This window comes from Apteryx mantelli, chromosome 1 (genome assembly GCF_036417845.1).
Source record: "Apteryx mantelli isolate bAptMan1 chromosome 1, bAptMan1.hap1, whole genome shotgun sequence".
Lineage (NCBI taxonomy): Eukaryota > Metazoa > Chordata > Aves > Apterygiformes > Apterygidae > Apteryx > Apteryx mantelli.
Genome location: NC_089978.1, coordinates 119,314,745 through 119,380,179, shown reverse-complemented (window position 1 = coordinate 119,380,179; position 65,435 = coordinate 119,314,745). Strand labels below are relative to the sequence as shown.

Below are 65,435 nucleotides of genomic sequence, written 5' to 3'. Positions count from 1 at the left end.
TAAGCCCTGTGTGGCTGTGTGTGGCCAGCATAAAGCAGCCCTTGGGTCACGAGATACATAGGGAACGCTACCTGATGACTTCCCTGTAGTGCTTCAAACAGTGCAGGGAGAAATCAGGAAAGGGCTGGAATTGCTGTAGTCGTGGGTCTGTCTCTTCCTCCCCATGCTGGTCAGCACAACTAGCTAGTTGTTTGCAGGAGTATACCATGCTCTTTAACTCTATCAGTGAGCATCTGAGTTCCTAACACTGAAAATATATAGAAAAGTCATATATTTTCTTAGCCACATAGATTTGGTTCCTGAATTCTACTCCGTAGTATCAGACTGCAACTCTGACAGTGAGATAACATTCACTGTTGCAGAGACTGTGAATAAATTATAAATGTATAGAATATATACATAGTTTTTTTTAAACACATTTATTTAGTAAATACTCTGATTTCAGATATATGATGGTCAGATTTCTGTTAATCAGAAAATGACAGTCTGAAACCACTAGAAGAAAGAGATAGAATTGCTAGCTGAATATCATGAATGAAAAAGCATTCACCACTGTGAATAGGACCATCAGCTTTTCCAATGGCAGCTCCCTGTCTTCCCCTAATTCCCCCATCTCTTTCCCCTCCCTCCGCAAACACACACACATACACTATGGGAGGAATGACAGCTGTTCTTCATGGAATGACAGCCCAGGGATATTGCATCCTCCCTTAAAAAAAAATCAGGCAAGGTACAGAATAAGGTCAGTGAAGGGAGACAAAGGGGTCTCCCAGAGATGGCAAAGGCTAATTTATTGACAGATGAGATAGACGTTACTACAGAAAAATATTAAATGGATTCTTTTCCCCTGTCTTTGGAAGGAAAAAAAAGTGGGAAGGGTTAGGAAGGAAAGATGCCAGAAATCGAGACAAATTTCCCAGGAGAGGAAGAAGAAATCCTGAAGGAAATTAGGATCACAACACAGCAAAAAAATCAGAGCATCTGAAAAGCTAAGAAATTCTGTCCTAGAATCCCGTATGGAAACAACAAAAAAGGTCAGTGGAGAAGGACCACCCCTAACAGTCACATCACTTCAAAGGCAGTTGGTGAAAGAAGAAAGTGCTGGTAAAACACAGAGAGCCTAATTAAAAGCCAGTATTTGAAAAGGGCTGTCGGGAAATTGCAGAGCTGTGCATGCACCTGACGTCAGCCATGAGGAAGACTCTGGGAGCCCTAATCAAAGAGAAGCTAAGGGAGCATATGGTGCAGGGAGATTTTATTAAGGACAGTAGTGAGCCAGGGTTCATATAATGGGAGCAGATGAGCTCCGGAGATGGGAGCAAAGAAAAGGCCAGGTTTTCTGCTGAAATAAACTGGCATAGCGCTGTCAACTTTGACAGTATGTCAGTTCCCGCTGCAAGAGCCTGACTGAAAGGCTTAAACAGTGGGATTTTATGAATATTGTTTCTCTGCCCTAGATTAATAGATTGCCCCAACATGATTATGCAGAAAAGGACAAAAAAAACCCAGTGTCCTGTTGCAGTCTTGTTGGGGTTCTGTAACTCCATGTTGCCCCCAGCCAGGATACCAAGAGACCAAGGACATGTTCTTAGATCTTGTGACATTAGACGAGTTTATGATAAATACCAGTCAGGGCTATTAATGACTGAAGAGTCACCATGGAAAATTCCACAGAGATTAAGGAAACAGAACAAAAGAAATATGGAACAGATTTAACTTACATTCACAAGCAGGGCTGGGTTTAAGCCAAATGGTATCTTACTCTGCTCCTTCTTGCAAAGAACATGTTTTTTGTAGTGTGTAACTCAGCTCGAGCAGTAGAATAAGTAGAATAGGAAGACCCTCTGTGTCCACTGTAATGTGCCACATGCTGGTTTTCTCTGTCACTGCCTAGATAAATCTTGGCAAAAAAATTCCCTCAGAGCAGGTTCTTCTGCCGGTTGGTTAATCTCACCTAAAATCACAGTGACTCTCCCATTCTAGCCAACACCATGACATTAGAAGATGATCTTGTACCATGTGTAAGTTCAGCAGAGGCACAGAGCGTTGCATTGTCCTGTGTTGTCAGCCTACTACTTTCCACACTAAAAATCACATTAAAAAAGTGACAAAATTAATACTAAATTCTGGTTTTAAATGAACTAGACAGGGAGCATTCCTCCCATCTCTGTGACTGCCACGTTCACTGCTAAGGGGAAAAAAAGCCTGTTTACATTGGATTTGGAGCTTTGATACTCCAGAGGAATTAGCAGTCTTTTGAGCCTTGGGAAAGTGAATAGGACTAAGCAAAATAAAAGCTGGATTCTTTCTGAGTTTCAGTGTTAAATGCTAAGGAAGTGTTAAATGGTAAAGAAGGCTTATGCTTTCAGTAGGTGATTTAGCCTAGCTTTCAGCTAGAAGGCAGCTGTATGCTCGAGTGCAATCTGCCACCCAGGGCCAGAACCAATTTGATTGTTTATGAACATTTCTCAAACAGAAAAACATATGTAAAGCTGCCAGTTTTGCTAGGAATGTACACAAAATCCATGTGATGGCCTGCATTTATGTTTGAAACTCCCTGCACTACGACAGTGCAGGGTAGAATTCATTGCAATCTGTCTAACTTTTTGGGACTTGCCTACATACGGACTCTGCAGTTCTCTGCAAGGTGGCTGGGCTCCTTAGACAGTGCAGTAACTACCTGAACACTAGTTGGGGAATCTCTTAAAACAATAAATAAAAAATGCCAAGGACTGGGCATGTCATCATCTCAACTCCAGTCTTAAGGTGGAGTTTTACATTGTTTGCATTGGTTCATTTGAAGACTGCCACTGAGGCCAAGTCCTGTGGACTCCCTTGTCTTGGAGATTTGAATGGCCACAGGGTTGCCAATAACACCATGCCTCCTCCTCTAAAAAAAAAAAACAGTTTTCTGTTAAACCAAGAAGTTGATCTGACATGCCTTATTCCTACATCATTGCTAGATCTGATGTAAGAAATATAGTGTCAATGTGCTGCCTGGAGGCTGGGTAAGGCAAGGTAAAGGGGATGGGACCACCACTTCTGACAGCAGTTGGCAATTATACTGGATTAATCATAAAAATGAAATTGCAATGAGGCACTTATTTCCAGTCTTGGTTCACAGCCCTAAACTTTATCTTAGCCCTTATACACGGACAAGACATAGCTTATAAGCAAAAAGCAGAGTGGCCTTTTCCAACTCAGTAGCTCAGTATTCAGGCATCTCAGAAGATGGGAGACAGTGATTTAATTCCCCAAGAGAACCTGAATCTGTATCTGTGGAAGTGGAAGTGGAAGGCTCTCTTCCTGTGCTATTGGTTATTCTGGAGTGAAAGTGGGCGCTGCTATGGAAACTCACGTTAAGTATTTCATTTTGAATTGATTATTTAAGTATTCTTTGGGCCAGAAAGACTAGGCATAGCTTCGTAGGCTAGCAATCAGGAGCACTCATTTAAAAGTGGAAAAGCCTGCACTAATGAATGCCAAACTCTTTTTATATTGCATGTTATCTGGAAAAAAGGACTGGAACATATGTCTCCCCCTCTCAGGCAAACATCCTAATCACTAGTTGAGAGAGTCATGCTTGTGCTGTCTTCAGACCAGTGAGTATTTAATTGTGCCACACAGAGCTGAGTGCTTGCTCAAGGAGAATGCCTTTGTGAGGGACATGAACTTAGCCTGATCTTTTGAAATTTTCCACAAAGTTCCTCTGCTACAGTATTCTTGTAGGATGTTGGGCTCAGCTTCTAGGTCTCAGATACTGTCAGATGCAATCCCTTTCTCCCAACCGGTGTCTTCTTTGCTCATTTAATTTGTAACTATTTAGAGTGAGAACTTCTTAAATTGTGCATGTGTAGTACTTGTTACAATAGTGTCCTGGTGCTAGTTAAGATCTCTGGATGCTAATAGACTACCAGTAAATAACTATATCCTTAACTATTAGTCTTTTATATAAAAATGTCCAAAAGGATGTTGAGAAATAAAAGGAGGTCATGATGGGGAAATATTTATAAGTGTTGAGCATGGATAACAGGCAAAAAAGACCCTCTCCACAAAGGACAGGAAAAGTACACTGTCTTTCCACATCAAGGTTAGAAAATGGTTGTCAGACCTAGTCCTATATAGCATTACTATAGACAGAGATGGCCAAGTTCTCTGTGATGATCTGTGGTTTTAAAGGGAAACTAAAACACTGGTTCTCCGTGTGGCAAAGCAAGTGTAACAGTTCTTGGAAAAAAGTAAATACTTAGGGCAAAAAAAATTTTTGTGCCTCTGTTTCCCCATATATAAAATGGAGGTTATGATGTTCCCTATTAACTTCAGTAACCAATGCTGAAAAATTCTTTGACATCTTCAGATAGAAATTGCTACTCTATTTTTAAAATTCCACATTTGCACTTTTTACTTAATTGGACAAAGTTTTTGAAAACATTGGACCGATTTGTCAGAAACATTGTTGAAGGTCTCTCATTTGCTAATGCGTTTGCAGTGGTATTGCTATTTTTTTGGTAAAACGGAGACTATTTCAATGGAAATTTCTATGAGAAAATCATTTCCACTTAGCAGTAGCATTAAAGCTCTTGAATTGGGCCACATTCTGCTGTCAATGCCATTTCAGGAACACTTGGAAAATGTTTTGAACAGCAGGGAAGAAAAGCGATTACTAATATACAGTCTATCAACAGTGTGAATACAGTGGGTTGTTTTCCCTTAGACTGTTTAGGGCCTATTTACAGTATAATCACACCAAATCAGGTTGTAACATGGCTCCTTTTTGAAGTGAAAATAGAATCTAGGATCATTTTTTATTTACTGTAGCTTCCCTTAAGAGCTAAGGAATTTCCAAGCACTACGCAAGGATGATCTCTCCTCCAAGGCATTCATAACTGAAGGACAGACAAGGAGAAAGGTGACTAGGAACACTAATAGGCAAGTTATTTACAATTTCTGTATGCTTTACTTAGCAATATTGTTGTCAATATGGCAAAAATGGAGTTTTAAAGGGGACTTAATTGTGGACAGAGGAGAGATTTTGTGGATGAGGAGAGGGATTATTTTACAGTATTTACCTGTCATCAAACCAAGCTGTGGACTCATGTTTGAGATCATTCCAGTGAAATAATATTCTTACCACCCCATTCATGCCGGGCAATGTGGCAGCATGTTGTAGGATTAGAAGAAAATACTTAGTTGTTTGAACTTGTAAATGGCAGCTTTAAAGGGTAACAGCCCTGTCATGTTACAGATTGCCTGTTAGATGGTTCAAGCAAAAGTATAATTTGAAGTATCTGCTCACTGGAGAAAATCTGGCATAAGAACAAGCCAGCTCTAAAACCTTGCACTTCTAGTGTCTCTTGTAGCCAGGGGAGAAAAAATCTGTTACCCAGACCTGAGAAGGTCCAGGAGTCAGTCAGCTCAGAAAGCAGAAGACACAAAGTTTTGCCAGAAATCTACTGCCAGAAAGAGAAGTCCCAGCTGACTTTCCAGGGAGCCTATAGCAAAAACAGTATTGTTCCCCAGTGTTATGAAAGATACATATCAAATAAAAAGGACAGTTTATTAATCTGATCCATAGCATTTAGCAAAGGAGATGCTTTCGGAGCGACAGCCTTGTTTTCTATTGTTTAGAACACACTATCTCACAATTGTGATTCTTTTTTGTTTCGAAGCAGAAATGAGCTTGAATGAGGAAATTACATATTGGTTTAGTTTATTTTTATTAGAAACCCCTTTCTTCCTTTGAGAACCTGGCCCTTAAGATAAACTCTTTGTTCTATCTGGGATATATGAGTAGCCATCTCAATTCAAAAGACAGGGATGAGGGCCTAGACATGAATGTCTGGCTTTGGGCTCCTAAATCCTTTTCAGGCACTAGAAAATAGTGTGATTTTCATTGGTGTTCAATGTCCAGTAGCTCCCAAAAGCTCCAGTACCATTTCAGAAATAAGTTATGAACTTCAGTGAAAGAAAAAGCTCCCTCAGAATATAGCAAGAATAGTTTTGTCAAGACTACTCTAACACTTCCACAGCTTTTAAAAATATATTTAAGGGGAAGTATTGGTGAACATTAGTTTCAACCAAGAGCTGAATTTCCTAGTGTACTCCAGGCTGAAGTCTCTGAAAGGCAAAAATACTCACTTGCAAGCTATCTTCGCAGCCCAGGTTAGCAGGCAGCAATTCATTACACAGCCACTCATTCTTCTTTCCATCTTCCTGATCGATGTTTCATCTGAGTTTATGCTCCTCTCCCCTGCTTTCTCTTCACCTTTCTGCCTCTCTTTCCAATACAGCTATGATCTGTCACAGACTCTCAATGGACAAGACCTATACATCCCATCACAACACTGTCATGGGCAGCTACATAAGACAGGCCAGAATGAAAAGCAGTTTGGAAGAGAGAGAAGCCATCATGCTTCAGGGTATAAACCTGAAATCTAACTAATGAAGGGAGATGGAGGAGGGCTTTGGGCCAGGCAGGGAGAAAATTCTATCTACTACTCAGGGCAGGTTATTCCATAATTGCCCACTTAAACTTTCTTTGTACCTTCTAAGAAGCATCTGGTTCTGGCCAGCATCAGAGACAGAAGAGGTAGGCCTGATCCAGTAGGGAAGTTCCTTTTTTTTTTTCCTGGCGCACTGAGTTTATAGCATTTTTCAGATCCACAGTACAATCCCTTTCCAAGCATGACCCCCCGCTCTGCCAGTGATAGCCCAAATTCCTTCCCCTAGCCCCGTCCTTCACACTTCCATAAGCAATAGAGAGAGAAGCCTGTACAAAGCCAGGTCAAGATGATGATAAGAACAAAGCCCTGAAGACTGCTCTTAGATACCAGCTTTACTTCAACAGAGAAGGAAATCTTCAAAGAGGTGAACTCTTTCTGTCTCTCTCTCAGGCAGGAGTCTCCTGGGAGGAGAAGAAAACAGCTTTCATTTTAGCAAGTCATGGTATTTATGACCCTTTTATGATTTTTGTTTGAAAATATAAAAGTAGATGGACTTAAAAATGTTTCAAAGGAGAGGAGATGGGAAGGGGAGAAGCTGAGAGCACATGAAGGGCAGGTAGGTCTGAATCATCTGCTCATGTTCAAAAGAAAATCAAATACCTTCTTTGTTTTAATGCGGACCCCTCCTGCCAGTCATGAGGATAATGTCTGACCTTTGCTTGCACAGACCCTTTTATCCCTAATGACTTACAAATTTTACATGTACACTACCACCAAGTACGGTCACCTTGTGAGGAAACACAACAACTATTAAATTATGCAACTGCAGCACCATGCAACAGTTCAGGTCTGATTGCTCACAGGAAGCAGACTTTCAGATCACATCTCCTGCAGAACTGCAAGCTTTATACTGTATTCCTAAGGGGCAACTGTCAGCTTCTGCTTGCTCACAAACCAAAGTCTCACGTGGGCTTTTATCCATCGTATCTGTGGTGTCTGTTCAGCAACTGGGGTTGCACCCTTTTGAGAGCCTCCTGTTTTTCATATGTGAAATCTTCTCTAACCCTTTGCCTTTAGGCAATACTTTTGATCCAATTCACAGACTAAGGAGCACATGCCTTGCAAAACTACTGAGGGAAACTTAAGTTGAAGAACTGGGTTTTGCATGTAGTTTTGAATATAGTTAGGTCTGTGGTCATTTTATCTCCTCTGTGAATGGACCTTCATAGGTTGGGCCAGCTCCGGGAAATTTCTATCATCTGAATCTACAATGCTCCCCATTAATTGGTAGTTTTATAAAGGCTATTGTAGTTTCATAAAGCTTTCCTCTCAAACAAGGAGAGGAAATCTTCTGCCAAACTAATGGAAGGCTTTGGACTGGATTCTGGGTTCAATAAAGTCATTCCAAAGTGCAGATTGCTGGGATGGTCCATGAAGATGGACCAGTTACCAAATGTTTAACACCAGGTGGTGTGTGCTGCATCTTTTTTTGATATGACACCCTGCAGTAATCAAATGCAGAGATCACAAACAGGCAAATCTTTGAAAGTAGGTTCCTGACAGTATGTGACCTGAAGCATATAGCCTTCTGGCCAGTTGTAAACACTTCTTGCTGCCATGATTATTTTCTAATAACCCTTAGAAGTCCAGGAAGACCCTAAGACTGTGATCTTCAAGTAGATGCTGTTGGTAGTTGGTTGATGCTATAAAAATGATCAGTTCCTTTAAATGTTTCAGTCTTCTAACTAGCATCTACATCTTGGTTCAGTTTTATGCCCCCACACATGCCCTTAGGAATGGGGGCATTCATTCTTCCTTGGTTACTTGTTCATGGTTATTTGTTCAGAGTCCTTGGTAATTTTGAATCAGGTTTTAAGATTTATTGATCTGGCCTTGTCCATTTTGTAGTGTATTCTTTGATTTAATTTAATGACCGTAAAGCATTCAGGCATGTTGGCATAAAGGGTGCACTAGAAAAAACTAAGTGACTGATTGATTGATTATGTAGAGACATTGTTCTCTCCAGAGTTAACAATGAAGCTAGTTTTCCATTATACTCATTTGTGTCTTCCAGGACATCCCTTAACTAAAAGTAAACCAATCTACCTGAAATTTCCCAGGTGTGAATCATCTGTGTAAGTAGTTACATTCTTGTGTCAGGATTAAATTTGTCTTTTAAAGATAGATGCAAATAAAAGTCCTTGAAATGCAATTGAGAGAGGAAGGTTCAAAGCACAGACAGGCTGTCCTTTCTCCTGCCCTGTTTTTGCTTATAGTTCATCACTACACCGAGATAGCTTGGCATAAAAATTCCAACATTTCCTTTATACTGTTGGTCCTGGCAATGATTGAGTCCATATTATTGTCTGCTTTTCTAGGTCTTAAATAAAGTTTTCCCTTGATACAGGTGTGAGTGTGTATGTGCACGTGTGCCCTCTGGTTAGGGGAACAGCAGTCACAGAAAAACACTGAGCTCAGAGGCTACTACATGGTTGTAACAGAGGGATAAATGGAAGTTACATGAAATCAACTCCTAAATACATACCAAAGAGCAAAAGGCAATTTAGAAGGGGAAAAAAAAAGGATAGGATTCTTCCATGTCCTTCCTACCAAAAAATTTCTGCTCATGGGGGTAGCCAAAATGATAGGCTCATTTCAGTAGATTATGCTGGTATTGGCAAAGAAAGTAGCCTAATATACTACTTAAACACAACCTATTATGAACCTATCCCCTCTTTTTACTTGAAGAACAATATAACAAATCTCGTTGGCATCTAAATTATCACTCTTGGGCAAATAAGTTAACACCTCACCGAGATGACCAGGGCAGTTCACACACCATTTAGAGCTATGCTCCCATCTCTCCAGAGGACTGTTTATCTATTACACACAGTTCACATTTTCATAGTTTCCTTCCCAACTAAAACAGCCAGAGATTTAACATGCTTTTGTTTTTTCTAAATGACAAGTGAAATTCCAGAGAATAGGTAAGTAGCTCTCAGAGATTTTGCTGGAGTGTATCAGCATGCACTGTCTGTTTCCAAGCCCTAGACCACATTAATCCTGTGTTTTCTGCATCTCTATTGGATTGTCCATAAATTTAGGAAGTTCACAGATACTATTTTCTCATGTTATAATTTATATACCCAATGTATTCTAGGTAAACCCTTTAAGGAAGGGCAGGCAATGCAACATAACCATCCCCAGCTAAAGCTTTTTGTCTCATAGTTCATGTAGCTCTCCACTACAGCTAATGGGTAAACATTTCTCAGGGAGCTGTAAAAGAAGGAAATGGTGCTAAAAGTCCCTCTTTTATAATTATCCAGTCTAAACTAGTGCTACATGCAATAGCAATTGCTAAGAGCAAATTGCCCTCAAAATTCTAGATGGGAAAAAAAGAGCTATGGCCCTATACCTATCAATGCTACCATGCAGAATGCAGCTGATACAAAAGGAATAACTATTTCTGGCAATATTTCAGCTCCTTTTGCCGCATTGTTGAATTCACAGTCTACCACAGATATCACTTTATCATCCATGTCCCATTAATATCTGTCACCCTTCCCATTTCTCACAATCCCCTTTGCATTTCTCACAAACCTATAATTTATGTAAATCCCACCATCTCCTTCCCTCACATAGAGGTTGCCCCATAATCTTTCCCCACAATTTTTATGTATCCAAACAAACAAATATTTCCTCTATCAAATGAATATTAGCCTCTTCAGCTTCCATACATGTCTTACTTTCTCCATCCATTTGATGGAGATCCAAAATCTTCTCCTTAATTTGCCTATTGTCTTCAAATCTCTTTTGAATATTTCATACCTCTTAGCTCTCCAGCTTTCATACACTTCCTTACTTCTTACTTCTCTCAGACCAACATCAAATGTCTTTATCTCTCATGTATCCCTCCTTAACTTCTCTACTTCCCACATATCCTCAGTTTCTACACCTTTCAAAGGGAATTAAGAAAACAGAGTAGTAGAAATGACAGGCCAGCTGTGAAGAACTGCAGAAGGACTTAATGAGACTGAGAGACTGAGCAATAAAATGGCAGATGAAGTTCAAGATTAATAAATGTAAAACAACACACATAAGAAAACTTAACTTATGAAATGATGATCTCAGAGCTGACCATTGCCACCCAGCAACAAGATTCTGTGGATATAACAGAGTTCCATGAAAATGTCAGCTTGGTGCTCAGCAACAGCCAAAAAAGCATATAAACTGTTAGGAGTTAATAGGGAAGGAACGAGAGAACAGAATAAAGAAGGTCCTTATGCTACAGGATAAATCCCTGCTGCACCTGTATGCTGAATACTGGGTGAGGATCTGGTCCTTCATCTCAAACATGATAAAGTAGAACTAGAAACGGTTCAGACAGGAATGACCAAGACAATCAGAGACATGGAACAGCTCACATATGAAGAATGAGTAACTCAATTAGGCTGAAAAACAGATAGCTAAGGGTGGGGCATAATGATAGAGGTCGGTAAGTAAGTTGTGGAACTTCTTGCCATAGGAGATCATGTACCCCATGTACAAGATTATTTGGAGCTATAACTCCAAAATGACTAGGCACCTCCACGGAAGGAAAATCTATCAAGGGCTATTAAATACAGAAATATCACATTTAACTCAGGAAGGCCTTGAGCTGCAAATGGACGCTGGGAGATCATGCTAGGAAAGTATCACTTATATCACTGCTCTTATATTCTTCCCTAGGTATCCACTGTTGGTTTCTGTCAGAAACAGGATATTGAGCTAGATGGACCTTTGGTCTGACCCCAAATAGCCTTTCTGGTGTTCCCATGTTTATATTTTTAACTGGTTGTATGGATGCTCCTTGCACTTTCACCTTCCGCTACACAATACCAAAAAAAAAAAAACTTCTGTCTACAGCAGACAACTGAGGTCGAGCAAAAATATGTATCCCAGTGCATCTTTGTTGAAGAATCCTCCCCAAATAAATTTGGATACTTACCTAGTCTTTTAATCTAGAGTCAGACTAGTTTGGTTGCTGAAAGAGCTCTCTCTCTGCAGCCCTGTTCACCTGAAACAATCTTTGCAGATTCTCCCCTTTCACTGATTCCCTATCTCCTAAATTTTCATCTTAAAACCTGACTTTCTAGCCTGCCTTCAACCTCTTCATTTCTGTCTCTCCTGGTTATTGGTCTTATGACTGAATGCTTTAATATTTTCACCATGCAAGGTCTTTATGTCACTGTTTCATGTAATTTATACCTGTGAGCTGGAGCCTTTCCCAACTCACTTTCAAATGCAGGCCATACGCTGAATGGAGTCCAAAATTACTCCTGCCCCCTTCTTGCTTTGGGGGTTTGGCTTTATTAACAAAGATATAAGCAATAAGAAAATAAAGTTCAGCTGTTTCTAAGGCTTCTCCCTCATGACTGCTCAGCCGGCATCTTAGATGGTTTCTCCCCAGCAAGCCATTTTTATCTCCCTTTTACACAAGTGAACTAATAAGCCACCTACCTCGGTGAGTCAGCAGAACCCACTTAACCCTTTCCCAGAAGGGTCAAAACTTGCTATCAGGATGGTTTGGCTCAGTCTTGTTATAGAACTGTATACTGCCCCTCAGTCTTGAATAATTTATTTGTGTGGCAGACCTGGAATACTGTTTAAATCAAAATGCTGCCCAAACACAGGCTGTGCTGTACAGTGCAAAATGAAACCAATTACTGCATCATATGATGTTCAGCTTTTACAGTGTAAGATGCCCCCTACAGCACCTGCAGAGGACAAACATTTTTGTTGAGAACAGCAGCCAGTCACAGGAAGAGAGATTTTCAGAGGAAACCAGCCTTTGATAAAAAAAACAAATTCAATCTCAGAAGGTATTGCACACTTTGATCCATCAAAACTTAAGTAACTGCTTAATGTTGTGAGCCATTGAAAGCAGAAGACTATTCATGTGCTTATACTTAAGACCATTTCTTGATTGAAACTAGCACCTTGATAAAGCAAGCTCCAATTATACATATGGATAAAATTGTTCTGCACAAAGCAACTTTACCAGGGATAAAGAAAAGAGGAAAATGCCTATCCTAGGACACATTGCAGAAATTCAGTATAAAATCTCATAATGTGAATCAAAGCCTGAAATGCCACTGCTTTTAAGAAAAACCTCACAGAAGTATGCGGAAGTAAGGGATGCATTGTATTATATATTATATTGTAGTAGAAATGCATTATAAGCTTTACAGCATCTCTGGGTGCCTGGAACATTAATAAGACCATGTTCCTTATGTACTTGAAAAATGTAATCTGAGTTTACCCCAAAAAATCCCCACACAAGTAAAATATGTTCTTTTTCTTATTTTTATACCCCTGTTATTGTTCAATCATCTGATTTTTAGACTCCCTTTCATTCACCTGGCAATAAGTAGCTATCATTTACCCTAGTCCTGGCTGTCAGAAAGAGGTATCTTTATCTTCAGAGAAGCAGGGATAATGTCTAATCAGTGAGTTATAGTTGAGAGAAATGATTCCAAGTTTAGGAAAATTGGCAGCTGCATTTTGTTATCAGTAACCGTTATTTAGATAGCACTGCTGATGTGCATGGCACCATACTGATAAGGATAAAGACCAGGTCCTTACCCTGTGGAGCTTACTGTCTGTATTACACAATTAAAATAGTGAGAGGTACTAACATAATAATAATAGTGAGCTCTAAGCATCACAGTAAGAGGGAGAGGAGATGACAAGACAATGGCAAGTCAAAACTTCTGTGAGAGAGCAATGCTACACTGTTGCATCATCTCTTCATTGTTCTTTGTTTTACAGTCAGCTGTGCCAGAGGGTTTTGTTGTTTCAAAATACAGTCCATATAGGAGAGGGAACAGATAATTCCAGAATGGAGATCAGTTAGGAGAAACTGGCCTAGCTGTTTAAAGAGAGAGCTGGAGGATGTTGACTGGTGATAGAGAGTTGAGTGCTTTGATGTGTTAAAGGCACAGCATCATATCAGCCACACAAATGATGCTGTGGCACGCCTGGCAGAGCTGTTGTGTCACACTGAAGCTCACGAGGCTTTGGAGGCCATAGAAGGGCTCTGATCCACAGCTCTACACTAAGTTAACACAGAGACTGTTCCCTTTGCTCACTCTCAAAAGTGGGCTCTGTAGCTCACGTGATACAAAGAGCATATTAACTTTAACAGGCAAACTAAACCTACCATTTCCCCCAAATGAGCTTCAAAGTACTTCATTCAACAGCTGTACATTTTGACCTTAGGTAAGTCTTTGCCTGGTGCCTTCTACCAAAGCTTTAGTTACACATCATTTTAATATAAGAGGTCAGTTTGCCTATCACTCTTTTCTTTTAAGGCAAGGATGCTGAAAACACTACATGACAATATGACTATAGACATAAAAGTGCAGACTTAGCTGAGCTTCATTCATTCAACAAACTGAAGTCAGCGCTCCAGAAACCCACCCTAACCTACTGCTAATCTTAACCCTAACTCTGTCTCTTTAGAGTGATCAGAACATAATTTTTAGATGGCTGTTAGTATTACAGCATCTTTCCTCTTGTTGACCCAAAGTTATCAGCATGAACCAATCATACTGGAGTGGAGGTGACTCCATCTAATAGAGAACAATGGTACCACATGAATACATAAATTATTGCTTTGAACTTCTAATAAAAAGGAGACATTTTCTCGTTTCTAGGGTTTCACTTTGCTTCAACTACTCAGTGAAGGAAAACAGTACGTGTATTCACCTGAACTGTCTTATTTCTGTAGACATTCCTAAGCTGGTATAGAAAATGAAGCCTACCTGGCAATATCTTCTCAGTGGAATAAAGTAAAACTGATTAAGAAGGGACCATTCTTCAAGTTCCTAGAAAAGGCTGTTGGTTTCTCCCATTTATGATCAAAAGGATCCTAGAAAAAATATGTCCAGTCTTTAACAAGGCTAGGAAATTGAAATAACCAAAATGGGATGTGATTGGTCTTTTGAATTGAGGTGCCACCATTACTTGCTCTTGCTGCTGAAACGTCCTCTGGCTCCTAATGGTTTCTAACTTTGAGATCCTACCTACATTGATCATTTAATAGCAGCATCTTCTTTCTCACAAACCACAAACACTTCCAAAACTTGACCTCCTCCCTTTACGGCTTTTGATTAAGGAAAGAGAAATATCTGCAGGAAATGCCCTACAAACCACAAAGGATTATCAGAAACATAATGATGAGTGATTCTGGGACTCTGTGACTTTGTTTGTGTTCCTATAATCTGATCCTTGGTCACTCTTCCTTTCTCCGATGGAGCTTTGCAGTAGTTTCTTCTAGTCGGTTTCTCCAAGCAGCAATAATAGCATCATCATCCATCTCTTCTTCTTCTTCTTTACGAATGCTTCGCCTGTACTGAGCAAACTCTCTTGATGCAAATCTCTCTTCACTTTGTTCCGCTTTTGCCTCTTTCTTTCCATCCTCTTCAGACTTTGAAAAGCTTTGGGTGAACTTTCTTTTAGTTCCAAATTCTGACATGTCTGACCTGGCCTCCTCTTCGCACTCCTCCACATGATGAGATCTAACTCGACTCTGTGTAGATGGTTCAGGGGATCCAGAGTCAAAGGACGGTTCAGGTGTTCGTCTGAAACCATACAGCTCTGGGCTCTTTTCTCTTGAACTTGTTGTCTCACTGACCCTTGACCTTGTGAACTTATACATCTTTTTGTCCTCTGTTGCAGAAGCAGAAGAAAATCTTGACATGGTTCTCAGTGAATCTTCTTTTGACTCATAGGAAGAACAGCTGTTTAGCTCTTCTCTTTGGGATCTGCAGAATCTGTAACTGGATGTTTCAGAATCCATCTCTCTAATTTTGGATGATCTGTTATATTTCTCTCTAGCCTTCTCACTTTGATCATGGTATGATGGTTCTCTTTCTTTCAGGCCACTCAGCCACTTGGTAATATCAGTCTCTACCTCTGACTTCAGTGCACCTGCATTTGCAGATTGACTGGACAGAGCAAACGTTTTATCGGTTCTGTCAAGGTCTGCTCGCAAGGGGTGTCTATGGCTGCCTGATGTGCTCTCTGTGTCATCTTCATTTTCACTTTCCTCTCCTTTAGTCACCTTTTTCTTAAATAAAGTGCTGCGTTTATTGTCTCTGACCACCTTTTCAATTTGATAATCTGACATTTTCTCTCTCATTTCCATTTGCATCTCCTTCTCCTTCCTCCTGAGTTTCTTCAGGTCAACATCATCAGCAAAGAGGCTGTACAGTGGTTTGCTTGTTTGTGTTACCTTCATGTTTGAACTAGTCCCTTCTGTCCTTGCACTCACTGAGGTATTGCAAGACAGGACAGACTGAGACTCAGCCCTATGCATGTCGTGCTGGCGGAGCTGAGAGGTAGCAAGGGATGAGCCACTCTGAGCACTGAGAAGGGAAACTTTATCATCATCTAAATGCCTGCTAAGGTCTCCTGACATTACGCTGGAGGCCATTGCAGAAGACGGGCGGGACAGCATCATGATCTCATTTTGCTTTTGAGCAATGGTTTCACTGACCACGTTAGCGATCCAGTTCTGAATGCTTGCCATGGATATTGTGTCACCTGGGCCAACTGGGAGGTTGGGGAGGGGTATACTTGGTGTTTGAGGATGCATTGCCCCAGCACTACTCCTGGCTTGGGATAAAGATGAGTGATTTGTCTGCATGCTCAGTGCAGAAGATGCATCCTCAGTACCACTTGCAGAAGGCGCTGAGGGCCAGAAAGCTGACAGTGGGATACTCCCACTCATTGTACTGTCTGTCTCCCAGCTGCACATGGACTGGCTTTCTTCTAAGATTTTCTTTGAACGTTCAAGGAGTTCTACTCGCCTCTGCTTCTTTTTGGCTGAAACAGAATCCTCGCTTTTGGCAAGCTCCACAAATTCATCCTTGCTTTCACTGCCCACCTTCTTCTGCCGCTTCATTTTCCAAGCCTGGTAAGCAGACAGGTTAATATCTGACAAGCTCTTCCCTTCTGTCACCTCCCCACCTGGCTGGCTGCCATCCTCAGCTGGAGATGGAGCAGAAGACGACGATGATTCTAAATCCTTCTTGTGAAAGCCAAACTGGATCCTTTTGACCTTCCACCTTTCTAGAGGAGTAAGCTTGTCTTTGTTCTTTTGGCAGAAATTATAAAATGAGCTACTGTCTGAAAACATGCTCTCCTCATCCACATCCCTTTCCTTTCTTCCTGTTTCTGAGGACCAGCTCTCCCCACCACTTTTATTCTTAGAATGATACCTCTGAGTGGCTTCCTTCTCAATCTCCAGAAGTCTCTGGTTCCACATGTCCCAAGTGCTCTCTGAAGAAATAGAGCCTGTGTGTCTCCTCCTCATCCTATTACAGCTACTGGCTTGCAGCTGTTGTTTGAGGGTTCGGATCTCAAGACTGCTCACGCTCTCAACATCACTGAATTCACCTGATGGGTAAGGTCTTCCTCCCATGCTGAAGTGTCCATCCTCCTCCCGGGGTGGACCCTCCATTTGATATTTCTCATTTCTGCGCTGCCAGTCATGGATCATCTGTTCCACATCCTCCTCAGATTGTTCCACTTCCTGAGCGAGAAGCTTTGGAGATGTTCTCCTTCCATGGTTAGTTACCAGTTCCTTTGCAGTCAGGCCTTGTTTCTTCCTCCATTCCTCATACAGCTGTTCCTCTTCCTCCTCACTGATGAGGGTGGAGTGTTTGGAAACCCAGCTAGTTTTTCCCACTGATGAAGAGCTCATAAGACTACCCCGCAAGCTGCTGGTGTCCTCTTCTTCTACTATGATAGAGTGGGCTTTGGCTCCCATGATGCTTTCTGAGTCCCCAACTCCAGACAGCTGGGAAGAGGCCCCTGCATGGACAACAGGACTTTGACTGGGAGTGACTTCATCATCTCCAGTATTCTCCAGCTCTCGTTCCTCCAACAATTGCTCATTGAGCTCTCTTAGCTGTTTCAGAAAGCCATCGTTGGGATAAATGGCACGCTTCTTTCTCAAAGTCATGAGAGCTTCCAGAATGGTCATATGGTGGTAGATCATCAGGTAAGCAGTCACCAGCACAGCTGAGCGACTGATTCCCATTTCACTGCTGACAAGGATTTTGCCTACAGATATTGAATATAAAAGTAATTAGCTATTTCCAATAACATAGATTGCTCTGATATGTGGCACAAAGGCTTTTTCTGAATACTGTTAAAAATCAGATTACATGTTTCAGTGACTGAAATCAATACTAAAAATTTCTTGTTAGCTTTCTTTGTTTTGTCTTAATAAAAATCTGGATAGATATGAACAAAAAGCATATTAGTTTCAAGAGCTGTGGACATGCATGTTCTAGAACAAATTAATATTCATATTTTTACCTATACCGTCACTTCCCCAAATAATCAGAAAGTAGGAATTAGAAAGACAAGAAATACAGCATTCTTGACTTGATGGGTGACTTAGGGTAGGACATTTAAGCTTTCCATGCTTCAGTTTCCCCATATGTGAAAAAGGAGATATTAATACTAGCCTCCAGGAAGGTATTGGGTTGATAAGCAAATAACTTAATTTTTATAAGGCATGTTGCAGGACTTAAATACAATTTTATATTAATTTAATTATATTTTTGCCAGAACACAGACTTTGTTTTGCAAGGTTCACTGAAACAGTTACATGTAGACTGGCTGGAGGCCAGAGTCATATTGTATCTCAGAACAAGGAGGACCAAGCAACTAGCAGAACAGAGCTGATTTTGACTCTGATAATCTGCTCCAAACTACTGGGACCCACTGTTCTGTAAACACTGCCTGCAAGAGCTAGAATCAAAGCTGAGGATCCATGCCATTGCGTGGCATTTACACAAAAACCACCTTTTGCAGCAAAACTAAGCTTTGTCATGAAAGATTTGTTTTTTAAAGTTACTTCTATAGCAAATTACAGTTACAAAGAAAAACTTGTAAGTATGAAGAGAGCATAAATGAGGCTTTGTTAGCCTGCAAACAGCTGAAATTACTGTTCTCAGATTTATGAAAAACTCCAGTTATCAGTGTACTGTTTGTATTGAAACTTAATGAAGCTAGTTTAAACACCACCTTTCTGACTGTTAATATGTTACTGTAAGTATTCAGTTAATGTACCTATTCCTGCAATACCAAAATATCTTTTATACCTTTCTCAGTACCAAAAGTCACAGTTGCTTTTTAAGTGCTTTAACAGACATTAAAGCTTATCTAACAGCTCACCAAAAGGGTGGGATCTCATTCCTCTGTTTTCTTACAACACACCTCCGTCTCCCTGCATCCTTTCCTGTGTGGGATCTGGTACTTGCTGGGCCCTTTAATGAGCCAGTTCAGCTCACCAACCCATTGGAAAACAATCTGTTTTCTGTTGGGTTTTTTTTTTTGCCGGTTTAGTGAGCTGAGGGGTTGTTGAATGCCAGCAGTGGCACCAAGTAAGCGTCAGTAACATGCAAAGGGAAGAAATGGGAGTGATGAATAAAACCATAGAGGGATGGAATGTCCTTCCCCGTGGCAGTGGCAGTGAGTTGTTAAAATTGTTTCAACTCATCTTGTGTAACTTCACCCTAATTCCGCTACCAAGACTTCTCAGTTTTCTTACTGTCACTTCCACTATCATGTAGCCTGCTGTCCCTATACAAAAATTGAATGAATCGAATAAGTATATAAAGAACATCAGCAATATCACTGATTCTGGTGTTCATTTTCATATTTAATTCCATACAGATTTTTTTTAACTATCCACTGAAGCTGCTACAAAATGACCAGTCTGTGCTGGAGGTCCACAGAAATAACAGTTGCCATGGAATTTGAGTCCAGCAAATTATATAGTAGCTTGGATGTAGACATCCAGTTCAATCCAATTGTTTGGATTGTTCTAGTAAATTGGCCTGTTCTTTTGTAGTAAGCATCCTGGCAAAACTGAGACTCATAGTGTACAGGAATATAGCAACTTGGAGCAGTGCTTCATCCCACTGCAATACTTTCAAAGAAGCTGAGGGAGCTGGCTTGCCCCCTCAGTTTGATTCCAAAGACATGAGGCTTGCAGCAGGGACCACTGGGCTGCCACCTATCGCTGATCTGCCCCCTTTCTCTTTTGTATGAGGCATGACAGAAATAAGCAAAAAGTGCTCACCATACCTGGATGCAAAGATCAAAATACCCTGCCTTCTGCCCAACTATAAATGTGGTACCAACTGTTTATTAAAGTAACACTTCAAGCCATTAATTTCCAAGCATTCTAGAACCGGTCTAATCTTTTCCTCTTACCTCTGTAAGTCAGCAGTGCTTCGTCCAGGAACTCAGCAGCTGGACGGAAGTGTTTGGAGATATCTATATCTGGAAAATCATCCACTTCAATGCCCAGGTATTGGATATTCAGACCATTGTAAAAACCTGGTCCTGTGTATACACCTGTACCATGAGCTGCATTCAAGACATGAGTGATCCCCAGTCTCTTCAAACGGCTTTTGTTCACTGCAATACTTCTTCAGGAAAGAAAAAGAGATGTTAGATATTGGTGTTCCTATTTTCAGGTAGGAAAGAAGCTGTCTGCTACAAGTGCTACAGAATTCGCAATCTGCGTTACTTATACAACACACTGCTCCTCTCAGCCTTAAGGTCCTTTGAGCATTCTACAGATATTTCTCTCCAATATTCATTGGGAAAAGAAAATGAGAAACTTGCTCTCACCAGTATAGCTGCATGCTCAGTTCCACTCCAGCTTGATTTTAAACTCATCCTGCCCTCTTAGGTTCAGGCTGTTTACTTATTTCTCATTTTTATCAGCTCATAATTAATGTTTTATATTATATCCTCTCCTAATTCTCTCCTGGTCACATGCACAGATGTCTCAGAGAGCTAAGCCATGGTCCAGAAGACCTAGCCATTTCCACTCAATATTTGCTATGGTATTTTTTTTTCACTCTTTTACATAATAAGGACTTTAGTCCCATTTTCAGGGCAAAATTCCAATCAGAACACTTTAATTTGAAGCTCACTTCCCTTTTCCGTTCCTAAATTGTTTGAAGCATTAAAATAGCATAGAAAAGCTGCTGAATTCTATTCCAGTAGTACTTGCTTTTCAGCAGACAGCAGTCTTTATGAGCATAGTCTGAAAAACACCTTTGGGCTCTCGAGGGATGAAAGGTATTAGATACATGTAATATATGTTATGCCTTTCATAGTTTCATCTGACCCCCCACTAGGAATCTTGTGAAACTTGATGACAAAAGTTGACACTCACTTTTCTGCTATGAAGACGTTAGGCCAGACTTCATCCACAGCATCCCTAGGGGTCTCCAGTCTGTCCTTCACAAGTGCCCTCTGCAAGTCCATCACACATGGTGTGTTGAACAAGCTGGTGTCATCAATCTTTTCCTTAACTCGGTTGTACAGGTCTTCCACCATCAACTGCTGTGCAGACTCTAACATTCTGGGACACACTGAATCTACTTTGACATCCTTTGTTTTCAGTTCTGGAATAAACTGACATTGTAACTAAAAGCATGTAAAAACAAAGGAAATACATGACCTGGCATTCTTTGTCCCTGGGACAACTCTTGTGGCTTTCTTTTTTTCCCCAAGAGCGTCACACCATTCTAACTGAAATGTGTGCATGTGCACACTTATCAGGTAGCCTTAAGGTAGTTAGTAATGGGAACAGCATATTACACTTCCCTTTCACTTCAGAGACCCACACTGGCCAAAGGCTTTGGAGTTAAGTGCACACTGGTTCTAACCCCAAAGGAATAGAGGAAGACACCTTGTTACAACCAGCAACTAGCAATCAAACTGTATACACCACTGTAGTACATGATTCTGCAACAGATTCACTTCACAACTTCAAAGGAAGCCACCAAAACTTTCTGTACATTGTAATTTCTTTGTATTTTTCATATCTATCTCATGTGTGGTTTGCTCATAAAGGCTTATTTGGCATTTTGAGATCTCTGGATAAAAAAGGCAAAAAAAGTGTAACTCAAGTCTCTATTATTTACATATTTCTTTTACCTTTCCTCCTCTTACCTTCATTGATTATTTGTTTGGCAGCCACAGCAGATGACAGATGGATTGGCTCCATGAAGATGCTCTCTGTATCAGTGTCTGATATCATTGAATATCTGCCAACCAACCATACCTCCTATTAGGCAAATGCCCTCCACTGGGACCCCATCTCCAGGACTGTAGCCCTTTTCACCCACTCCAGAAGAAAGCAGCAGGGAACTGGAGCAGAGAGGATCCTCTAATGAACAGATGGGAAGCCCCAGCTCTCCTTCTTGCCCTCTCCCCCCCCTACCCCCCCAACAATCTCCAGGATGGTGCAACAGGCTTCAAATATGCCAGTGTTTGCAGGATGCCAAGACAGGTCCCATGGGAGAGGAGCTGCAGACAGTGGGATGGGAGTGCAAGAGAATAACCTTGTGGAGGAGGTCTTGGGTACAGAAGATCAGTGGCTGGTTTGAAACTGGGAGATGGATGGATCATTGGGAATAATCTTGCAAGTGGCTTTCACATAGAAAGACACACATAAACATGGTCCTAACTAGAGTTTTTTGAACAATTCAGACTTAATTATACTGGAAAATCGGCACCCTTTTTCTGTTAACTAACTGTCTGCAAGTATCCTTTGAGTTATCAGGGGATGCAGTACAAACATATATACTGAAGGCTGTAAATTTCTCCAAAAGTACTTGCTACACTGTTCACTTCATAGCACGAATCTGTGATCGGTCACTCCCGTCACACAGTGCTGTCCAGCTGGAGGTCAGAAACAGCTATGAAACCCACAAACAGCTTTCCAGATAGTTCCTTGACTCATGGAGAGATTTACATATGTTTTTGTTAAGCAGAAAAGGGCCACAATCTGGAAAACAAATATATTCCCATCTGAGGCCACCTATACAGTCCAAGTGAGTCTTCTGTTCTTATTTAGACACATCTTCACAAAACATTTTACAGAGAATTTGCCCAGATGTGCACCCTCTACATTTCCCTCCAAAGAGATCATACATATCATCAGTACAAGTTTGTTGCCATCACAGAAGCTATCTGGAGATGCAGACTTGCCGTACTTGCAATGCGCTGTTTGTTTTTGTTTAATTAAAACAGAAGAGGGAGGGTGATTTATGTGCAGTCACAGTGCACAGAAAATGTCTGGTTAGCTAAACTGCTTTCATTCTGCAGACCCAAAATGGAAGACAACCATCTGTAACCTGCTTAGCAGGATTGTCTAGTTTAGTTAGTTGGGTTCCAGCACTTGTCAACAGTCAAATTTGCAGCCTTGCACTGCCTTCAATTCCTCCTACTGCAAGTATTGCCTCATATCTCAATAAAACAATAAAAGTTGGTGATATTGGCCACCACAGCCTCAACACATTTTGCCAGTAGCTGCCCCAAGTATCCATGGAACACACAGGTGCAGAGCTGCTGTTTCCAAGCCTGGATGCTTCCAAGGCCTCATTTTGATCGGAATGGACTTGGCAATTTTCATGGTTGTGGGTGGCATGGACAGCAAAAAAAAAGGAAGGGAAGGGAAGGGAAGGGAAGGGAAGGGAAGGGAAGGGAAGGGAAGGGAAGGGAAGGGAAGGGAAGGGAAGGGAAGGGAAGGGAAGGGAAGGGAAGGGAAGGGAAGGGAAGGGAAGGGAAGGGAAATAAATTGGAGAGGTGCTTCTGCTCATTTTGAATGACTGATCAACAGAAGGAGTGATTTACCAAGATCAATACATAACTTTATGTAAGCCCATGAACTTCCTAGACAATTTTTAAATGCATTAGTTAAATGAAATAAACATTCTATCTTCATTTTGCTGCAGTGCCCCACAGGTGAGGTTCTTAATGGGAAACATTTTATAACCTCCTACTTCTTGAGGTCCACCAGGGTATGTTCTTTTCAAACTTGATCCCTACTGCCTGCCTTCAGCTGAAGCATCTCAAAGTGTACAGAAAGCCCTGCAGGGCATTTTGCTTTAGGAAAGGAGTACAAAGGAATGTATTTTTCCCTGTATTAGGAGAAAACGCATCTAATCGTGCTTGTTTTGTTTCAGGTAACTCAATTTCTGCTTGCACAGTGACAATCTCCTGTCTTGTGCCTAAGCCCTGTAGCTAAAGATGGCTCTGAACCCCAAACCCAAATCTAAAGAGCTTCAGTCTTTCTGAGGCACCTAAGAGCTAATACTGACATTAAAATTTCACAGGTCCTTATAACAGACTGAAATACAGGCTGACTTTGAGAAGAGTTGAAATCCAGATCTGAATTTTCAGCATGGGAGTCAACATGAGAGGATGTGATAGGGAAGAGTAGATAAGCAAAGATACTGCCCCACAGTAATGCTTTCTGGAATGTATCCCTGTGTGCGTGTACAATCTCGGCTGAATGGAGTAAACAGCACAACAGTCTTATCTCTGAAGTCTCTCTCCCTACCAGCATGGACTATGCTAGCACGCTAACCTCCTGACTCAGAGAGGGGAGGGAAGCCCTACAGTATGTTCTTGATCCGAGTGGATGGGAAGAAAAGGAAAGCCAAGCGATTTATTATGTGCTACTGGGAGACCACGGCAGCCCCTGCAGCAAATATACTCACCGGCTGGGGGAGGGGCTGCGGAGATAGTGGGCCTGCACTGCCTTCACATCCGATCTCTCTTCCTCCTCATCTGGCACTACTTGCTCATTGTCTGAATCTCTGCTGCTTGCCATGGTAGCTTTGAGAGAATTTCCTAGAACTGGGGCAGAGCACAGTGGAGGACCATTACAGAAGTCCATACAGGGGGCACAAAGCTGTCTGACATCCCCTGGCTGCACAGGCACAATACAGGTCATTACTCCTGGGCTATGCTTCCATAGTAACAGGGAAGATTTGTGCTGGAGGCTGATACAACAGAAGGGGCTCCGACATCTTTCTGAGTGGTGGCAGAGGACGAAACTGTGCAAGAAGCCTTTGCTGTGAGTCAGTCATACTGACTTGTCTGCCAGGGTGCCCTGCCATTCCCATGACCTCGTGCAGTTCCCTGGCTGGTTCCCAGGATGTGCCAATGCCCTTCTTGCCCATGAATAAGCAGGCAGGAAGGCCTGGAAGGAAGTGGTGGCAGGGTAGAAACTCTATCCTGCCCCTGGCTAGCTCAGCCTGTGAATAGTCTCTAGAAGGAGTTGTATCCAGCCAGAACAGGACTGAAAAGAGAGACTTATAGAGCGTCAGGGGCAAGAAACATGAGACCTCACCTCCCCAAAATGAAACACTCCTAAAGGCCAAAGCCTTGGCTTCAGCCAGCTTTAAGCCCCAGGACTTTGTCCTTGCAATCCTTCACCATGAACTTACCATACCCACCCTGTACACTGTACCGTACACAGGATAGTGAAGGGGCTGTTATTCGGTTAAGAGCATGAAAAAGTAGCAGCAGCCACTTCCTCTGGTTTCAGACAGAGGGTCCTGACTTGCTGTGCCATGACAGCCCATGAGGGCTCTGAAGTGTCCCAAGCAGCTGGTCTCAGACACGAGGAACGCAGCCATGTTCCATAAACGGGGGCTGAGGAGTGGCTGCTGCTTACAGAGGCAGCAAGCAGGAAAGCAGGGGAGCAAGGAAACGGCACTTACCGTCAGTATCTAGAAGACTCCACTGGAAAATTGGTAGATTCCTGTCTGAGGCACAGTGAAGAAGTCCAGTAAAGAGGGCAGGAAATTTGGCAGGGAATAGTATTAGGAAGAGAGAAATCAGCTGCCCTTTCTCTCTCTCTCTCTGTAGCTTCTTCATCAAGCAGCAGGACAACTGTCAGCACCAAACCTTTATCAGCTTTCTAAATATAGTGTTGTCCTGACGCTGGCTGCTGGATTGCATGGGGAAAGAATTCAGTGCCTCATAGACTGCAGTTGGTCAAGCATTTAACTCTTTCCCTACTGTGGGCTGGATTCTCTGACATATTCATTGTAGGAGGCACTCAGAGAATCGTCCAGAGCCCATGGGAATGAACCTCTGCTTGCAGGGAGCCCCCAGGCAACTGGCACCCCACTAGGCACAATCTGAAATGCTGGTACAACCTCTAAGGTCCTTGTGAAATGCAGCGTGGGATAAGCCGCTCCAAACTCACTAGAAGCAAGCAACATTAACTGATTTTCCTTTTTAGAAGAGTTAAGACTAAGGAACACTGCATCTTCCCCTTATGCATTTTCAAACAAGAACCTCCACTTCCAATTGGCTGTCTCCCCAGCAAAGCTCACAGACCAAGCTAGTCCAGGGCAGAACCAGACAAAAGCCTAAGTGCTGTTTACCTTCACTGGTGGCTCCTGTTCCAAATCTTGCGATGACATCTGACTGTTGATTTCTTTTACAAACAAACAAGCAAACAAGAAAGGAAGTGGAAAAGAGGACTAACCTATCTCATATCACAGATACATTTGCTGCTGCGTAATGCTAAGGGGAGGGGTGCATTGCTCCTTGCTTCTTACTTGAATGCTGCATCCCCAGATGGGGATGGGGACACATCTGCAGGGATACCACATCATGGCAGGGAACAGTCATGAAACAGGCACTCATGTCTGTGCACACATAGCCTAGATTTGTCTTAATAGAGTTATTGGGGTGGGCAAGCAGAAACAAGAGAAAGTGGTGTATTGCATCTTGGGTGTCACACCAAAGGAAGAAATGGATTACTGATTACAGGTTTGGATGGATCCTAATGGTTTCATGTACCAAAAGAGGATGACTTGTATTGATCCTATAGGTGTCTCTTCTGGGCAATGCAATTTTTAGCCAAAATTTTAGCCAATGCAATTTGGCCTATGTCACTTCTGCAATGCAATGCAGCATGTGTGCTTATTAATTGCTGCTACTTGAGGCAGGAAGTGATCTCAGGAAGTTTGCCTATCAGCTCCCTTATTATTGGAGAACAGTTTTCAAAGTATCTGAATCTTCCAGAAGCACACATACCATTGACATCCAGCTTGTAAGTCACTCAGCTGCTTTTGAAAATCTTGTTCTTGCATCTTTCAGGATACAACTGCAGCAGCGGATGATGGAGAGACTTGAAAGCCCTGCTGTGCCCACCATGACTGTTCACATGTAGAGATGCAGATAGCATCTGCAGATGCTACAAACTTGTGGAGAATACATAGCCAGCAGGCAGACTGGCAGCTCTTCCTCACTGCTTGTTACAAGTTGTTGCTTTATGGGATCAAGATGACCGTTCAAGACGGAGGCAAGAACACTAGAAATCTTTGCTAATGAGCATATAGAACATACAATCTTAAAAGAAAATAACAAGATGTAATTGGTTTCATATCTGTCATTGGTGATCAATATACCCGTTCACAGATTCACCCAAACTGAACATGGCCAGGTGCTGTCCTCTTGGTGGGAGAGATGGGATCTTCATAGAAGTTTCTTCCTCTCTCTTCTTAAAGAGGAGTTACTATCTTTTCTAGTGTTAGTATTATGCTACCTATGCATTAATCCTCATTAGCTTTTATATGCGCACCTTATCAGATTATGTATTTTTGGCAGGACAATGAAGCCATCCTAGTTTTGTACAAAAGCTTTTGATGTCAACAGCAGTTTCATTTAAATGAACTAATAATACTCTCCAAAAATCAGCAAAAAGATTTCCCACAGCTGTAGCTATCAGCAAAAACAAGAGTTTAAGAGTTTACTTTGCACAAGAGGTGAGTAATGAGGGAGCCCACATGTGTCAGCCTATGCTAAGGCATAGGCCTGTGTGAGCCTAAGTAGGCCTATGGCAAGGCTTTGGCAGTGTTACAGGTACTTATGGCAGTGCTTTTAACTGTGATGTCCATGTCTATGAGTTTAGTGAATGTACGGTATGAGTTTTGCAGCTCATACTCGACAAGGAAAGAAAGTCAACACAAAAACAAACTTAAAATTAAAATCTCTTAAAATTGTCGGTGGAGTCAGTCTTTCTGTTTGGGCACCACCGATGAGAGGGCAGTTCTACAAACTTCCAAGGGATAAACTGTACATTTGTCTCCTGCATTTATCAAGAACTCCTGAGGCCCAGAACAAAGAACTGTCAGGAAGGAGTGATAGGATTTAAGTGCCTAAATATCCTTTCCACTCTAGGCCTAAATAACTAACACAAGCAATAAATAAAGTGCATCTAAACAATTGGCTTAACATCAGATTTATGTAATCATCAGGCTAGTGAAGCACATGCTGGGAAAACAGTCTTATTTAGCTAAGTCTCCAAAACAATAGGGCATTAACAATCTCAGCGCCAACTTATTTACTTATAATGCAACTGAATGACTGATAGAGGCAGGGAAAACTAGTCCCACAGTGAAGCTAGCACCCATATTTCAGCACTGACACCAATTAAGGCAGCCTTTCCAAGTTATAGACCATTAGGCAACAGTCAGTGTCTCTCAGTCCTCCCCAGCATAACGGAACAAGATACACTCCAATATAGTTGGAGATGACACACCTTATTACTTCTACAATTCAAATGACAAATTTATGTGAAAATAATGCATTTGTTTCAGGGTTAACAACAAACACATACCATCTTTTAGACAGTAAGGTTACTAAACTCAGAGCTTCTTCAGGTATTTGAGAAACAATTGTTACAGGCATTGTTTTCAGCTTAATTCTGCAAGTTATCTCTATTGTGTTTTCTTATTAGCCATTTGCTGAAGTTAAGAAAACAGACAAAAACCCAAATTACCCAAGTTATTACATGAGCAGTGGTATTAACAAGCCTGTTTTCCAATGGATGCATGTCCAACAGTCCAGGCCCTCAAGCACAATAAACATTCCTCACGTGACCATCAGCTTTTGTCCCCGTGACTTCCCTCTATACCATAGTTCCCTGTTTGGCTGTACAAAAGATGAGACAGACCATGGTTAGTATGCATTGGTTGCTCAACCACAGATTCTTGGAACGGAAGAGGATGATTAATGCCTAAGAGGTACCGTTAATTTAGATTTCTCTCTTCTTCCAGACTCTGATTTTTATGAAACTGAAAGGAACTTCACATCTTTAAGATCGCTATCCATCTGCCAAGTTTAGTTGAAATCAAGCAAGTGGGTTTTGAAATTACTGGGGAGAAATGAGGGAACAGAAACTGTACAAATTATAGTGGAAATCTCATTTCTGTGAACAGGATAATGGCAAGCTTACCAAGTTGGTATGATATCTGTTAGGGACTGTAACCAACATCTTTCAGTGAATGTTCAAAGTTCTTATGTAGAGAACTGAGAACTAACAGACAAAGTATGGGCAGATAGTGTACATTGATGGTATTTCTGTCACTTCCTGTGTTCATCAGATTCAGATAAAATATTAAATGGGAACAAAATTGAAAGTGTGGAAGCTAGAGTAAAGATCCTACAAATGTCTCTTCTTGGAGGCTGTGGGATAAAGTCACAAAGACCTCATTATTGTCTTAGAGTGTCTCCATGCACCAGTACAGGCTGGGCACCAACCTGCTGGAAAATAGCTCTGTGGAGAAGGACCTGGGAGTCCTGGTGGACAGCAAGTTGACTATGAGCCAGCGATGTGCCCTTGTGGCCAAGAAGGCCAATGGTATCCTGGGCTGCATTAGGAAGAGCGTTGCCAGCAGGTGGAGGGAGGTGATCCTTTCCCTCTACGCAGCCCTCGTGAGGCCACACCCAGAGTGCTGGATCCAGTGCTGGGCTCAACGGTAGGAGAGAGATATGGAGCTACTGAAGTGAGTCCAGCAAAGGGCTGCTAAGATGATGAAGGGACTGGAGCATCTCTCATATTAGAGAAGCATGAGAGAGCTGGGACTGTTTAGCCTGGAAAAGAGAAGGCTGAAAGGGGATCTTTTCGATGTAAGTATCTGAAGGGAAGGTGTAAAGAGGATGGGGTCAGACTCTTCTCAGTGGTGCCCAGTGACAGGATGAGAGGCAATGGGTGCAAACTGAAACACAGGAAACTCCGTCTGAATATAAGAAAAAGCTTTTTTTCCTATGAGAGTGACAGAGCACTGTAACAGGTTGCCCAGAGAGGTTGTGGAGTTTCCATCTTTGGATATTCAAAAGCCATCTGGACACAGTCCTGGGCAATGTGCTTTAGGTGACCCTGCTTGAGCAGCAGGGTTGGACTGGATGATCTCCAGAGGTCCCTTCCAACCTCCTCCATTCTGTGATTCTGTGTTTTTTCAATGGGCTGTCCTCATTGTCAAAGAATACAGTTTCTGTATTCTGATGTGCTTTAATTTGCTTTGTGCTAATGGTCAGTTTGAAGAGAACTGATGTTATTTATCAAGTACAGAAGTATAGACTGTCCTTACTATCAGAGGGATTTGATATTCAATCACTCACGAGTTGCATTACCTTGGAGGTGTGATGAAACCTAGCCTGGCTTTTGGCAGGCTTACGAGGCAAGTATGGGGTCAGCACAAGACCAAGATCCAGATCCACTTCACTGGGCCAAACACAGGTATCCACACTGTAGACACACACTTTTGAGGTAGCCTCCATTTAAAATCAATACAAAATTAATCAATATTATCAGTGCATTTTGAGTATGATACATTTTTTCCGAAAATGATGCCTATAGACGTGAACCCCCTTTCTAAGATGCCTAAAATGATCACTCACGCCCTAAACGTGCCTCTCTCTCTCTCAAATAACTAGAAATGATGCATAGGTGACTATCCCAGTGGAGACATCCCTTGCTGCCTATTGGTAGTGAAAAGTTCAAAAGACATGCTAGCCAGCTGCACTCAATTAAGTATAATGTCAGCTATTTGCCTGAGCTGCCATGAGTCCTCCTTTTATTCTTCAGTCAATTATATAGAAGTTATTTGTACTTTACAAGTTCCCATCCACTTTTCCAAGTGCATCCATATGGGAGCAGTGGCTGGACTTTCACTATACATGCCTCTATGGATATGTAGTTAGCATCCTACAGGCTGTTGATTGGTTTATCTAACAACCTTTTTCAAGGGAAAGGGAGAAAGTACCTTTGGTACATGCTCCTGCTGTACAAACCACACATTTAACAATCAAACAGTAGGCACGAGAGCTTTGAACACCCTAGGTGAGATTCATCTCACTTAAGATTTAGACACCCCATTAGGCCCCAAATTCTCATAAATTAGGTATTCTTGCAGGTATTTAACATAGATGGAATTAGGTACCTCAGTTCTTTAAAGCATGGACCTACGCAGCTATCATCTGCATTGTGAAACACTTCAATATCTGTGTAAGCCTAGCCCTAGGCTCCCTTAATAAATATTTGAGATGAATGAGGTTTATTTTCCCTTAGTTACATCATCACATACATGATTTCAATTGTTTTAATGTACACTCCCAGTCACTTTGCCCTTTGGATTACCTCTTCTCTTGCTTTACACACCTGTGCGTTAGGAGAAACTGGGAAATCTAGTTTAATTGGAGAAGGAAAGGTGAGTTCATAAGTCTCTCCCCTTAGGCAGAGAACAACAAGCAATTTCAAAGTCTACTGGTGATCTGGCTTGTCATTCTGGCCAGAGGGGGAGTGGCAGATGGGTGAAGAAGTACATTAAAGTAGATTGAGGAAGTGACCCTGAGATGCAACTGTGAAGTAGTCTTTTAGCTAAAGCCAATTACTTATCTAACTACCTAGAAATCATAAGGAAGAATACCTCCTGGTGAAACAGAAGAGAGATGAGGAGGAGGAGAATGAAAGGACTTCAGTTGTTCATTTTCAGTGCAGGTGAGTACTAATTTGGTTATGTCCTCAAGGGTTAGGTAGAAGAAAAAAGCACTATCAAGTCAGAATATCCCAATGGAATTTGTGCATTTCTTTTTTTGTTTAGTAAAAGTTCCTGCATGTTTATGATCAGGCAGATGTGTTTATCATTTCCATACTGAATGTCCAGACTTACAGGCATCTCCTAAAGCCACAAGACAATTTCAGGAACAGGGAAAGAATGTTATTCTTCACGACACTGGAAAATGTTTTTTAAAAAAAAAGTTTTAATGGTGTCTATTAAACACAACCTTTGTGTCTGAAGAAGAAATTTCTACAACTGGAAGTGGAAAAGTCTTTGGAGTTTACTACTTTATACATAAATCTTCATGTAGCATATATCTTCATAAGTTTATATCCTACTGTTTATATGTACTCCTATATGACTTGTGATCTCTACATATTATGCATGGCAAGCAGATGCACACTAATCCCTACCAACACAACATATAAATCAGACAGCTTGCCCTTGGCCTTCATTACAGAATTCCCTCTCTGATCTGCCATTCTCATCCTGCCTTGCAGGGCGTACAATCTTGCTTCCACTGCTTTTTGACCTGTCTGTCATCTTCTCACACAAAAGTTCCTATACCTTCTAGACTTTAAACAAAGCTACTCATATGGAAATCGCTCATCTTTTTACAAAAGATCTTGAAAATGTCACCTTAACAGTAAGACCCATAAGAAGAAAATTCACAAAACAATGTAATTAGAAAAAACGAACATGCTCCCTATATAACAAACATGACTTGGGTCATGAATTGATGATCAGAATATAAACTGCGTAGCTCTGTTGGTATTCATTCTACTTTTTTGTTATTCTCACATTTGGTGCTATGTAAATTACAAATTTGTAAACTTTTCAGAGCATAGATCTATCTCTTTTGTGAAGCTTTTCCTTACTGTGTGGAAGGGCTCAAGTGATAATAATCCAATGTTAAAACACTGGCCTGTGAAAAATTTTTGAAGAAGGTACAGGAGGGTTCTGCACTGCATCTGAACGGAGAAGCTGCACAGCACACTGCAGTGCAGTGTTGGGATGCTAGAGTTATGTTGAACAAATTGTGTCAAGATCTCAGCACAGGCTGGCTTCTCCTGCTGAACAGCTTTTCACTGCAATTGTGTGAATAACTGATACTTTGTCCTTCTTGCTGAATGAAAAGTCCTGAAGAGTCATTTTGAATTAAAGTATTTCATTTTAATGCTAAATAATTTAATTTCACATTTAAGAGATTTTCCCTCTCCCACTTCTGAATTAAGCTACAGATATTTTCTGAAGTATTGAGAAATTAAAATCAAAGCACCTCCTTTTAAAAGTTCCTTTTAAAACAACACATTTCAACTTTTCCTGCTTTTCTCACTTGCCAAAACAACTAAGACAAAATAGTGTTAATAGTTTTCCTTGATCAGAATCTCAATTTTTTCAGTAAGCAAATACTCCTCTGTAATTTTTTCACTGTGTTTTGATACCATTTATTAGCATTTACTCAATAGGGGATGTGAAAGTAAACAAGTCATTATTTTCTTCTTCCTTGTACTAGTACAAAGGTATAAGTTGAGCAAAGGGAGAGAAATCCTTTCTCAATTTCTTTTAAAATGCTATATAAATACTAATCAGTAACAAAAACGGTAATTTTAAGTCTTAAATCTAGATGATGCCATCCCCCTACTAATATATAGGCTATTCAACTTCTCTCCTATTTTGAAATTCTTTTAGAATTAACCCTCCCCTCCCTTCAGCTGTACTTTGAATAGATTTTGTCATTTCAAAAAAAACACTCCAAACCCTGAAAAACAAACCTCAATTTTTAAGTATGCTACCTACAAGTAGCTGGCTGTTCTACTTGACAAAGCAAGATTTGTAATGATTAATGATAGTAAAAAAACGATATGCTACTGAATTGACCACCACCTTTGAAACACTTGGTGTCTTTGTGAAAAGTGTGGTGAGAAGAGGGAAGGAAAGAGATCAGGATGAGAAAATGATTTCCCCGAATCAAACAACACAGCTTTCATGAGAGCCAGAAGGAGAAATAATGGGGGGAAAATGGGAGGGCATCAGAAGCTGGCCTTTAGGATGAGAGCAACAGATGAATTAGCAACCTTGCTTATTATGGACTGTTCCTCTAGCACATGCAGTTTGGTTTAACAGTTTTGTGACTCCGCACTGAAGATATGTTTGAAAAAAAAAAAAAAAATCCCATTTACTATAGGATTTCAGTCATCCAGTTGGAAGAAGGAAAAATATATATAAGGGGAGGTCTTAGGGTTGGACAGTTTCTTCTCTCCCTCAGGGCTGAGTGAATGACTTGTCAATGAATGCTGGCTTGGTGGAACCAGTTTCTTAATGACAAAAGCATCACGAAATTGGTTTTGCTCCATCTCCTAGTATAGACTGTGGTGTTTTCCCCTAAATGCAGAAGAATGTCTCTATCCAATTGCAATAGGCAACAAGAAAGATTTTACAGGTGTCTCTTACACAGAGGAAATAACTAAAAATGCAGTCAGAAAGAACGCAGGGCTATGCAAACATGGCCCTTGCACTAGGTGTTCCAGAGCAGAGAACCTCCCACCTGGGAGTGGCTGCAATAAAATAATGCCAGAAATACTTTGACCTGCTGGCTTCCTTCTAATAGTTGTCAGCAGCTATGAATGAATTAATCCATGAGAGAACAGGAACCACTATTGCCATGTTACACATGAAGAAACTAATACACAAACTTACTAATTAACCATACAAGACCAGCACAAAACGCAATCTTTGCATTTGCTCTAAAAACGTCTCAAGCTGGTTCTAAAGACAGCTGTGGAGGAAAGGCATCCCTGCCAGGCAATAAGGAGGGAGGTGCAAAGGAGAGAAAGGTTTGACTGCTATCAATATTCCCACCAAACTCCTCTCAAGAGAGGTATATGTAGCAGTTCTATACATACAGGCTATTTCTAAGGAAAGGCTTGAAGAGCCATGTGCTATGGGAAACATCTGACATGTGCAAAGAACAGAGATGTGACTCTTAGGGCAGTGACAACAAAACCTTTTGGTCCTGACATTAATGTTATTTTTAAGGGATGCCTTCACTACCACTGCCTGCCCTTCCCACATCTGGGGAGAGCACACATCTCTGCCCTCCTCCATGTCCCTCCTTACTGGACCTTGTGATGGGAGAGCCTCTGTGATGGGAGTGCCTCACACAGTGATGCGAGTGTGCAACCTCTCTGTGATGGGAGTGCCTCTGTGTAGCATTCCCTTTTCTTCCTCCCCACACTCTGTCTGACTGGTTGCAGACTTAGATTTCTCAAACGATTCAGCCTGGTGCCATAGAAAAAATACACACAAACTGTAAGGAGAAAGCAGGTGCTTTTAAATGTAGGCTCCCACAGGCACAAAGGTCACCTAGGGCTGGGCAGAGCTAAACCTCCAACAACGAAAACTTGCCACAACATGTAGAGCATTACTCTGGAGTAAAGCTCAGCATGACGAGTTAACCGTAAGGTCAAATGCAATACAGCATACAGGAAACATCCACGCTGGTGTTTTCTGCAACTCTCAGCTATTCCCACGTTCCACAGGTAGAAGCTACAATACCCAAAGAAAGGTGACTATTAGCCTATTTATTTCTTAAAGCAAATGACTATTGTCTCCCTTGTTTCTTTACAAATTCTCTTTGCTTTTCTAGGTTCTTCCCTGCCCAGGGTATCATATGAACCCATTTTGATTCCTGAGCACAAAATGTCAATTCTTTACGGATTTGGTTTGCTGCAAGTTACTTGATGGAGAGTTTCCTTGATCCCAGAAATTCGATAGTATCAATTTCTTACTGTAGCCTGAATCCCTAAGACTGTTGCTACACTTGTATTACCTGTTTATCTGCCTCTCTCTATACATTTTGAACCTGTCAGACAATGTCAGTCACACTGAAGGAGGGGTCAAAAATTACATCCTTACAAATTCCATGGAAATTTATGTCTAGGTAAAGAAGAGGGGACTAACTGAGTGTGGAAAGGAAAGCAGAGTTTAGCTATCAGCCACCTTGTGCAGCAACTGCCCATAGCCAATCAGCCAAAGCACATGTTGCCTCCTGCTCAGCGGGGAATGCCATGGACAACAGAGGGCATGTGGGGTTACTGTGGTGTGTAAGAAAGCCAAAGGGACCAAACATGTACAGATTTCACTAATTTTGCCGACTGAAGTATTTATTCTCTTCCTAGTTCTGGTAACTGTTCATGCCCTCACTGTGGAAACACCTGTCAAGAAAGTAGAGGTGGCACGAGGGAAAAATGCTACTCTCCCCTGTAATTTTAATACTGAGGCTTCCATCGGCGCAGGGGACTTCACTATCTGGAGGAAAATCAACAGTGCGGTAAATCAAGATTCATATAGAATCATATGATAGGACATCCAAAATAGGGGTGGGAGAAGAGATGGAAGCAGGACTACAGGAATGTGTGTTGGAAGACAGGATTCCTGCAAGACTTTCTTTAATCTCAGAGCTATGCAATTAGAAACTCTGATTCTGGATTCAATTTATCACAATTTCATTGCACGATTGTAAGCAAGTCTCCACCCTTTTCTTTCACTTCGGTCTTGCAACTGGCTACTGAGAATACATCATTATATGTCCTGTGGGTTTACATCTATTAACGTATGTGAAATACTCAGATATGCTATAAAAAGCTACATATATATCGCTTAAGATACTATATAAAACATTTTAAGTTGATGAAAATAGTACAGGGAGAGATTCTTGAGAGCTCCCACCCTCATAGGCAGTATTTGAAGATAAAGAGACCTCTGAAGTTCTCTTTGACTTCTTGGGATTTAGTGAGAGCTGAAGCACCCTTTGGAGATCTTGCAGTAACTGCCAAGGGTTTTTTCTCTGAAGATCCTTACTGGAGGAATGCAAGAGAATATGTATGGTCATAGGGGAATTTGACTGACATATGTATCTCAGACAAGTCTTACGGTGTTCTGTCTTGGAGAGGACAAGTGAAGAAGCCTCAGCAAAAGAAATCAGTTGCCCCTGACTTCAGATAAGGTGAGAGATAAAGGGAATTCTAGACAGACATTCAGACATGGAGACTTTTGAGCTTTTATGATTCCTTGGGCTCTTTGGCAAACTGGGGCAGGTTTAAGGCCCTCTTTTCCAGATTGTTCTCAAGTGTGGGCTAATCCATGGAGTTAGGCAGTAGATTCACACACAAGAAACTAAGATTGATTAGCTTCCCTCCCTCTCTGATAGGATGATGCTGTCATTAGGTATTTTGATGGACTTGTACAGTATGGCAAGGGCTATGAGAATCGTATACAGTTCACTGGTGATGTTAACAAAGGGGACATCAGCATCACCATCAATGCAGCAATCATGGAAGACAATGGCACGTTCACATGCAGTGTTCGTCTCAGGAATGACCCTCCCAGGCAGACTGCATTGATGGATCTTTTAGTCCTTGGTAAGCATGATGGAGACAACCCCAGATCCCTTAGATAACCCACTGTGCATCCTTTAATGTCCTTACTGTTCTAGACCACAGATTTTCTTAAAAAAAAAAAAAAAATCTGTTCCCAGTAAGTCACTATCCACAATTCCATTTTCTGTCTTTTCCTACTACTATATAAGGCTGAGAGCACCCAACTCCCTTAGATATCTGACTGTAGGAAAGAATGGCCCTTAGAGTTGTAAAGTTCAGTTTCATAATAACTCCAGCCCCATTTCTGGGCCTTCCTCATTCCCCCTGTAGCTTGTCATAGTCTATCAAAGGACGAGTTACCCAACACTATCAGAGATATCCCATAAAGTACCTTACTTTTTAGTCAAAAAGGAATCGTATCAAGAAGGGAGAAACAAATCAGCAGTAGAGACAAAAGTTCATCGCAGTTCTTTTGAGAAGACGGTGGTAGGTGCAAGGCCAGCTTCTGTTTAGCATGGAAAAAAAACCCACAGATGTAGAAGATGGGTTGAAATAAAAGACTACACCTGGTTAATAAAATTCCCTCCTATTTTTCTTCCTTCAGTTGCACCATCCAAGCCAGAATGCAAGATTGTGGGGACAGCAGAATATGGGCAGACAATCAATCTGACCTGCATTTCTCATGAGGGCTCCCCAAAACCCACGTATGCCTGGCAAAGCTACGATGTACAAAACCAACTCCGTTCACTACAAACACCAGAAGGTATGAGAAGTGCAAAGACACTAAGCCTTTGAGCTCTCTACAGATCAAGATTAGAAAGACTTTGAATTGCAAATTCAAAAAGACACACAAACTTCCTTCTAGGAAGTACTCTGACCAGGATTTTAGAAAGGTGTCTTTTTGACACAAAACACACTCATGAGTAACTCCGCAAGGGGAAAAAGGAGTGTTACCTGAAGTAACAATGGTGATTAAGATTTTCATTTCAGCTCTCACCTAGACAGAAAGTTGGCTTACTCTAGAAGCAGACAGAAATAATTACTTCTCAATTGCTAGGGATAAGTGTGGGATAAGTTTTCTAGCAGGTTTGTCTTTATAGCCCAGCTCGCTTGACAAGGTCTAGATCATTTTTGGGGGTGAAGGCAAGCAAAAGCTGGCTCTGGAAGCTATTTGCCTTCTAGAGATGACTATACACCTAGAGGAAGGTGATATGAGAAACAGTTACATCATTCTTGCTTTGAGAATGAAGAGGCCTCCAGTTCTTCAGAACCACCACACAAGCATATGGCCCTAGTATTTTATCTGCTTTTATTTTAAGTCAGAATCTGGACAAAACAAACTGGATTTCCATGACAGGACCTTTTGTAGCACTATTCATGCAGAAATGAGGGTGTAATAGTCTTTGAAGTGCAGCACTGACACATGACTCAGATTTATTGCTTTAAACAAATCTATTTCTTCCTGGTATGCTCAACTCCAGCAGGACTGAGGATGTATTTGAACCTGTCTCTTTTGGTTTGAGTTACTGTAGCATTGCTATGTAAGTAAAATAAATATGATCAGACTCTATAGGATATTCAACTCACTAGCTGACTTTTATATAAATTATGCAAAAGAGGAAGTGTAAGTAGAAACACAAACCTTATTCACTTGACTGGCCACTAAGTGGTGCCAATGCATCAGACACAGCCCTGAACACACTGTGATTTGTCTTCCTAAAGCAACAGATGACTGCTTCTGCCTTCATTCTGTTCCTCCCTGGGGCAGAAGTTTGTTCTGATCCATTTCCATTCACTTCCATTTTCATCAGGGCAATTGTCCAGTAAGTGTGGAGACTGCCTCCTTCTTCCCTCCCTCCCTGATGGTTAAAGGCACTAGTGTCACTACAAGCAATATGTTTCTTGTTATTTGTGCTAAGCAAGTCTCAGTGCTACAGAGTGTAAAGAATTCCCTTCAGATCCATTCCAATATTGATAGTATCTGACCCACATTCTTCCCATTTGACTCACCAGTCAATTAGTTTTGATTTAATTTACAAGGTTTTGCAATCCAGTAATGGATTGCAGTTATGAGAACTGTAAACATCACATTGGAAAAAAAGTGGAGTATGCAGGAACAGTAAGTAGAGACTTTAAAAAAAAATCAAGAATGCAGAGTCTTATTATTTGGTTTGCATGCTCTTTTACTATCTGTCGCTAGACGGCAGCAAAGAACTAAACGGAATCCCAGTGCCATGAGCGAGCTGGAAAGAAATGAGATCACACAGGGAAAATAAAACAGGAAAGTCATTGAGAAATATTCAGAACCTTGCACACTTAGACCAGGAATCTGGACCTATATCAGTAGGTCACAAGAAAAAACATTGACTACACACACAAATGTCAGCTGGAGATGCAACAAGCAAAAACTCACTGTTCTGTTTTGACAGACAAAGAGCTAAGCTTTAGTATATAGCTCTGAGCTCTGTCAAGTTGGATAGAAAATGTCTAGTGTCATAGCATTCCCTAGTCACTGCATTTCTTTTCCTTAGTCTTTTTCACAGCCTCAGTGGCCTCTCTCAGGCTAGAAGACTACTTCCCCCACTAGTAAATAATTAAGATCTTAAATCCTAAGAGCGAGAGGATTGAAGAACTTCTTGCCATATTACAAGTTAATTCATTCATGCTGTCTTTGCTGCCATTTATCCACTGCAAACAAGCTTTTACTAAGGTTGCATATTTCTTTCCCCTGCCCCCAACTACAATTTTCTTTCTAAAAGGAATGTTCAAATGCCCCATATTCCCTGTAATCAGAACAGCACGTTTCCATTTATCCTCCCACAAATCGTAGTAAAACCTGGAGACTAGCATGGAAGCTTTCAAGCAGGGCAGAACAATCCATCAGCTTTAATAACTTCTCATCACTCCCACTAGCCTGGGCTAGAATTGAAAAGTCTCTGTCCCCATTTCCTTCCCTGCTCTAATTCTCTTCTCTTCCTCACTGGGTTTGTGTTTTGCAACAGGAGAACAGTTAACTCTAAAGAACGTCTCAGCAGATACCTCTGGCTTTTACATCTGCACTTCAAGCAACAGAGTAGGAAAGGAATCCTGCAACATCACAGTCAGCGTTGTGCCACGTAAGAGACCATGTTGCTTACCAGAAGAGTAGTACCAGAGGATGCAACTTGTCTAAGCGCAAAGGCATGAACGGAGACAAGGCAGACTGAAGGATAACATCCTGCTTTTTGTCAAAAAAGTAGCACAGTTTTTTTATCTTTAAAAGAAATTCTCTGCCTCAAGTGCTCATAGAGCTGTCCACAGAGTTAGTTCACAGTCAGACAAAAGATGTGTATAACAAGAGACAGGCCTGAGCACCCAAAGTCTGAATCTCAACTTGAATAACAGGAGTTGTTCAGATCCAGGGGCTCTTCCTTGTCTCTGTCTAAGCAATTGCTCCTACAGACATATCAGCAACCCAGTACAGAATTAGTTTCAATTGCTGCAGTCCCATAAATGTGGTTTCCACTCAGTCTGGATCTGGTAGTGGGATCTGACATCCAGTAGTGGGATTTTAAGTGCAGTGGTTGTGCTGATCACATTTGTTATCTTTCTGTTGCAAAGAGGTCATTTTTGTTATTCCTTTATAGCATCCATGAACATTGCCCTTTATGCTGGCATCATTGGTGGTGGTGTTGCCGCAATTATAGTTATTGGTATTTTAGCCTATTGCTGCTGCTGTCGGGAACACAAGAACAAGGACTATGAGATGACGTAAGTACCTTTCTCTAAAGAGTGAATGGAACACGTGAAGGGTTCACTTTCTCCCTTTGGCATCAACATATGAAGTAGAAAGCTCAGGTAAAAGAAAAATCACCAAGAAAAGTGTGCACTGCTTTCTCCTTTCAGTTTCTACCATAGTGACTTCCACCTCTTCTCACAGAATATGCCCAGTATCCCCAGATGCCTTTGTGATCTCTGAGGTAGAACATGAACATTCAAGCCTTGGAACTGAACTAGTAAGCCAAAGTCAGTCAAGCAAGAAGAATAGGCTGAGCAAAGATACACCAGTCATTCTTTCTCTACACATACGCTACAGAAAAAAGTAGCTCACACCTCTCGCACCACTAAAAAGACTTAATTTATGGAGTTCAGTTTGATAAACTTCCAGGTGGACTTAGAGCAATCTGAATCCATTCTAATGCAAAATCTCTTCAGAAAAATTGTTAACTGGTTTTAATTAATATCTCTAATCCTGAACAATGTTTTAGGGAGAGAGAAGATAGAAATGAACCCTCCCAGGAGAAGCCTATGAGGAGTCAGAGAGCAGACAATGATTTTGAAGATGAATGAAGAAAGAAGCAGGAGGCCAATGCCATCCTCAGGATTTGCTGAGGCACAGACATCATAGTAGAAAAGAAATCAAATTCCTCTCTCTTGACGCAAGAAGGTTTTTTTCTTTTTCTTTTTTAAGAATAAACAAGTCAAAGCTAATGGCTCTGACTTCAAGTTCCTGGGAGAGAATATCCTTGTCTCCCTGGAAAAAAAGTGCTTAATATGCAGTAGGGACTAATATATAACCTCACAGTAGAAAAATGCATATGAAGCACTGCTTCACCCACTCACCCCAAAATAACCAGTCTTCGAGACTTCCCACTTTCTGTAAAAGAAGCTCATCAGGTTTATTTGGAGAACAGAGTTACTGCTGTATCCCTAGATCCACAGAAGGTTTCAAGATCACTAACTGCATGTCATTGAGAAGGAGTGGTCTTGCTTATGGCATTATGCAAATATCACAGCTTGCAGTTCTAGCACAGTGACATTGTGCAGTATAGAAATGATTTTATGCAAGACTGAAGCAAGCTGATTTTTAAGGACATTTTGTTAAACATGTTCTTTGTATATATTATACATGTACATGTAAATAAAAATATGGAAAAAAATCACAGCTGACCAATGAAAGCCTCCTGTTTGGAATAACAAAGCATACTAATGAAATGGATAAGGTAACAGAATTAAACATTTGAGTTTCAAGAAGTTAGACTGAACCATAATTGGCAGCTAGAAAGATCTAGAAACAATCTGGTAGCCTGCATAATGTCGGATTGTTGAACTTCTGAATTCCATCTCAGAGAGCTCCTAAATGCTAATTTTCATTACATTAATCTTTCCTCCTGATGCTGTATGGGCAAGTAATAAATAGTCCATCTTCTTCTGAAAAATGACAGTGTGAGAGCATGCACAAGGCAGGTACATCTTTAACAGAAAGCCAAAAAAAAGCTGCTGCTTATAAGGCAATGGAAGGAAAGGGGAAATTAAGAAAAAGCACATTTCTAATCAAAATTATAAGACTTTATTTAATCAGAAAGCAAGAGCTATAACAGGGCGGGTGCTAAACTGAAAGGAATTTACATCACTAATATCTGATCTTTCCAAGAGAATGGACTGTCCTTGATTGTCCAAAAGACCGTCAATTATTAAAGCTAATTTTATTATTTTTATTATTTAAGCTAATTAAAAGCTGTTTTTTAAAAAGACATGTCCAATAAATGACTTACACTAAAACATTCATCCTTTCAAAACTTTCTATTGCATCTTTGACTTCAGGAGACTTTTGGAAACTTACTGCAATACTCCCCACATACCCTTCACCCCCAAGTAGTTACTTTTAATCTGTAATAAAATAAATTTACAGAAGAACCAGCAATCTTCCTACACATGGGCAGCATTTTCTAGATTTTGAACTATGCAAATCAGGCTACCAGAATAACAACTTTCTACTTGCCTTTGTTTTACGTGATGTTTTAAATATAATTATTCATGGGTACTAATCATACCTGCAAAGACCAACTATCATAGTTCTTTCCAAAGTACATACAAAACCAAATCTCTCTGGCAATGAAGAACTTGAAGTGCAACTCAGGAAGACATTCTGAGGACCCTTCCTATACTTAGTTTAGATACATGACAGCCTTCACTGCACAGATGGATTAAAAAAAATTTTTTTTGCATACAGAAGCTGAAGGCAGATAAAAGCAGGAGGTACATACCTCAGAAATAGAAGAATAAATATAACACATTGATATGTACTTTATTTTCATTTGGACAAGAAAGTAGAGTATGAATCATCTAACGAGCATTCTAACAGGTTTTCACTGTGAAACAAAAGCTATTTCTTTTATAAATGTTACAGACCTTAGTCAGCACTCCATATTCCCTCAGAAACACCTATATCCTCGGGCTGAAGAGGGCTTTTCTGCTGAGGGATAATAGCATAGATTCTCATCAAGGATCTTAGCTGGAAAGACCAGCAAAAGGACATGACAATTATCACTAGCATTTGTGGCCAGAAACTGGGTCTGGCTTCTAAAACATTTTAACACCGTGTTACCTGTCCCACACTTTTCACTCTTAGGATTTGCGGATCTTAATTGCTACTTGTTGGCTGAAGTCTTCAAGTAACTGGGCATGTGACATTTGCACATCGGTCATTTTAAACATAAAAGAAATACATGTTAATCTGCATTGAGTTATTTAGACAGAGCAGCCACAAAATACAGCTCTCAAGAAGAGATTATAAAAAGAGCCAACAATATTAATTCAATGCGCTCTAAGTATGTTCTATAAAAACTAGCAGGAAAAAAAACGTGGGAATCAAACATCACTGTTATCAAAGGAGAACTGCTTAGATTCCGCTACACTAATCTCAGTTCTACACTGGCAAATAAACTAAGTGATAGTACACAGAAGGCCAAGATATTTCATTGCATCTCGTAACAAAAATATGTAAGACTAACATTTTGGAAGTTGTGTATTTACCAGAATACTACATGCGTTTTGTTCAACCGATTTGTTAAATTCAGTCAGCCAGAAATACACATATTCAAATTCCTAGCTTTCTCCAAGGTTGTTCTGCGACTGAACACTCCTATTCTTAATAACTTGTAAGTCTTTTGATCACCTAAGTAGGGATAGCTCCAAGAGCCTCAAGTATAACCAGAACTTTAAACAAAACTAAAGAAGCACTAACACATTTGGGAGGAAGAGGGAGGAAAAGGATAAGAAAGCTATCAATATTTAATTAATTTCCAAGACAGAAGTCTTTATCTATACCCAACTTCAATGCTCACTTCCAACAGAGGGACGGAAGTAAACAAAAAAGACTGACCAGGCCAAAGAGCCTATTTTTCTACTTGACGCTCTACACAGCCTTTAGTAATTTACTCTTTAGTTATGTTCGACTTTCACATGGAAGAATATGCACATATATGCTTTATCTGTGCATGAACAGGAAGAACCAGAAGACAACAATTCAAGCTGACACCAAGCCATTTTCCCATCTGCTGGACTGCTGAGATCTGTTACCCCAAGTGGGAAGAACAGCCACAGCAAAACTTTGATGCTTCATTACATAGTAAGACTTCTTTTGGCAAGCATACTAACAGAATTTTTACATGTTACATTCTTCCTTCTGACCCTACCTCAGCGGCCATTTCACATGTAATGTGAAGGATAGCAAAGTCCCGTGCATCAGTCTATCAATCCAGAGAAAAGTAGGTAGGGCAGAAAAACTTGAATGTGATTTGGAAATCAGATGCCCCTACACTGCCCAAAGTGATTTTACAAGCTGGGACCTTACCACATTTCTCTCTTGTGTTTAAAGGGGAAGAATGTCTTTTCAGTAAACTGCTATTGCTTAAGACAACTGCTCCTTCACTGCTCAGCTTTAATGTTTTTTATTCACTTAAGAATTTTTACTTGCTTATTACACTCTGAAGACAATATACTATATGGTTTACTAGGAAAAAGTGTTCATTATTTGTAGTATCAGTCACTAAGCTTTTAAGATTTATCCCTATCTAGGCACCTTTCATCCAAGGAAGTCAAAGGTCTTCCGAATATGGCAATCAAATTTGCTATCATTTATGGGTGGCAGTCATGGGACAGATGTTAAATGACCTGACTGGAGTCACAGATCACCACAATACAGCAGAAAGATGCAGATGACAAGGAGTCAAGATTCCCACTCCTCTGATACACCCTGCCAGGCAAATATTCTCATCAACATCCTTGTTCCTATTTCCATTTTGTCTTCCAAACACCCAAATTTTTTTTGCTGGTTCCCATCCTAGCTTTGTACTTTCTTTTCAGCAGAGCTGGTCTCCAGCCAGTCCCCAGCCTGTACTGTTGCAAAGGGTTTTTCCTTCCCCGGTTTGCTGAATTTCCTAAGGTTCCTGTTAGCCCATTCCTCCACCCTGCTTAGGTCCCTCTGCATGCCAGCTCTGCCCTCAAGTGTATCAGCTGGTCTCCCCAATGTGGTGTCTTCCGCAAACTGGGTAAGAGTGCACTCCATCACTTCCTCCAGGTCACTGGTAAAGATGTTAAACAGGCCACAGAATAGACACTCCTGCAGTACCCCACTTGTCTCCGGCCTCCAGGTAGAGTACCATCTAGTAATCACCATCTTTGGAGACCAGCCACCCAACCAGCTTTTTATCTATCCAGTCATCAACCCATCTAGACTGTAATGTCCCAACTTGGATACAAGAATACTGTAAGAGACTGTATTGAAAGCCTTGCTAAAAATCAAGGTAAACAATACCTACTCTCTTTCTTTGTCCACAGATTTATCACACTCAGGCTGGTCAGGCCCAATTTACCCTTAGCAAATTCATGCTGACTGTTCCCAGTCACCTTTTGCCTTCATGTACCCAAAAACCTGTTCTATGAGGACTCACTCCATGACTTCCCTAAAGACTGAAGTGGGGCTGATGGGTCTACAGCTTCCTAGATTGTCTTTTTGGCCTTTTTGGAAGATGGGTGCACTATCTGCCTTCTTCCCATCATCATGGACTTTCCCTGCTCTCCATAACCTTTCAAAGATGAGAAAGAACACCCTTGTAAAGACATCAGCCAGTTTTCTCAGCACTCTCAGATGCAGCCCATCTGGTACTATGGGCTTGTATGGATCAAGTTCTCCCAACTAAACCCTGATTTGATCCTCATCCACTGCTGTTTCTCTACTACCATTCTCATCCCTAAACCTTTCCTTTAAATCACAGAAGTCTGGGAGACTTCCTAGTGAAGAACAAGACAAAGAAGGCACTGAGCACCTCAGCCTTATCTGTGTCCACTGTTACTAAATCACCCACCCCGTTCAGCAATGGCACCATTTTTTCCTTGTTCAGTCTTTTGCTACTAATATAGCTGTAGAAGCTCTTCTCAGTGACCTTGACATCCCTTGCATCAATTCTAGGTGAGCTTTGGCTTTCCAAACACCATCCCAACATTTCTGCATTCCTCCTGTGCAGCCCATGTTTGCTTCTACCTCTTGTGTACTACTTTTTTGCACTACAGTACAGTGGTAAGTTCCCTGTACAGCCAAGACAGCCCCCTGATACATCTACCTGTATTCTTGGACTGTTCTTGGGTCTGGAAGAAGTTGTCCTTAATGACCTGCCAGATTTCCTGAGCTCCTTTATCCTTCAGAGCTGCCTCCCATGGGATCCCACCAACCAATTTCCTGCATAATCCGAGGTCTGCTCTCACCGTCTTCCTCGCTCTCCTCGGGATCTTCATCTCCAGCATTTCACATTTACTAAGGCCAAGGCTGTTGCTGCTTATCACAAGATTCATGGTGGAGCACAATTCAGAACTGATCAGAGACACAAGAGTTAATTATTTCAAAATTCTTGTTGCTAGAGTAACAGCACTACTTTTCTAATTATTTGTATCATCTGTTTCAGGAAAGACACTGACACGGTCTTCTGTCTAAAGTTCGCAGTATCATGAGCAAACTGTCAAGATTAATTCTGGGTGCACTGGGACTAGTAATAAATTCATTACAGTCCTACATAAGGGAATTTGGAACTTCTTACTCCTGCCTGTCACCTGTTTAGTGGGGGGGGGGAGATTATTTGAAAATGGTAATTACAGAAGCTTGTGGGAGCTTCTAAGACAGAACCAAGGAAAAGTGAGGGAAAAGAGATAATACAGGGTTAGACTAATAATAATATTTGACAATTTCTTCATTTTACTGACTCACTACAACAAAAATTAATTGGCAGTTCATTCTAGGGTGGAGGTAAGGGTCTGATAATCCTGCAGAAGACACCAAGAGGGCAGAAACTAGATAATAAATTTGTTATTCCCCTACCCCACTACAGCACACTTACTCTGCCACACAGGAAGATGTTGTTAAAGCCTTTACAGTCAGCTGCATATATTTCTATCAATCAGAAATTAAGAACTTCATTTCACACACATACTTGAGCCACTTAACTTTTGGGGAAAGTTTGTAATTTTTGATAGGGGAAAGGATTAGCACTTTTTTAGTCAACTAGCAGTTCAAAACCACAGTCCCTCTATAGGAATTATGAGGGTTTTTTAAAGGTATCAGGAACAGAAAACTACAGCCACTTTCCAAGGAAAATCAGACAGGTCTTCCTTGAATACAGTGTACTCATTCCCATAACAAAAATTTTTATTCAGAAGAATGACCTTCAGCAGAACTCCATCTGCCTGTGATGGCTTAAGACCCAGAGTCCTGGAAATAGAAGTAAGCTTTAATTTGGGTATGAGTCAGTATGGACCTCACTGTAGGTGGCAGACAAGGAATGTGCCCAATGGAATGAGTATCAACTGTGCCATTTGAAGAAGGATTATAGTACTGCTTACTCCAGTTTGACATCTGTCCTAGCAGCAAAATCCAGTAATTAGTATTTGACATGCCTCTCCACCCAACCCCCCCCCCAACAAGTTCCTGTCCTCCTTCTACCTTCAAGATTTTGAAAACTGACATATTGTTAAAGATGTAATGCATTGATTAATCATACTTTAGACATAGCAAACTCTCCCTTTGATAACATAACCAGCTATACTGTAGATCCTGAAACTGGCATATGTCTTGAACCTACAGGCCTCCAGAGTAAAGACAACATTAGGTTTCCTTTCCCACACATCTGTGTGACTGACACTGTCTCCCATAACATCCTCATATGCAAACTGATGAAGTATGGGCTAGATGAGCAGACAGTGAGGTGGACTCAAAACTGGCTGAATGGCTGAGCTCAAAGGGTTGTGATCAGCGACACAAAGTCTGGCTGGAGGCCAGGCACCAGCAGCATACCCCAGGGGTTGAAACTGGGTACAATATTGTACAACATTTTCATTAGTGACCCAGACAATGGGATAGAGTGCACCCTCAGCAAGTTTGCTGATGATACAGAACTGGGAGGAGTGGCTGATGCATCTGAGGACTGTGCCACCATTCAGAGGGACACTGACAGGCTGGAGAGCTGGGCAGAGAGGAACCTCATGAAGTTCAACAAAGGCAAGTGCAGGGTCCTGCACCTGGGAAGAATAACTTCATGCATCAGTACAGGCTGGGCGCCAACCTGCTAGAAAATAGCTCTGTGGAGAAGGACCCAAGAGTCCTGGTGGACAGCAAGTTGACCATGAGCCTGCAATGTGCCCTTGTGGCCAAGAAGGCCAATGGTATCCTGGGCTGCATTAGGAGGAGTGTGGCCAGCAGGTCAAGGGAGGTGATCCTTCCCTCAGCCCTGATGAGGCCACACCAGGAGTGCTGGGTCCAGTGCCGGGCTCCACAGTACAAGAGAGACACGGACATTCTGGGGCAAGTCCAGCAAAGGGCTGCTAAAAGGATTAAGGGACAGGAGCACCTGACACATGAAAGGCTGAGAGAGGCTGAGAGTACTGGGATTGTTTAGCCTGGAAAAGAGAAGTCTCAGAGGGATCATATCAATGTGTATAAATACCTGATAGGAAGCTGTAAAGAAGATGGAGCCAGACTCTTCTCTGTGATATACAGTAAACAGACAAGAGGCAATGGGCAAAATTAAAATACAAGAAAATCTATATAAACATAAGAAGAAACTTTTTTTCCTATTAGGATGACGGAGCTCTGGAACAGCTTGCCTAGAGAGGTTGTGGAGTCTCCATCTTTGGAAATATTCAAAACCCAACAAAGCAGTATCCTGAGCAACCTGCTCTAGTTGACCTAGCTTTGAGAAGGAGGATTGGAGCAGATAATTTCCAGAGCTCCCTTCCAACCTCATATATTCTGTGGAAACTGTAGGACACACTGAATTTTCCTTGGAGAAGTGCTTCTGAGAGGCCATCTTACCTAAGATGCAAATGAAGCCTCCACAGATGCTCCTATGCAAAATGATTCTGACAGCATGTGCCTGCAGTAAAAGCATGTACAGAGGAGGATCCCCAATGATTTTCATTAAGCAACCTTAGTAACTACTAGTTGGATGTCTATATACTTCATGTAGATCAAGTTTACGGTCTTGACATAATCACTAAATATATTCACACACAACTGCCACCTTTAGTATTTGTTATCTGAGAAGTCTGCTAACAAGTGGTCACCAACAGTGACAAGTTTCACTCCTAGAGCAAATGCTTTTTAGATAACATCAAGCTCTATTAGAAGAAGAAGCTTGCACTATCATAATTTGTTTCTTGTTGCCTGTACCATTGGATTTCACGATTTTCAATACTGTATAGATCCTTTCAGTCTTTGTTTCTAAACTACTTATGCTACACATGCCTAGCCATGTAATGGCATCTGTGCATGAGATTATAAGCATAGCAGCACCCTTCAACTTAAAGCATAAACCCCCTATTTTCTTAGGCAGGTAGACATTTACAGAAACTTTACACACTTCCAAATTCTAAAGTTTTTTGCAAGTAGTTACACTAAGATTGTCTCACTATCTTTTGAGTGTTCCAGAACAAAAGTTCCAAATCAAACTCATGAGATCAAAACCAGATACTACTGTATTATATTAAGAATATGTAAGAGAACATTTCTGTTAAGTCAGAATGCAAGGTATGGATAAATTTTCTTAGCTGGAGAGAAAGTGGCCAATAGGAACAACTTCTGCATACCTGGTTTCTAAAGCTTATTGAAAGGAGTAGGCGGAAAAGTCAGAAATGCATCTGAGTAATACCCAGATTAATAGTTTCTCCTACATAGGAGCAGTTACTTCTGCTTACTGCACATGAACAAGTTCCCCTCCCTGCCACCAATATCAGTTATATACTCTTTGAATAGAATCCAAAAGAAGACGCACGTGATTACAAGTTAATCATGCTAATGTCACAGACTAGATTAGCAAAGTTCTGTCATCATATTGCATTGTATTTTCATGACCCTTAGAAAACCGTTCACTTAGCCAAAACATCCATCCTAGAAAGTAGTAACACACAATTCAACAGTCTGTCTGGTTGCTTGTACAACAACAAACTTGTAACTTTGTAATGCGTGTGCAAAACCGGGATGACTTTTACCCATTAATGTCACTGGACTGTGCAACCCACAATAATATGAGGGCATTGAGTCAGGTCTGACTGAATCAGTTAAACGCCTTGTTTACAAAAACCTCTTCTGTAGATAGTTCAATTTGTATCATAGCTATACATCCATAAGCAGAGAGTATTAAATTACCCTTATTTTTACCATGTGGAAAGTACATGCTTAAAGCTCCCAGGCTGCAACACTCAAACTCTGCTCAAGAACTAATTTTCAACTACCTGATTTATTTCCCTTCAAGAATTTTATTATGCAAGTGGAGAGAATTCACATGGATCTGTTACTTTGTTCTTATTTTGACCTACAGTCTGTGCCTTACAAGTAGTACTTCGTGCACTTAAAGCGTGCTTAGGCTGCAAGGAACATCTTTCCTTCATTTTTACTTTTCCTTTAAAGGAGAGAAGCATTACTGTACCATGTTTACTAAACACTTTCCTTTTCAAGAAATTAAAGTTGAAGTTTCAAACTGCACAACAGCAAGGAAAGTAAAGGTCCAAAATGAGATCAGTTCCTATCATCCTCCAACAGCTAGTAGGGTTCCACTTAACGTATGTAGTATAATAGTATTAAATGGGCTACATCTAGTTAGTGTACACACTACTGGTTAGTGTTCTCATTAGATACATTTCAGTTTTCATTACAATAACACCTCAGGATGTTGGCTATTACAGTAAGATGGTTACTGCTCTACTTGCAGCCTACCTGCAGCATGTAGCTAGATCTTATAAAACATGCATACTATTTTAAGGTACAGGTGACGAGGTATAGATACACCATGGAACCTTAACTCAATTTCTCCATTTTTGGTCACACTTTTTATCTCAATCTTGAAGTTATACAATGACTTAAGCATAGTAACAAATATTCTTAGGTTTGTGTACTTACTCTGACACCAAATACATATTTTAGGGATAATGTATTTTCTTCTACATAAGAACTGAAACATGAAACATTTATTACAACACTGACTTCTGAAAATAAGTCAATGATTACAGTTCTGTACATTCTGAAATGTTGTCAGTTAAGAAACTTAAAACTAGAGCAACCCTCTTCCACTTGTAGAGAAGTCTTTACCACTCCTAAGTGACTCTAATCCTGTTAAAATGTTTCCATATGCTTCATTTGAGACTTCAGTCTCAGAAGTTTATACTCTCTTATCTAGTGAAGCCTACCAGGTAGAACAATGGCCTCAATGGAACAAAATACAGAATCATGCAAGAAAATTCAATCAAATAAGCAAACTGTTACATATGAGGCATCAAAATGATTCAGTGACCCTGCTGAACTGGAAGAAGAACCTCATAACAGCCTTACAGCAACTGAAACAGATTTCCAACCAAATCGGCAACTGGCCTTTTTTAATATGTTGGTCAGTGTGCTCAAGTTTATTCACACATATGCTGACCTTCTATTTTGATTTTTTTTATTATTCAAAATAACGAACTACCTTATTTGTAGTTTTACTTCTTACAAGGAAGAAAATCAACTTCATCTCACAGTTAGTTGCTATGGAAATAGTATCTCACAATTGGACTTCAGTTGGAATAAAATGTAGGAACAGCTTGGAAAATAAGCTCTTATTTCCTAGAACCATATACCTAAAGATACAACATTTAAGGAGGAGGCTCAGATAACAAAACTTTTTGGAAAGCTAGTCTTAAGACTTTTATTTCCATAAGATGAAAAAGCTAACTTTCCAGTAACATGTCAGACAGTCTCCCAGTTTCTATGTTCCCTCAAATAATTATGACTGGTATCTGCCCCAGTCCTAATAAACTTGTGGAAAGTATACCTGCAGACTACTATACCCATTTGGTTTTGAAATTCCTTTAAAAACAAACAAAAACATCTTCAGACTCTCAAGAGTTTAAGTTTGAGGGACATAATTTAAATGCAGAAATGATGCAAAGGAAAAAAAAAAAAACAATATCCATATTGTGCTTGTTCCTGATACATAGTCTATGTCTCCAAAAGAACATTAACAGATGGATAAAACTGCCACCACATTTTTCCAAGACATTTCATAGAATGTCCGCTTTTTTGCCTTGAATGAGTACTCAAATTCTTAATGGGTAGAAGAGAGAGATTATTGGCAATTCTTTGAGACTACCAGGTTTCTAATTCCCCTAGTGCAGCCTTTCAAAGCTCCACTGCTCCCTCCCACTGATTTTTTGGAGAGGGACTGTTATGCACTGAAATTCTACTGTCCACATACAGAAGAAGGGATGGAGATTATTAAAGACCACTTCTTTAGTGGCACACATCTTTAAACAATTCTTCCAATCCAATGGTATTGACTATTTGATCTTACGTTTCTGCTCCAAACACTAAGAAACAGAACTAAGATGGTATTTACTTTTAAAGAGAGGACGCAATTGCCAGGTCCCTTCAAAATAAGTCTTCTTGTAGACAGAAACCAAGATTTTCTTCTTATTTAAGTCCAGTCAATAGTTTTATCATTCTAACAAGGACTTGAGCTGTTAAGGGTTGCACATAAGATGAAAAAATGCAGTCTGGAGAAACTGCTGGTTATCCTAAAGAGACAAGAAAAAAACAGAACATACATCTGTCCTGGATGTAGAGTGGACTTTCAATTACTGAAGGAGTCAGTTAGATGAGGTGCACTTTTCAGCAATCGAGTAATTCCTCTTCCTCGCATGGTACTCGTTCCATAAGGAGGAGTCTTCACACCACAGGGAGAACCACCTATTAAATTAAATACATTTGGCATATCAAATCAGCCTTTAAAGTCTGCATAAATTAATGGAATTGTCTTTCATATGTTTTGAAGCTGAATATATTCAGTAGACTCTAATACAAAAAGTCAGAGGCAGGAGTTTTGTCATCCATAAACACCAAGTCCATTTAAGATCTCATGACTTATAGTTGCAACAGTTTCAGATATAAGATGACATGTATTTTAATGCAGGAAAATAAGCTGCAAATTCAGAATTCTTCCAGTTATTTGTCTAGCAAACTTATTTCTCTTCTTCTCAGAAGATTAGCTATGAATTTCCCAGATGAATTGAGGTTGTGTGCCCTCTATTAAAAACATTTTAGCTCCAAAAGGAAGACTTTAAATGAGCAGTTTATAAACTGAATTGTAACAGAATACTTGCAACAAGTACCAACTGAGTGTGCACATATAATGACTGAACAGCAAATAAACTGTTTTAAAGAAGACGCTGCCTCAAAGTGCATATAAACATATGAAAAAGACTTCTCCATGTAACAGAAAAATAGGGGGGCAGAAATCAGATAACAACATTTGTAAGAAAAACTAAGTTCGGAGAGACTTTTTTTGACCATAAGGATAGTTCTATATGTTTAAGTCTTTGGATATTCAATTAAATTTGTAACTGTATACAGGAATAAGCTCAGCTCACACAGAGCTGTTCAAGCTTTCTGGCAGTAACAGAGGACACCTGAGCTCAGAAATCTGAAAAAGTAGCAGTACAGTCATGGGATAAAGTTTAAATACTCTCTTTCCCTTTCCAAATGTGAAAGTCTGACTCACAAGCAGAAGGGACAAATCCTTGATCTTGACTTGGAGAAATGAAGTGGCTGTCACATCCAGAACTCTTAGCCTTCATTTTCTGTATGAAGAAATAAACACTCAAAATAACAGCTGCGTCTTCTAAAGCACAGTAGGCACCACAACTACTCATGATAGCTATGAGTTAAGATCAAAGATCACCACATTTAATATTGACTGACTTCTTGTAAACGCATTAGACTTGAATTAGTCCTCACTGATTATTTCAGAGGCAGCACTAGAGCAGGACTCTACGGTCACAGAAGAGTGAAATCACGACCTGAAGCAAATTTAAAAGAAATAATGCAGGTAGTGATTATTTTTATCAGTCTACCTAGCACACCTCAAAAAATAACATCCAAAGAGAAAATGGCTAACTTGAAATTGGCAAGTTTGCTCTGTTCAGAATGCTTGGGTTAGCTAGAAATAATACAGTATACTGATTTAAAGAATCTGACCTGGAAACGTCCAGCATCCAGTACTACTATCTTGGCATTTGTGCTGTCATGGGAATCACAGTCTTCAAGAGGTAGGTGAGCTGCTGTCAGTGAGACTCCGTACACACTAGCTAAAGATTTACTGATACAATAACTTGATCAAAGCAGGGTGGGGGGGGGGAGAAGCAAGAAAGAAGTTTTGTTAAGAGGACTGTACTTTATGGCTCATGTACAGAGGCAGAGTATTTTTAGTTCTTCAACTGGCAAAAACAAGGAATCACAGACTGAGATGCTTAGAGAAGATGACAGAGGGCAGAAGGACATTATCCTAACAACTAGACAGTTTCACAGCATCATTCCAAAAGCAGCAGTCTACTCTGCAACTACATATGAAGTTAAAACAATTGCTTCCCCACACTATGAAATTCAACCACTTAAAGGTGTGGAAAGCAACAGCAAGGCATAGAAGAACATAGCAGAATTTTTTGAATGAAAGACTGTTCATTATTATTTCTCTCAAATAGTGTTGCTATGACTGACTGAAATCTTAAATGGCATTTCCCCATTTCCAAACTACTTACTTTCCCTTCCCTCCCATCCAAAAGATTACAGAAAGTATGAATCTACACTGTATGTAAAACAGTATAAAAATTTCCAAAGTAGAGATGGACTGGAATATACTGAGATTTGCCACCAAATACAGGTATACTAAACCTCTGAACAAAACAGTGAAATTCTTGCATAAATAACATTTCTCTCAACACTCCAGGGTTGAGTGGAGGTAGTGAAAGGATGACTACAAACCAAGATGGACATTACATTACATTAGCTGCTGCTGCTTACAGCGTGCCGTTAAGCCAAACAAACAAAAATTAAAGCTACAAATAGAAAACAAAGCCCCGGAGGTAGAAGGAATAAATAAAACTCAGGATTTAGAGCTACGCAGCTCAAAGAAGTCAGAGAAGCCAGAGCCAAAAATGCAAAAAAATAAGTCATCATACTGGTGATAGCTCCTTTGCAATACTCACGCAATTTTCTTACAGGATGCCAAAGCACAGAAAAGTATATCATTCTCTTCATGCCACTTGCACCTACATGGAATGAAGTTCAGGTTTGTTATAGAAACATCTGCATCTTTAATCAGCATGAACAGCTGGCCTAGTAAGAAAGACTAGGAGCAAGCATTAAAGATTTCTTGTCTCTGTGACCATATAGTATGTTTTTAAAATTTCACAGAGAAACAGTGTACAAATAACTCAAATCTAGGTGACTCAGATAGAGGTAAGAACTCTACTTAAGAAACATTCTGCTGCAGTGGCCAGAAAGGGGAGAAAAGAGAATCCTATGTGAGAAATGGAATTTACAGATAACAATTTCAAGTCTCACACTAACGTAAAGTAGCTCCTCCTACTATAAGCATCACCATTCTCCTCTGCAAATTTGTGTTTTAAAGTACATTTTCCCATTCTTGTTAAGGTCTCCCTCTAGTGTGAAGATATTCATGAAAATGGAAAACTGCCTGATTATACAAGGAAAAAGTAACACTGACTATCCCAAGTGGTCTCAAAATCCACAGTGTAAGTAGACTTTCAAGAACAATTGTTTTCTTAAAAAGATTCAAACTTTAAGATGAAATTTTTGGTTCTTACTTAAAACAACAGCAGAGGAAAAGTTAAAATGTTTTTAAGTTAACTGCATCAACACTAAGTACTTCCCTGCAACACCACAGGCAATATATACAGCAACACTGTACAAACAAATAAGGAACTGTAAGTGGAAAAAAGCTTTACCATGTAAGGCACATAGGGAAAAAAAACACAAAAAACACTATAAAGTAAACAGAGTTCCAGAGCTACAGGAAGATTCATTCAAGAAGGGGGAAAAAAAAAAAAGAAAAAAAAAAAAGAAAAAAAAAAGAAAGGTAAGGTCTAGTTTATTTCTTATGCTTGAGAATTTGATTGCTACCACTGGCAAACATACCTAGTCCTTCATCACAGCAGCAGCATGAGGCATTTGATGTACAGTAACAGCCAGCTTCACATCCAAATTACATTTCTGAGAGAGTCAATCTCCTTACTTCTAATTATTTCCAGTTAAATACCATCCTGTAATTTATTCCCTTTTTTTCTCCTTTAAATTAGGCCCTAGACTCAGCATTAAAAGCCATCTATCTTCATATTCCTTTTGGGGAAAGATAGTATTCTGCATTTCCAGTTGTACTCATGCTGTGATAGGAAGTATTTCTGTTTAGAAGGTTTGCTGAGGAATCCTGTCTAACAGAGAACAAGCTGTATGTATGTAGTGCACAAAGAGATGTCAGGCTAATACACATTTCCACAAAGAAGAACCCAACATACCTGGTATTACTGGAGTAATCCCACAGGAAGACATCTAATTCTTTACACACCCAAGTCTTGGATGGCTCCTTTTGATATTTCTTCCAGTACAGTTCTACTATCAGGTCTTCTACATTAAGAAGCTCCAGATGGCTCTCAATGCCTACAGTTCAGAGGAAGTCAAGGCCAGGAGAAGAACTAAAAAGTCAGCTGAATAGAACGTTTGCCTATTTCTCAGCTACTCCGTAGTCACTGCCCAGCCTCTTACCAGAGCCTCAAAGCTCTTGTAAACCTCAATAACTTGTTCTATCAGTAATACTAAAAACACTCGGCTTCCTAACAGTGCGTGTCCAATAGTCCCATAATTTTCTCCACTGCAGTAATTTTGCATCCTACCTATGGGCTTTCTTTCCTCAGAAGCCTTTAGTTTTCCCATCTGTTACCATAAACCTACCTTCACAGTAATCTCACTGCCTCCAATGCACCTTTAACTGGCTGAGCAAGAAACAGTGTATGCTGTTTAAACTATGGATGCACTCACTAGCTGGTTAGCTGACTGACCATGTAGCTGTGTACTGTCACTGATTTTTTTTTTTGGGGGGGGGGGAGGAGTGAGGGGAGGAGAAAGAGAGACACACACAAAGCAGTTTTAGCTACCAGTACCAGCTTTTATGAAACTTGCATAAATCTTTGAGACACAAAATCCTTCTGACAAATACAGCTATCTGAAATTTCATAAGCTTTTTTCTTCAGAAAACAAATGCCAAAAATCATCGATTTCTCACCTGATATGCTAGCCATTCGTCTGAGGCACCAGTTGATTCGGTATCTGTCATCGCACTAGAGAAAAAGAAAGTTTCGGTCGCATTCAAGAAGTTTATACGTACTCTGACATCTGCAAGACCTCTTACTGATTATGTCTGAAAAAGTCACCTCCAAATCTAAACTTAATGTTTCTGTATACTCAATCCCATTCTTCCTAGAAATTACCTTGAAGAGGAATCAAATTCCATGGCACTATTCCAACCAACCTCCAGGAAACATTCTGAACTAGATGTCTGGGAACAGGTTAAAGATTAACCCATATTACCGATGTCTCCACTAAATGCTAGAGGATATTTTTTCCATGCACATTTCTTCATAGCCCTGTATTTATGTGTGGAGCTCAAGATTTCACACCCCTTCCCTCTATGGATTAACATTAGCTTGAATGGAATCAAAACATAACATAGTTCTCAAAAATCTTTAACTCCTCTGAATCCTAGTATCTTATTTTGCTCATTGGCAACTCAGTGAAACTTGAGCAAAAATAAGATGTACAGTATTCTCATGGGGAAAAAGTCAAAGCCTGTTTTCCACAAAAAGGTAAAAAGACCTCTTAGAAAAGTAGGATTGCTCGAATATTATTCAGCACAATCAATTTAAGTACAATCTTAAAAGCCTTTAACCTAAGTCAAAACAATGTCAAAGACCAGGTGATATGTTACAGAATCACAGAATAGTTGGAGTTGGAAGGCACTTCTGGAGATCATCTGGTCCAAACCCCATGCTCAAGCAGGGTCAGCTAGAGCAGGTTGCCCAGGATCTTGTCCAGTCAGGTTTTGAGCATCTCCAAGGATGGAGACTCCACAACATGATGTTGATTGTGTTTATTAACAGACTAAAGCCAGAGGTGAAAGAAAGCAGAAAATTGAGTCTCTGCTATATAAAAACATTAGTTTCCTTTCCTAGTTGAAGAAAAAAAAGGAAGTTTTTTTTTTTTTTTTAATTCAGACTCCCTGTCACTTTTGGTTACTGAAAGAAGTCCGAATTGCTAATGAGAGATTAAATTCCCCAACTTTTTAAACAGGGCCACTCCTTCCTGCAATGAAACTATGAAAAACGAAAATTTTGAATAGGATGTCTATTTTCCACTCATTTACACATAAGTTTTTACAGTGGTGTCTCCTTAGTTATCCCATGGAAGTGAAATTTGAGGTTTTGATTTAGAGCCCCTTACTTTGACCTTGATCATACCCTGCAGTAAAAACGAGGCCAAACACCTCCAGCTGGCTGGACAAAGGCAAGAAGTTCACGTAAGACAACTGGGTAACGAGCACGTGACAGCTCAAATCCAGATATAGGGATCTTATGAGTGTTATCACCTAACGAAGATAGAAGGGGGAAAAAAAAAAAGTTACAAGAAGTCCTGTTTCCTTAAAAGATACAATTCCACCTCCTTTATATCTTCCCATATACACATACGTGCACACACACAAAGTTCCCCTCTTGTTCTCTATAGGCAATATCTGTGACTAAGTTATCAAAACCTTGCTTCCATCCGCAAAAGGCTAGTGGGTCTGGGCTGTGAGCAGACACATACATACCCTCCTTTTAAAAGGCCATTATCTAAATATTTGGCAGAGGAAAACAGGGGCCAAGTCAGTTCCTCCTGTACACAAGGACAGGAAGTCTACTAATAGGAACGAATTGGACTCTATAAATACTACTTAAGAGTCACAATGGCAAAAAGGCAGGCCATGCCAGACACAACAGTGGTATAAATACTTTAACTTTGTTGTTATCTGTACTGCTGCAAAAGATTCAAACTTTTAAATACAAACTAGTGTCTTTGAGTTATTCTATTATGTATTAGAACCTTCATGCTGAAGATATACATACAAAGACTTGCCATCAACGCAAGGGCGCCCTGTTCAGATGGGCTTGAAAACATCTAAAGCCATATAAAGTTGTCTCATTTAAGAAGAAAATACTGCAGTTACTTGCAAAGTAAAATAGGAAGGCAGAATACAAACAACTCTGTCATCGACAAAAAATTTTGGGCGAAGTCCTCTGACATTTGTAGCTTTAAGAAACATTCAAAGAGACTGTGTGACGAGCTGCTGTCACTCCTTTCTCTTCAAAACTTGAGATGAAGTTTCCAGAAGGAGAAACTAGAGGGACTTGCAAAACATTTGGATACAGATGAGTTAAGCTCAGTCTAAGAAACTGTACACCCTTGCATCCTATTCTTTTTCCCCCATTGATACTCACTTGCAGCCTGGCAGTGGTACCGAAAACCACGTGGTGGTACTTCTGCAGAAGAGCAAGGGAAAAAAAAACAAAAGAAAAAAAACATCACCCAACACATAATGACTGATCCTTAACTCTGAACACTACACACCATAGTTTGATGTACTGAAAGGAGCAGATTTATCTATCCTTATGACCTTGCACAAGTGCCACGACTCTTTGAGAAAGTTATTTTCAGTTATATTTGAATTTGCATAAACAAAGCATATTGTATAATTTTTGTGTTTACATCCAATCAAGACAAGTGCACATTAGATGTTCATGTTTCATATTTGATGGCAAAGTCCTTCTTTCTGGATTTATTCTACCCTCATACAGTTCTGACACTTCAGCACATTTCTTCAAAAACAAACAGAAAAAAGCACTACTCAAATGTTTTAAGTAGAAGCCCAACCACTTATAGTCAAAGAAACAAAATTGTCTTACTACCAGAAGTCTGAACTGGGCAGCAATAAGTGACAGTACAAAGTCTCCCTCTCACCCCAGAGCAAGTTGAACTATTTCTTTTCTTCCCTTCCTTGGGGCTCACCAGGATCTATGAAGCGATGGAAGTCAGCCATTATGCCTTCCTTTAGGGAGTACTTGACACAGCCAATCTCACACGGAAGGAAGCGCTGCTCACAGTGAGACAGCAGCTCGCCATGGCTGTAAATGTTCAAGAAGTAGATGATGTCTGCAACCACAGCTGAAAGAAGAAGCTTTTTTCAGAAGAGCCACTAGAGGTTACAGCAAGCTACGCTGCCTCATCCTATCCAGTGAAAGCTTCAGTGCGCTTGACCATGTAAGTTAGTGAAGTAGAGCAATGACCAAGTAAAGTGCACAGATAAAGACATGTGAGAGGTCAAGGCAGCCAGTGCTTGTGCAAGGGTTGGCCACATTGGCAATCCCAATACCAAGGTCCCTTCCACTTAACTAAGTCCAGATGATATTGTGTGCAGATACCAAGACAAAAAAAAAAAACAAAAAACCCCACTAAAACCCATAAGAGGCCTGAAAGCCATCAAGAGCTACTGTTCCTTTTTATAATAGTATTCTCTGCCCTTTAGGAAAATGAGGCTAGAAAAGACATCAGTAACTACAAAGCGGCCTCACAAGCTCAATTCAGTAATTTACAGAAGTAAAATGAGCTGGTAATCTTATGCTGTAAGAGGAGATGAGAAGTCATCTAGTAATTTAAGGGATCACTTCACCTCCACTAAATGGGCTCCCAAAGAGGAAAGCAAGAATACCCAAGGCAAACCCAAGGCATTAAGAAATAACTTTTACATTTATTAAAAATCCAAACTATGAAAAATACTGACTTTAAAATACATCTAATGCTTCTATTCACAAATGTCACATAATGTTCTCACTGAAGTTTAAAGTAATTATTTAATCCTTACCCTTAAGTTCTGCCCCTCATCAGAAAAATCTTGGTCTAGTATATATGTAGAGATGCATATCTATTTCTACACAGAAATGATGCTGAAGGCCAGATTTTATGTCATCCATTACTAGTTGTCCTAAGTTTGAATTCTAGTGCTCTCTTATGTGAATCTTGAAATCTCTACAGGCTGCAGGGCCATAAGAGAGACACCCCTCCTACATGCGTTCAAACCACTTTTCTTATAAAAATGGGTATAGTCATGGGGAACCATACAGGAACTTTGCTGAGAAATATGAAGGAGCAGCATCATAAAATGCATCTCAGTTCCACCATACCATCAGCCCTCTTGCTCAGTTGAAAGATCAGTTGCATCAGCCTAAGCCATTATGATCGATCTGACCAAATTTGCATCATGACAGGGGGAGCATGGATTCTGGCATGGAGGAAGCTAACTGTTACACTATTTATGGAGCTACTCCTTCCTGTCTCTCCCTAATTACGACAACATGAAAACAGTTCAAGAGGCTTGTTAGGCCAAAGGCTTGAACTGAGACTTAACTAAATGCACAACACAGATATAGCTTATATTAACTGGCTGCTTGACTTAGCTTGTAAGCACTACCATTTATCATTTTTCAGAATAAAATGTCGTTCACTGGGGAAACAATTACAGATGTGTTCATTACTCAATTCTAGTCAAAACATCCATTTGAAGGGAGAGTACAGATAGGAAAGGATTAGTTTTCAAGAGTCCTTTCAATAAGCAAGCTAGGCAGTATGTTATAAAAGCACTGACCAAGCAAATATTCCCCTCTCATTCTCCAAAGAGGTCATGTCATTGAGTAGTGTAGCTGTTAGACAAAACAAAGTTTGACATCTAACAACTCCTCACTCTTTAAACTTGGTACAAGCATTCTTTAATCCAGAACTTGGATTAGGCCTTGTAAACCACAGAAGTAAGAGTAGAAGAGCAGCCTTTGTACAGATGCCATTGAGGATATCTATAAAGGTCAAGATTTTATCTACCAGGATCAACTGCTTTAAGGTTACTGTACCCTGGTCATTCTTCCAAGATATAGCACAGGCATCTGGAAGAGAAGTACTTCTGGGTGTCTTTGTGGTCGGACAAGCAGGAACTGGATGAGCCAGATTACACATCTGGAAAAGATGAGAAAGTTAAAAATCAAAATAGTCTACTAACTCCCAATAAAGCCCTTCACTTCCTTAAGAGAATTATATGACATCTACTACTAGTTATGGTTATGTGGAACGAGTCTGCACTTTATAAACAAGTGCCTGTGTACCTGCAGACTGGGAATGTAAGTTTTCTCTTCTAACAAAAAGAAACAGATATCCTACTATCTAGGTCAACTCAGGGCAACTGGGAAGAACTACAGCTAAATTTCTGAAGAGTAATGAAAATATAAAAAAGTCATGATTGTGTTAGGTTCAACCACTTGTCACATGCTAAGAACTTTTCAAACTGGAATTTCAAAATGTTTACATAAACTTGATGAAAAAGATTGGCACATGCATTATTTGTCTTTGACTAGGAATGGCATTAATGAAAGCTGATAGACTCAAGAAAGACATCAAATTGCTCTGGTGCAGAGCAGGTAAAAGGGGCTCATACACCCATTAAGCAAAACATTGCAAACCCATGTATGAACAATAAGCTTTGAAGAGGACAGGATGACTTGGGCCATTTGCCTAGAAACCTGGTAGACTTACAGAATTCAATCATTCAAGATCTATACTGTCAATAGCCTCCTAGATGTGCTAACGCTGGATGACCTCCTTTGCTAGTCAAAGTCTGATGATAGTTACTTTTAACTATTTACTGTAAAACTAGGAATTAATCCCATGCAAGTAAGCAAGTAAACAATTTGGCAGTTTATAGCTAGCATCCAATAATATGGGATGAAAAACTATGAAAAAAGAAGTGCAGTATTATCCATTTACTGAATCAGGCTCTTTGTTTTGACACAAAAATTTTTACACTGCCAACCAAGACCAAAATAAAATAAGCTTTCTGACACCTTACATAATGCAAACTCCAAAGCAAACTACGTTTCAGGGCAATGCTGGCAGAGGGGGATAAAAAAAAGTTTTCATAACAGTAAATAATAGAAGGGATCTGTTTAGCATTATTTCTGACCTCAGCCACATTCACTTTAATATATCTACTTTCTTCCACATTGTGGAGAGAATAGTAACGTTATGGTGGAGGGCAAAATCCCACAATCAAACCAGTCTAAAAATAACGGCAGGTTATAATTTGTTTGGCTGGGTTTTTTTCGTAGGTTGCAACATTTCAGTGACCTGTTACAGGATATATCCATTCAAGAATGCCAAATCAGCTGCTTACAAGGCATGGTTTCAGGGAGTCAGACAAGAACAACTTTCAACTGAGGACATCCACAAAGCAAAAGTAACATGAAACTGTGACTGGAAGTCTCATCAATTTACAGGATTATAAGTAAAAATCAGTAGAAGCGAGTCATTGCAAAATACTGTTAAACTTAAAACTAAGCTGCTGAAATAAAAGAACTATATTTTACTTGGTAAAACAGAGTCCAAAAGAACAAGGTGCACTGGTTTAAAATAGTGTATAATATTCTCATCTTCAATCAAACTGGAACAATTTTCTGTTTAAATTTGGTAACTACATGGAGAGCTAAAGCAGCAGCCATAATTTTCAGAGTTCAATACCAAAACAACAGTTTAATATTTTCAATATTACAGATCAGCTTTATCTCAAAGACTATAGTAAATAAGACCTGGCAAAAAAGCCAAAAATGTAACAGAGTATGTAAAGAAACATTTCTTCTCAATTTAAGTTTAGTTGCAAAACAAATTAGAACATATAAACTGTAAGTTTACACTGTTTGAAAAGGCTTAACAGTTCTGCACTACCAACAAAGAATATTTAAGTGAGGACAGTGCATCTGGACTATTCAGAAGTAAAAAAAGCAGAAATTAACTAGCCTTCTCAGGCTAGAAGACAGGGTGCTCCTCTATAGCATAATTTCTGACCAAATTCAAATACCACTTATTTCCTGCCTTATTTAGCTACTCTGAAAGTTGTTCCTTTCTGAGCATTTACCTCTCTCACTGGCTTCTGAAGAAATTTATTTTCTTTCCACTTACGAGCCATCTCTGTGTATTTCATCTTTTCTTCCTCAGTCAGCAACTTGAAGGAAAGTGAATTGTTAGTTTCAGTTTTTACTATTTCCTTCTAGTACAACAAATATATTCCACAAATCAACAAATTCTACGCAAAAAATTAATTGTACATTTTCACAGGAAGTTATCAATGCTTGGCAAGAAGTGCCACTAGCTGATACATCACATCAAGCATTTTTGGTAGCTTTCTCTCCAACAAAGCTCTAAGCTTTGACTCAAAAGATCTAGGAAGTGTGTGCATTTGAAACACCTTCAAACCAGGGCAAGCTGGGACTGCCACACCACAGATGAAGGTGGTCTTCTGAAACTACTCTTGCCGGTCAGGGATGCTACTACCCTGGCTATTCATTTCCTGCAAGCCAGATGTTGCCACCACCGTGGCTGAGGAGCAGCAGCCTGTGGGGTCACTTCTGAACAGCTAGAGTCAGCTGAGGTAGCTCAGGTCACCAATTTGAACACTTAAGGCATCACTAAACACCGCATAGTTGAGCAGTAAGTTGATTTACTCTTCAAGAAGCACCATTTCGACACCCGGCCCCTCACTGAGCTCGTACAGCGATACCAAACGGACCCGCTGACGGCCACAAACCCCGTGGCGCAAACGCGCGCCGCAGCGTCTCTCCCCGCTCCCCGCGTTAGACCGCAGCCGCCCGGCGGTCCGCAACGGCTCCTGGCGGCCGTTGGGGCCCGCCTCGCGCGCGCTCCCCAACGGCTCCGGGGGGCGGGGGCGCCCTCACCGCCCACTCCTCCGAGCAGTAGGGGATGGCGTCGACCACGCGCGTCAGCGGCAGGCCGCGCCGCTGCAGCTCAGGCAGCCGGTCGCGCACGAAGAAGTAATAGGCGCTGCGCGAGCCGCCGCCACGATGCGCCGCCGCCGCCGCCATAGCGCCCGCGCCCGCCACTGCGCCCGTCACCGCCGCCGCCTCGCCTCGTTTCGCCTTGCTTCGCCGCCTCCCGCCAGGGCGGCGCGGGCGTGCGCGGCGCATCTGGCGGGGGCGGGGTGCCGCCGCGGGGCATGCTGGGGCTTGTAGTCCGCCTCGCCGACGAGGGGGGCGCCGCCATGCCGTGAGGGGTCCCGGGGTGGGGTGGGCTTTCACCCGGGAAACATTTTATGCCCTTTGGAGGCTCCAGGATCAGAAACGGTAAATACCCAGAAGTAAGCGTGATACTGAGACGTCTTACACTAATCCCCCGCTCTTGTATTTAACTACCTGTAAAGTTATTTTGGAGAGGGAGCGGGGCAGTGTGCATAAATACAAGCGCCCTTTCCTGAGTGCTGGCCCCTCTGTTTCGCCCCCAACGGCACGATCTCCTACGCGTGGCTGGACTAGTTCAGCCTTCACAAAGACATTACACAGTTCAGTTCAGAGTTCAGGCCGCGATGTGGTATCACGTTCCCCTTCCAAATGTCAGGTTCAATAGGTCTTCTGGCATCTGTGAAGCCGGAAATGCGATATAAACACAGGCCCGTGTTCCTAAAGCGTGCGGTCCTCGACTGGACGTGACGTGAGGCTGCCCTATAAAAGCCTGGGCTTTCTCCTGCAACGCAGGAGAGGGGCAATTTGAGTGAGAGAGATGCTCATCGCCATAGCAGGGGATACTGCATAGGCACAGAGGTACATAT

The 65,435-nt window shown here is 40.7% G+C and overlaps 3 protein-coding genes across 3 annotated transcripts; 1 reads left to right on the top strand and 2 right to left on the bottom strand.

Moving 5' to 3' along the window:
* Positions 1-14,678: 14,678 nt before the first annotated feature.
* Positions 14,679-24,147, bottom strand: STYXL2 (serine/threonine/tyrosine interacting like 2). Its single transcript, XM_013950215.2, has 5 exons — positions 24,035-24,147; positions 21,480-21,574; positions 20,698-20,929; positions 19,722-19,939; positions 14,679-17,555 (listed from the first exon to the last, which is right to left on the bottom strand). Exons 1-5 carry the CDS (start codon positions 24,145-24,147, stop codon positions 14,719-14,721), a joined length of 3,495 nt encoding a protein of 1,164 aa, XP_013805669.2. The 3' UTR covers positions 14,679-14,718.
* A 6,803-nt stretch (positions 24,148-30,950) lies between these two features.
* GPA33 (glycoprotein A33) lies at positions 30,951-43,984 on the top strand. The gene is made up of 7 exons (XM_067300133.1): positions 30,951-31,119; positions 35,362-35,513; positions 36,393-36,603; positions 37,166-37,324; positions 39,564-39,677; positions 40,188-40,311; positions 40,809-43,984. Exons 1-7 carry the CDS (start codon positions 31,071-31,073, stop codon positions 40,888-40,890), a joined length of 891 nt encoding a protein of 296 aa, XP_067156234.1. The 5' UTR covers positions 30,951-31,070; the 3' UTR covers positions 40,891-43,984.
* A 5,928-nt stretch (positions 43,985-49,912) lies between these two features.
* MAEL (maelstrom spermatogenic transposon silencer) lies at positions 49,913-64,695 on the bottom strand. The gene is made up of 12 exons (XM_067290634.1): positions 64,549-64,695; positions 63,732-63,818; positions 61,681-61,783; positions 59,789-59,944; positions 59,221-59,262; positions 58,204-58,331; positions 56,973-57,027; positions 56,209-56,350; positions 54,880-54,942; positions 53,873-54,005; positions 53,397-53,475; positions 49,913-52,585 (listed from the first exon to the last, which is right to left on the bottom strand). Exons 1-12 carry the CDS (start codon positions 64,693-64,695, stop codon positions 52,470-52,472), a joined length of 1,251 nt encoding a protein of 416 aa, XP_067146735.1. The 3' UTR covers positions 49,913-52,469.
* Between the last annotated feature and the right edge of the window lie 740 nt (positions 64,696-65,435).

Excerpts from the sequence above, each read along its gene's own strand:
- STYXL2 (XM_013950215.2), bottom strand. The coding sequence starts at position 24,147 with ATGGCAAGCAGCAGAGATTCAGACAATGAGCAAGTAGTGCCAGATGAG. Across the intron at positions 19,940-20,697 it reads AACGTCTTCATAGCAGAAAA|AAGTATTGCAGTGAACAAAA; the intron begins GTGAGTGTCAAC and ends TCTTTCCTGAAG. Across the intron at positions 17,556-19,721 it reads AGCACTGCTGACTTACAGAG|GCAAAATCCTTGTCAGCAGT; the intron begins GTAAGAGGAAAA and ends CAATATCTGTAG.
- GPA33 (XM_067300133.1), top strand. The coding sequence starts at position 31,071 with ATGAGGAGGAGGAGAATGAAAGGACTTCAGTTGTTCATTTTCAGTGCA. Across the intron at positions 35,514-36,392 it reads GGAGGAAAATCAACAGTGCG|GATGATGCTGTCATTAGGTA; the intron begins GTAAATCAAGAT and ends CCTCTCTGATAG. Across the intron at positions 39,678-40,187 it reads CACAGTCAGCGTTGTGCCAC|CATCCATGAACATTGCCCTT; the intron begins GTAAGAGACCAT and ends ATTCCTTTATAG.
- MAEL (XM_067290634.1), bottom strand. The coding sequence starts at position 64,695 with ATGGCGGCGGCGGCGGCGCATCGTGGCGGCGGCTCGCGCAGCGCCTAT. Across the intron at positions 58,332-59,220 it reads GTACCACTGCCAGGCTGCAA|GTGATAACACTCATAAGATC; the intron begins GTGAGTATCAAT and ends TATCTTCGTTAG. Across the intron at positions 57,028-58,203 it reads GGCCTCGTTTTTACTGCAGG|TGCGATGACAGATACCGAAT; the intron begins GTATGATCAAGG and ends CTTTTTCTCTAG.